This window comes from Aythya marila (genome assembly GCF_965140915.1).
Source record: "Aythya marila genome assembly, chromosome: 1".
Lineage (NCBI taxonomy): Eukaryota > Metazoa > Chordata > Aves > Anseriformes > Anatidae > Aythya > Aythya marila.
The window spans coordinates 88663397-88715166 of NC_139042.1; the positions used below are offsets into that span (position 1 = coordinate 88663397).

General features: G+C 43.5%; 1 protein-coding gene across 3 annotated transcripts; it reads right to left on the reverse strand.

Moving 5' to 3' along the window:
* Positions 1-562: 562 nt before the first annotated feature.
* On the reverse strand, positions 563-43520 carry SRPX (sushi repeat containing protein X-linked). 3 transcript variants are annotated; one of them, XM_082784657.1, is made up of 10 exons: positions 43426-43510; positions 20592-20651; positions 13908-14099; positions 13264-13440; positions 7640-7766; positions 6345-6466; positions 5524-5703; positions 4926-5059; positions 3513-3634; positions 563-1109 (listed from the first exon to the last, which is right to left on the reverse strand). In XM_082784657.1, exons 1-10 carry the CDS (start codon positions 43493-43495, stop codon positions 929-931), a joined length of 1365 nt encoding a protein of 454 aa, XP_082640783.1. In that variant the 5' UTR covers positions 43496-43510; the 3' UTR covers positions 563-928. The 3 variants fall into 3 exon arrangements, with proteins under 3 accessions (XP_082640783.1, XP_082640784.1, XP_082640785.1); XM_082784659.1 differs by lacking the exon at positions 563-1109 and adding an exon at positions 1347-1818; XM_082784658.1 differs by lacking the exon at positions 20592-20651 and having other exon boundaries at positions 43426-43520.
* Between the last annotated feature and the right edge of the window lie 8250 nt (positions 43521-51770).

Genomic DNA, 51770 nt, shown 5'->3' on the forward strand with positions numbered 1-51770 from the left:
GTTGTTGTTGTTAGATTGTAAATGATGCGTTGCAAAAAACTGTTTTCACAGATCTGGAAATGACAAATCCTTGATAAAGCTTCCCTGGAGGGGGTGTTCCCCTGCCATCAAATCAAGAGCCTGATCTGTCTCCAAGATGAGAAGGGAAATAAATCTATTACTCCAAGTCACTGGACACGTAACGCCAGAAGCAGACACACACCAGGTAGGAGCAGATCTTCTATCAAGTATTGCAGTACATAGCCTCTAGTAACTTACCACCCATTTTTTGTGTTGCTCACCCTTCTGTTACTGAATTCCTTCTGGAAATATTTCCATACTCCTGCCACCACCTATTTTCTTCGCCTCTGCTTAGAATAAGTACTCATGTTGCCTTTGGCTTATGCTTGGTGTCTGTGATTGACTGTATTATAGTGGGTCTGAAAGACACCTCTGGGTCACTGTACGCTACAGACAGAAACATTAGCCTCTGATTTAAATGGTTTACAGAGGGGTGGCAGCTTGATTCAGCTTTTGAGTAAATCAGTCAACTTTATCTCCGAGGGTTAGACAGCCATTTCTTTGCAAAACAATATTTTATTAATAAAAAGACTTATAAACAGTAAGAAAGAAACCCCAATTTTACACTGAATGAAAAATCCAAAATAAACTCCTAGAGACGTGCCTCGGGTCTTTGCTGTCTGTACAAGAAACTCCATTGGGTAGTAATCCTACGTACACGTTTCTCTACAGATGGCTGAAAGTACAAAAAAGCATCATGCATATGTCTATGCAGAGTAGCTACACAGCTGGACAGACCTAACAATACACACAAAAAATCTGTACATCAGTGATTACAAAAGCCATGCTTTGTGTAGCACCAAGGGGAGAATTACGTGGATAAAAAAAAAAAAAAATCACTGGCAAATACAAGCCCTGCAATTCTCAATTAGGGGCACGACTGGCCAATTTCTGCTTGCAGTTTCATCTCTTCTTTTCTCAAGGGAAAATTGTCAATAAGTGCAAAGAGCTCGGCTGGCGTTGCCGGGAAAGGATAGCGTTCCTTGTCCATGCCGTGCTTGTCCATCACCACGATGTTGAAATTATAATGGGGGATCCTCAGCAGCAGCCTGCAAAATAAGGAAGTCATTTTGTGAAAGCCCATCATGTGCCCAGGCACTTCAGACAGCAATAAATGGCAGAGCCAGGCTGCTGGCTCCAGGCAGAGGACTCTGGGGATGGTCAGAGGGGGCTACACGGGGTCTGCTTTGTCTCAGCTGTAAGAAGGGAGTCAGCAGTGAGCAGGTGTCTGCCCGTGCTGCAAGGCTGTACCTCTGCAGGAGGGAAGGGTCAGGGTAACTGCACTCAGCGCTGTTTTCTTCTCAGACGTCTGATTTGGCAGTATGGCACATGCCCTACCTATTGCTCTCATAACAGAAAAAAAAGACAAAGAAAGTACAGGACTATATGCACTGCCTAAAGAAAAAACGTTGTGATGGAGCTCAAGAGTTACAGGTAGGCTATTCTCTTTTTTTGCTGCCAGGCAGTATAAAACAAACAAAGAAAAAACAATGAGAAAGAGCAGAACAAAATTACTTGAGTCAGTTCTCCTTGCTTCCTAATAGTAACTACCTACCTGGTGGCAACTCCAATTTAGCAGAAAAAAAAAAAAGCCACCACTAATCAGGGCAGAGTCCTTCCTTTGGAGTGGTGAAATGGGTCATTCAAGCTCCTCTGGAGGTGCAACAGTAAGAAAAGTATGTCCTTGATGCTCATTTAACTCATCCTTGGAGGAGTTATAATTTATAAGATCCTCAGACATGCATGCAGTCAACATCACTGGTGTAGGGAAAATAAATTCAGGCATCTGTGATGGAATGGGGTCAGGACAGGAAAGCTGCTGTGAAGAGGAGAGTCTCTTGGGAGCTGAATTTCAGAAAGGTTTGAAGCATAAAAATTGACCTTCCTCTGCCTTCCATTGGGTTCGAGTTCTCTAGTTGTTGTTTTGTTACAGTGAGAGAGCTCAGCCATTGATTTCAAACTGAAACAATGTGGGAGCTAATTTATGGTGATAGGTGGTGAGATAAGGCAGAGGAGGAATGTGGTTTCTTAATGAAAATGTTTACCCTCTACAAATCCAAATACAAACCCTTTCGAGGTTGCTGAAGTTTTAACTAGGGTACCTGTGACTGGTTTAGTTTACAGAGTACTAATTCTGGGCAGCATCTCTATTCAAGATGTTTCAGGGAGGGAGTGTTTCATTTTGATTCAAGTGCCTTCCAGAAACAGAATACTACCTCACACCATGGTAGCAACAGAGTCTAGGTAAATAAAAAAAAAAAATCAAAAGGAAAGCTAACTTCCACTGAGTGCAGGGCAGGTTTTAGACCATCCTAATTTCTGAAATTGAAGGCTGGGGGTGGGGAGTGGGGTTGCAGGCAGCAGGAGGACTCAGGGAGCAGGGTTATTACCAGAGGTTATTTTCTACAAAGCCACAAGAAAACCACTTCAACTTTAAAAAAAAAAAAAAAAAAAAAAAAAGTACATTTACTAAAGTAAAAAGAAGCTCTTTGTGTTCCCTCTTTCATTTTATAGGGAACAAATGCTTTTATTTCTTTTTTCAATCCAAAAAACTCTCAGGCTTGTCAGCAGCCTGAGAGAAGAGCACATTTTTATTGTTCCAAATTAAAATTTACACCATTTTCTTAGGCATATCAAAGAAGATTCTGCCTAAAATGCTCCTGGACTTCTTTCCTAAGTAACAACTTCTTTCCCTGCCAAACAGGCCTTCATTTTGGCTCTGGTAGTCCTCCTAACCCTAGGCAGTGCTGGCACTTGAAGTCTCCCTTTCAAGTGAAAACCAACCCCCTGCTTGTCCAAAACTAAGTCAAAACAGTTTAGACTTCAGTAAAACTGTTGAATGTCAGTCAGGCTGGGGAGGCTGAGATAATCTGCCCTTTGAAATGCTGCCTGTATCATATCTACATGTGGGACTTCAAAGAGCAACCACTGCTTCTCCTCTGGCCCGGCCGTAGCCATGATGAGGCGGTGGGGCTGTGTGGGGCTGCGCTGGCAGCTGCTCCAAGGCTGCTCTTGCAAAGTGATTGCAGGCCAGCAGGATTGCAGCTGCCCAGCTCCAGCACAAATACAAACACGAGGTGTTTTCAGTGACTTAAACCCATAAAGATATAAGGGGACGCACAGAGAGCTCACCTAAATTCAGTGTCATTGGGTTTGAGCAAAGAAGGCACGGCGCTTGACAGAGTCAGCCCCTTTAAATACGAAACAGATTGAAGCCTATACTCTTAATTTCATAAATCCCAAATGCCTATGAATTTTCAGCAGCTATTGCACAGTTAATAGAGAGGAAACTAAAGCTGAACCTTACTCATGAACATCTACCTACCTTCCAGTGTTGAGCTAAGTACACTACAATATAATATCCCTATTTAGATAATAAGATGCAGGAAATCAAAAGCAATACATTACAGATGCTACAGTGCACACACAACAGTAGTCAAACCTTGCTTTACCTGAGTTGCAGTGCAAGTGATGGGGGCAGCAGCTTTACCCCTATTCTTCCTATCTGTGCGGGGAAGACACCAACCAATTCAACAACGGTAACATGCCGGAGGTCTAGACCACACTGTGCTGGCTGCAAGGGTTAAGAGAAGAGAGATGTTAGAGAGAACATTGGGTTGTTGCTCATAAATGGTTTAATCTCGTGTTAGTGAGATGGTTTAAATTTTAAGGAGTGTACTTTGAAGGGTCTCTCTCATTCTCTCTGCAAACAACTACAGCCTCACGGCTCCAGGAGCTGTTAAATGATGGATTCTTAGCTACCCTGAGAACACCCCCACGCAGGGACCACCTTGGAGAAATGCATACTTGTGTTGTAATGACATGAAGAGATGCCAGCGTATCAGTGCGTTGAGCTTTGTGCCAGTAATCTCCTTTGGTAATCAAAGCAAGTATGTGAAACAGAAGGCAACTGCAGAAAGTTGTTTTTTCATGCCAACTTGTTTGACCAAGCAGTGGGAAAAGTAATACAGCCATTAAAATAGTATTTTAAACTACCTCATTTCAATCAATATATTGAATTTTCTTGCCCAAGTAATCTACTGTGGGAAAAGAAAAGCTTTTCATTTTGTTTCTAACACACCTGTGACCGAAGCCAGCAGTTAAAAACATTATCACATTCATATCACAATGACTATTCTTTCTGGACGTTGTTCCACTTGTGGGAAAAGAAACAACGTGCAAGCACTTGCCACAGTGAAAGAATACAGGACTGGCTGCTTCCCCAGGACACAGATACATTTTTGAGGTACACCCCTTAGTCTAGCAAGAACCCAACACAAAAAAAAAATAATAACATAAGGACCATTGCCTGAAGGTTTTTTTTTAATTTTTTGGGAACAAAATACCACAGTAGTATCACCCAGTGTTTCACTCTGGGTGATTTCTATGCTGAGTCTGCTGGTACACAACTTATTTCTATTCTATTTCTATCTATTTCTTCACATTTTCATATTGTAGTTACAACGCCTGTAAGCCTGGTTTGCACTGAAGTGCTGAGTGGATTTTTTTTCCTAACTCCTGTAGGAACTGACTTAGGGAATGCTTATTAGAGCACAAGTTAATATTAAATTAATCTTAGGAGGGTGGAAGAGGGCCAGAACTGCCTGGGATTGAGTAACTGGTCAGTCAGAGGCAGTACAATCCAGACCAGAGCCGAATTAGAAACTGGGGAGATGTTTAAAATAAACCAAACATTAAAAGGATTAATCCAGAACCACCACCACTTCAGCTAGATCCTCTTCAGGCTGCAGTGCAGCATCTGAAGTTTACAGATTTATACCAGCAGTGGAGCTTGTTCTCCTGTGTCTTTAAAGAGAAAAATTGGTTGCTACAACCCACTGCAACCCCCCCGAACTGTGCTTTACCTGCAGCATCCCCAACTGCATCCTGTAGAAGAAGTTGGCTGCAGTAGGAGTTGAAATAATTAGCAGCCTCCGCTTCTCATAAAACTGATCCAGAAGTGCAGCTGCAGTCCTCACATTCACATTAATATTCATGGCTAGAATTAAATTTAAAACAAGAGTTATAGAGCAGAACTGAAAAGAGATCTAGTTTTAATAGGACAAACAACTGCTAGATACCAGAAGCACAGGAACAAGAGAATAATAAAGAGGGTACAGGTGAAAGACTGGCCTCATAGAAGCCAACAATTTTATCTTAAGCTGTACTCTGTCTTAGAAGATGGATCAACTCCAGTATGTAAAGTTTTGTACAAAGGTCTGGGCTGAAACACACCGCCAGTTTTAAGGCACCATCGTTATCTCCTAGGACAGAACAGCCAAAGGTAGCAGATGTTTCAGGTGTAAATGCGAACTGGCAGGAAGACAAAGATGCTGAGTTTCTTATCTCTAGGGCATTAGAGTTTGTAACTGTTCCTCCCCAGGCTCCCTTCCCAAATTCTCTCTTCCGTGAGAACCATTGCTCTGGTAGCCCTTCCAGTGAAGTGGCGAAATACTCACTTACGTGCACAGGTTGGCTCCACGCCCGACCAGCCCAGGTTGTACTGGCACACTCTAGCTGGGCTTCCTTGCAGCTCGTAGCCACCAATGCAGGAGAACTCGCACGTAGCCCCGTAGTTATTTCCATCACCCGAACACTTGATGTAGCCATTATCTGGGGCATTCAATTTCACACAGCGCCTGACTTTAGGCAAGAAAGAGGTGAAAAAAAATGAAAGACATGGCATGAATCACCTTGCTACCAGGGTAGCATGGCCAGTGGAACATCAGGATGGAAGATGTTTTTCTTTTGCTACCTCTATTGTTAAAGGATGTAAAAACTAAACAAAAAAACAAAAATAAACACAAACAAACAAAAAAAACTCATATGTAAATTAAAATGATGCAGATACATGTGTGTGTACATGTGATTGTGGTTTAGGGTGACAAAAGGTCATGGTGCAAAAAGAGATCTCTTCTCCATGGATTTGACTCCAGATTGCAACACCTTGTGAAAGAGCCACCCTTCTTGAGAGATGTGAGGCACAGCTGAAAGAACTCCTTCAGGTATTTGTTTCAGCAGCCCACAGGCTCCAAGTTATGCAGCAGGACTGATCAGCAGAGCCCTTCCCCAACTTGCAGAGTGTCTGGTGCCCACTGTGCTACAAGCCTGGGTCCCCAGGGTCCCAGCAGGAGCAGGATGGTGCACTCAGTTACAGAGTCAACATAAACTTTATATACACCTATTTATGCAGACAAATATAGAGCTGAGGATGTTTCTAAAACTGCCTCCTAAGCCAGATGCAAATCAGTGAGTGTAGGTAGAGTGTAAAACATCAATCTTACCTCTGACTTTAACGAGAAATTTGCAAGTGCCTTTGTTTTCAGCTCTGTCATATACGGTATATTGGATTTTGTGGTCGCCTTCTGGAAAATGTGACCCTGGGGGCAGGCCTTTCAAAATAACACTAAAACAGGAGATAAAATGGGACAAACACTCATAAATTCACCAGGATTGTCCTCCTGCCAAAGCTGTAAAAGCCTAAAAAGAGTGAAGTCTGGGGCATGCTGAGCTTGTCTGGTTGTGCTACATGACTGAAGACTGAGAGCAAGCACAGGAAGAAACTGCAAAGCAGAGACCAGGGCAGTCAAATATTCAGGTCCCGTTCTTAACAACAGGGACCTGTCCTGCTGACAAGAAGGGAGCAGAGCAGTCAAGGACTGCTTGTTTCCTAAGAGACAATTCATAGCATAGCTAACCATCATGTAATGCCCAAGAAATTTTGGTTAAGTCCACTAAGACACTTTTAAAAGATTTAACTTGCCTCCTGAAAGAAGCATATATATATATATATATATACACACACACATTGTACTGCTACCCTTACAATAAGCTAGCTAGATGGATAGATGGGTATAAATCCTGCATGATACAGGGCAAATCAGAACCATCGGTACCATTGCACATGCACCTTGCTCTTCTGGAAAGTATAACTGCGAAACCATAAAGATGAACAGGATTTTTAAAGAAAGTGTTAAGTTTAAATGAAATATTTATAGCTACCTAAGTTTTAAATGAGAAGCATTACTTTAAAGGTAACCGAAGAACTCTTTAACAGCAGTTAGAGACTTCTGACAGCCAGCACTGCTTCAGGAAGAAGCTAAAAAATGATCACAAATATTGTGACACTATTTTATTTTATAGGCAGTCAAAATTGTCTCTTTCTCTACCTCCAGTGCAGTATTCTCTTTCCATTGCTTTGTGTAACAGAACTTCTTGACTATGAGAAGAGACCCACGAAGAAGCTCTGGAAAATTTCACAGGTGCAATCAAAATGCTACCATTATCTGTTCCATCAGCTCTGCAATAACCACACCAACCTGCTACCGTTCTACATGCCAGGTCCTGGGGGATTCACCTCCCAGCTGTCAGATTTTTCTCTTTCAGTTAAACAAAGCAATTCTTTACATGTCATTGATACACGACCGCTATAAATAAGCGTCGTTAATGAGTGAAGAGGAAACAGTCCTGGCCACCCTCATGAGCTGAATTACTAACCAAGGATCCTAGGAATAAAAAAAAAAAAAAAAAAAAAAAAAAAAAGAGAGAGAAAACACAGGCATTACAGATTTCCACCTACTCTGTCAAAATCCCATCGGCAGTGTCCCTTCCCTCCGGGGTGTCCCAGAAGACTCTGGCCGTCAGCTTGTTGGGCTCTGCGGTTTTCTCCTTCACGCTCGGGCACTGGATTCTCGGCGGCTCTGTATCTGTAGAAATAAACCCCAGAGAAATGAGCACCCCGCGCATCTGTTCTGGCTACTTATGTTCTTCACAACTCCCTGCTGTTGGTGTAACCCGGGGCCACCTTCAGGTGGTCTCCTCAGCACCAGAGCTGATCCAACCAAGGCAGGCAGAGCCAAAGTACCTCTCATAACTTTTCTTATACAGTCACCATTTAAAATGTGGTGTCAAAAAATTACGTGCCTCTAGCTTTGAACTCTAAGGAAGGCTGCCTGAGATTGTACCCAAGGACGCCGGACCTTCTGTTCATCTGCTCTGCCTGTCGTTGTGCATCTCTGCAGGGGATGTCCGGGCTAACTGTGTCTGTAAAGCACTGCACATAAACCTGTCTCTGCATGTCAACCTTGCACGTTGCCATGAACTTGACGGTTGTTTTTTCCTGCAGCAATGGCAAAAGAGAAGCAGCAGAAGATGGATAAAATCATCATCTTGCTGAGAATTGCTGCTGCATTTGATTTTCTCAAGTAATTCTTGTAATAATGCCTTACGGGTAATGCAAAGCAAAATGTAGAGCTTGAGTGAAAGTTTGATTAAGTGCTACTAAAATGCTGTGACTGTCATTCAGCAGAAAGAGACCAGTGGTGATGATAAGAGAGGCTGATGTGCAGGATAAAGGTGATGCACAGCAACTGGTCTTTCCTTGTCAATACAGCTAGCAGAGGAGAAATTCACGGGCGAACCAAGCCCAAAAACCACCACAAGCATTAAAACATCTACTTTAAATAACTTAGTCTCAGTTTTTTGACCGTCTCTTGGGTTATACCCAAAATGAAGTCTAAATCCACGGAGTCACACACCAGGCTTTGCAAATCAGCAATGACATAGGATTGCTCTTCACCTACAAATAGAAGAAATCGGAGCTAGCAGTGGGTTCCCACTACACAAAGCACAGCAAGAATAAACAGCAGAGTCCTCTGAACAGCTTTTGAAGTTTCCTGTTCTTCACACTGACACCCTTTACTAAAGATACCTAACGCCCTTATTTTTTCCTCTATTGCTTCTTTTCTTCACCTTTTTAACTCGGTGAGGTCACAGATCTTGCTGTAGGATGAACCAGCAGGATTTCCAAGCTCTTGCTCCAGCTGCGGGGAGCCCTTTGTCTCCTTCCTTCGTGTTTTTCACTCCCTAATTTTCAGAATATGTTCCAGCTATGTCTGGAGACCTGCTCACACCGTAGCTGAGGGCTCTGCCCTGCTCTGCAAAACTGCACTGCTCCCAGTAACCCACAGCACAGCTGAATTTGGGTGAAAACCAGCCAGATCTCACCACATCTGCTTCCTGCCTGGCCTGCTTGCTGTGGCTACAGCTCAGCACCCCAGTACTGACAGGGTGAATTAAATAAATGTAAGGACGGAACAAAAGTCTGAGTGGTATTTAAGGACTCAGCGCTTTAAGCACTTAATTCACTAGAAAGCTCATTGCATTATTTAGCACAGAGGAGACCGGCTGGTACGACCCAGCCTGGACTTCCCCACCACCAAGACAAGAAATACAGCTCCTGTGGGAACCACATCACCGAGCAGCCAGGGCCCAGGCAGCCTTGTTAGCCAAATGTAAAAAATCCTGGAAAAGGTATTTTCTTTGGTCATTTCCGATGTCTCTTAGCATTCAACAGGCACTGAACTCTGGCATTGTTATGCCAAGCAGCTCCAGCTCTCAGGTCCTTTTTTGCATGCCCTCCTGCAGCGTGAGCACCTTGTCCACTGCTTGGCAGAGGGAAGACAAGGCAGAAAAAAATCATCATTTAATTGCAGAGGCAGTGACCACAGAACATGCAGGCAAACACACAGGTGACAAAACCGAAACACAACTCCCCAAATCTTCAATGCAAGTGTGTGACTTGAGCAAGGTGCCACCTGGAGGTTAGGATATTAAGCTGATTCCAAAACAAACCCCAGCGGAGGTGAGATTGCTGACTGCTGGGGAGGTTTTTAGAAGAGGGAAAAAAGATCCTGGGAGCTGTGGCTTGTCGCAGACTGTCACTTAGCACGTAATTCCTGGCCAGAGCTGGAGCCAGGACACTCTGCAAGGTGCTCCGGCTCCCTGCAGCTCTTCCAATGCTGTTACTGCAGCATCACTGCTGAAAGACCGATGACACATCAGATCCATTTGTTAAAGCTGTTTGGCAGAGCTGTGTATTCAATGGGTGAATCTTGCCTGCAAAGTTGACATCATAGGCAGGGAAAAGGAGTTTTCTTAAAAAAAATTCAAGGCTGTTCAGCCACTGCTCTTCCGTTCTTGTCAGATGTCACTTTTCTTGGCTCCTCAGCAGCAGCGACTGGTACCCTGTCCCATGCTGGGCAGCGGTGTTGCAGAAATGGCAGCATTAAAGCAGAGGAATATTCAATTTTGAAGCAGCCTTTTGAACTTTGAGGAGAAAAAATGCTAAGTTTTTAAATAGCTTTTGGATTGATTCATTTTTACATACTTCTGGGAGTCGCCCTTACTGCCTCGCTCACAGCTGCTTGTGAGCTTGGGGTGAGGAGAGAGAGGTCTTACCAGGAAAGAAGGAGAGGGGATGGTATTGAATGGCCAATGCTTGCTCAAGAGTTCGTGTGGGGTAGGTAAACAGCCTGCTGCTCCATAAAAACCCTGTCATTGCTGCTGGCTGATGATGTTAGCGATGGCTGGAAGTTAATTCAAAACATTATTCTGCGTCAAAAGCATAAGGAGATTAAGAGACTCGAAAGCATGAAAGGGTGAATGAAAAACGTTGTTCTGCTCTCCCCACCCCCTCCACAAGGCACTGCTCTGTATTTCAAAACATCCATTATCAGAGCCTGTATAATTAATGACTCAGAGTGCAGAGCGTGTTTCAGGCATCCGAGCTGGAAGCTGTTCGTTTACTACCTATCGATACGATCTTCCGAGGAGGTGACAAAAGGATGACTTAGCACGGTGAGAGACATTTACCACAACCTCTCTTCGACAATCTGCAGGAAAATGAAACCTTCGTGGAAGGAAAAAAGGTGACATTTTCCAATCTTCTGGAGGAAAATACCTGTTTCAATCCATGTTACAGTGCATTATGCATACAGTATTCAAGTGAGCATTGGCGTTTTTAGCTAACTGATATCCGAACTGGCTATACATTGAGCTTTTTTAGTCAAAGTTATTTCAGTGTCATGAAGGACATCCTTCTCCTTATAGGAGAGACAGGAGACAGGCTGCTTTTTTAGGACAGAATGCTGTAGGAATTCTATAAGGACTTCCATAATTGGCTGTTAAAACACACCTAATTTTCTTGGAAAAAATAATATTTCCCATTTTAATGAATACCTCTTTCAGCAATGATATTAGCCTGATCCCTTTCCTACATGGGTCTTCGATAATGCCCTGTGACCCCCAAGTACTTTTGTGCAAACATGCAAAGCAGCACAAGTAGAGTATGAAAGGGTAGAGGAGAGCCCCATGTTTTCAAGAGGATTATAAATTCAGGTCTGGAGAAATTATCCATACTTGATGTTAATGCCTGTGGTGTCCCCAGGTCTCTTCCCTACCCATTCCCAGTGACATGAACTTCACCAGCCTCTGTCTGTGATCACGTGAAACATCCCAACTGTGCACAATGCAACTAATTGCTGATATGTTAAAGTAACAAATAAATAAAGAATTAAAAACCCCCTTTGCCTTTGCATTTCATTGCTCCCTTCACCTTAATTTTAATCCTCAGTTGAAAACAAGGGAGAGCCTTTGCTCAGCCAGTTCTCTTCTGGTCCATGGGAAGCTTTGGCCCAATTCACTGACGGTGTATTTGTCCTACTGAATTACAGTGAGGGTGTGTGTTGAATCACAAACTGCATTATGCTGTTACGGTCATGTCTGGTGAGAAAAAAGTCCCCCTCCTACCTGTCAACAGGTCAAAAATAACCTTAAACAGTTTGCTAAGTGCTTAACTTGCTATGTGCACACAGGGTTTGAAGGGGTCCTCTCCATACTGTGTGGTATTGTCAGAGCTTAAATAATGGCCTTACTTTTACTGGGTTACTTGGAACTTGCAATCATATCCTGTATAACAACCAACCTGCATTTCTGGAACAAAAAAGAAGTGTAAGTGCTATCCCGAGCTTCTTTTTTTTGATCAAGCCGTATTTGCTTACCCCCTACTCTGCAAGACAGCACCCTCTGCAATAAGCACCCTGTTGCTGCAAACAGATGAGGTTCTGAAAGTGCCAGGAAATACAGAGAAACAGCATTTTATCATTCCCAAACCTAAAAGGGTTTGTTTTTCTTCCTCTGCAAACACCGCTGAGAAGGATGTGGCTCGTATTTGTAAATAAAAACAAGAGATAGCACAAACAGGTTGGACCTAAGCAGCAGGACCATTTACACATTTGTACAAGAGCAAGTAACAGGAAAACTGAATAAAATTCTGTGAATGGAAAGCCACAGTGGAGAGACTCCAAAGCTATCTACTAACCTAGTCTGAGCCACAGGCACTCTGAGGAAAACCAAATTATCATACACAAAAAAAAATAAGCATAAATATCCTGCCATCCACGAGCTTAGATTACTGGTAGCCAATTCAGATGGCCATAAAGTGCTTTCTTTTGCGGGTAGCTGCTGACCCTTTAATCAGAGACTTCCCAGAGAAAAGAACACCAGCTGGGACCTTGGTATCTGCTGAAATCTCATTAGTAAGAAGAAAAGTTGAATCTCAACATTTGTTTCTCTCCATTTCGATGTATGGATGTAAAAACAGTTATTCCAGCCAGGGTTCCAGGGAGACTGCTGACTACCTAATGCAGATTGCTGGCGTAACTCACATGAACTTGGCTGAAACTCAGCCTAGCTCACTGCAACCATGCTGGTGACTACAATCCACCCATATTCACCAGGTATGGCTGGAGACCTTGATAGCAAAACTCAAATGCAACAAGGGAGGTCAGAAAAAGGGTCTAGTTTCCAACTTGTTTTATCATTAAATTGCAGGCAGCGTGACGGACAGACAGCACGGCAGCACAGAGACCTTGCTAGCCAAGCAAAGTAACTACAACCTAGAAAAAGAGTTACCCATGAGATCAGGGAGGGTTGTTTTAAGTGTTGTAAAGCACAGACCACTGATAGCAGCCTCATCGCTGGGGATGTTTAAGGAAAGGCTGGACGTGGTGCTTAGGGACATGGTTTAGCGGGTGACATTGGTGGTAGGGGGATGGTTGGATCAGATGATCTCGGAGGGCTTTTCCAACCCTAATGATTCTTTGAGCTTTATTAAAGTGGTAATGCCTGGAGCTGACAGCACGTGCACTAGACAGGTAAGTGACTTTCAGCCACTTGTGACTGAGTACTGAGGGGCAGAGCGCATACTGTATCTCTTGGAAAACTGTTCCCTGTTTCCAAAAAGGACAGCTGCTTTTCTTCCCCCAGGAACCAGACAGAAGCACATTTTGGAATTCATTTGCAGGACCCAAGCAGCAGCAGGTCCAGGGAGCCCTCAAGATGCAGAGGGAGCATCCTACTCACCCACGCAGGAAGCTGGCCGGCCGCTCCACACCTTGTTGTCCATGCACGTCACTATGCGGTCGCCTTTCAGCTGGTATCCCGGCGAGCAGTAGTACTCACACCTCGAGCCGAAGTAGGCGCCATCCAGACACTTGAAGCCCCCGTTGGTTGGCATGGAGAGGGTGGGGCAGCGCTTCTCTGCAACGGGAAACACGGATTTAGGGAAATCCCACTTTTCAGAGTAATGTCAGTCAGCTACTGTCTTCTCAGAAAACGATTTACTGCAAGAGCCCACTCAGACACCCGATACAAATAGCATAAGCTTACAAAACCCGTGAGGGATGACATTTTAAAGAGGTTTTATGGCTCTTGTCATAAAACTCTCCCTACGAATCAACATCCCACACTCATAAAATGTTCATTATCTATGTCCTCTCATGATACTTATCATGCCACGTACCCCTGCAACATCCTCAGGTGACAAGCCAGTCTGCGTAGCCAAATTGTTGATGTCTATAACACAAATGACCACCAGGAGATGGCTGTTTCCTTTCAACACCTTAGCACTCGCAGGCTGCAGCTACACCGAGCCCAAAGACAAGCAGAGCCCAGTGGCTGCCCATCCTGAGGAGCAGCCCCCACGCACGGAGCTCGGCTCTACTTACGTTTGCACAGCACCTTCCCGGACCAGCGTTTGCTTGACTGACAAATGAGCTGCTGAGGGCCGTGCAGTTCGTAGCCTTTCTGACAACGAATGTCGCATCTCGTCCCCAGCACGTTCTTGTAATATTCCCCTTGAGGTGTCCTGCAGTTTGCATAACCATGTTTCACCTTAATGGGAGAGCACCATGGTGTTTCTAGCACAGAGAATTAAAAACAAAAAAAACAAAAAGAAAAAAAAAAAACAACACACACAGTACTTCACAAAATGTAAAAGGTCAGATACAAATATAAATCCATTTTCTTTATTCAAGGTCACAGAGAAGAAACAGAAAAAAAAAAAATCTTATTTAAAAAGCCCCCTATCCTCAATAGCGGAGAAGTAACAGTGCTCACACAGCAGAAGGTCAAGCTTTCAAAGCCTGGCAGCTCTTTTTTATTACAAACATTAAAGACCATAGCCAATATACTGCGGAGGTGAAAGGGGGAAATCTTGTGGTTTTTTTTGTCCATGGAATAAGTGTGCCACCGTGTGGACAGAGTGATGACAGCCAGAGCTTTTTTTTCCCCTCTGGTGTTTAAATGGATGCATCTAACTTTTCTTTGGTAACACAAGTTTGTATTAGTAACTTACTTGGTCTAGCTATAGGTGTGATCTTTACATTTAGCTCTCCTGCTGCCCATTAAATAAAATCCTGCATAATAATAATGTGAGTAGTACAGAACATCACCTTGGATGATCTCTGTCATTTCAAGCTCTCCCCCATTTAGAAAGGATGTCACCTGCACAAATCACATTGCTAGCGTGTCATGTCTGTAGGTAAACACACTCCACACATCAGAACAACCACACAGGGTTTGACTCCAGTTTTTCAAAATTAATTTGCAAGTTAGCACCCAGGCTTAAAGGAACCCAAGCTGCAAAAACCTAAATCGTGCTCTAAATCCAGTTCTCAGAAGTCCGGTCTTCACATGTTGTACTCCTCACCTCAAAGATGGGCAGAGGGCCACCTTCCCTAATAACATGGACCCATGGCTTGGAGTAGGAGAACCACTTTCTAGTTGCTCCTGGATGCAGGACAGTGACGTGGATCACAGAATCATAAAATGGTTTGGGTTGGAAGGGACCTTAGGGACCACCTGGTTCCATCCCCTGCCATGGGCAGGGACACCTCCCACCAGCCCAGGCTGCCCAAAGCCCCATCCAGCCTGGCCTTGAGCACCTCCAGGGATGGGGCACCCACAGCTTCTCTGGGCAGCCTGTGCCAGGGCCTCACCACCCTCCAAGTACAGAATTTCCTCCTCATATCTAGTCAAAACCTAACCTCTTTCAGTTTAAAGCCATTACCTCTTCTCCTATCGCTCCACTCCCTGACACAGAGTCCCTCCCTGGCTTTCCTGTGGGCCCCCTTTAGCTCCTGGAAGGACGCTGTAAGGTGTCCCCAGAGCCTCCTCTTCTCCAGGCTGAACAGCCCCAGCTCCTTCAGCCTGTGGATGCATCTGCCAAGTCAGAGGAAAGCTGGAATTTTGCTGGGACTTCCCAGATAATGCTTCTGCCAAATTTGTGGGAGTAAGGGAAACCTAAATGCCTATAAAACTAAATTTTTAATAATTAGTCATCCCTTTAAAGTAGTCATGATGTAGATACTGTCTTCTTGTGAGTACTTAACACCACACCAATGGGTGCAGTATCAGATAGATCTCTGCTTCACAGGAAAAGCTTCAAAATCTGTGTTGAGCTTTGACAACATTGTGCACTAAGAAAGCACTGCCTTTTTCTGCACTGGGCAGCTTTTCAGCTGGAGTTTCCTATACAAGCAGTGACTAAGCCTGCCCCTTCTCAGCTCCAAGACTGGAGAAGGACATGTCTACAGGGATGGAGGGACTGCAAGGCAAAAGGGAGAGACAACAGGGCCGAAGATCCTGCGTGACACTGTGTGACATGCGGGACATAGCTAACAAAACTTTCCAGGTCCTAGAGAAGTCTGCCAGAGAGATGGGAAAAGAGAAAAGAGAAAACAAACAAACAAACAAAGCCCTAGGCAAAGAGTTTTAGCTTTCATCCTTACTAAGTCACAGGAGACATTTAAAAATAACTTCTGGAAAAAAAGCAACGCTTTGGCAGATTTTTACTTCTAACTCTTAATTCTTGTAGTAGTTATGTACATTTTTCTACATGATTGGGATCAGTTTCGCATACAAAAGCAAAAATCAGCACAGGCTGCTACAGTTTACATTCAGTGTAGAATGTCTCCAGGCCATATTTACTCCTTCCTCACAGACACTGGATTTACAGCCCATGTTTTGCTGTGTTGGTCGCGAAGAAGCAGTAAGAGCACCTGGGGACTAAAATGAGAGACTCATTATCAGGGTTTTGACTAGTCCAAGAGCTCTAGGCTATTTGGTTTCTGAAGAAGTCTTAATGCACTGCGTGCTTACTTTTGAATTTCACCAATACATCTGAAAACTCTTGACAAAGACACATACGTGGCATTATTTGCATCGTCACCAAATGTGCCGTAACTGAGGCAGGGGGAAATCAGCAGAGGAGCCCAACAGCAGGTTGCAGCAGAGTGCAGCTCAGCTTTTTGGCCCAGCCACACAACCATCCCAACTCTTTTTTTCTTCCCCACCTATCCTGCTTCCTGAAAGTACTGAACGCCAAATACATACTATTTACCTCACAATATTGAAAAATTAGTTTGGTGGAGGGTGGGTTTGTTGGTTTGTTTTAGAACTAATCCCTGTTCTTCACCCTATTCTGTACTCTATAGCTACCAAAACAAATAAATAAATAACATAAAAATAAAAAATAAAATTTATCAACTGACTGAGGCCCTGGCACAGCCTGCCCAGAGAAGCTGTGGGTGCCCCATCCCCGGAGGTGTTCAAGGCCAGGCTGGATGGGGCCTTGGGCAACCTGGGCTGGTGGGAGGTGTCCCTGCCCATGGCAGGGGTTGGATCCAGGTGGTCCTTAAGATCCCTTCCAACCTAAGCCATTCTGTGACTCTGGCCACTCTCTGAAGGGCTGTATTGCCATGGCTGTCTCACAATGCTTGCTGTGAACCAAATGAAAACCGGGAGAGCCCACAGGGAGCACGAGCTAGCAGGAGTTAACAGTCAATCAGCTACTGCTGAAGTCGAGAGCGATGGCAGTGGGCACAGCCTCAAGCCTCAGCTCGGACCTGAGGGCAGGCCACGCGCATTGGATTCACAGTCAGCCTCTGCCTCCTCCATCTCCTGCAGAAACCTTCCTCCTCCTCCTGACCTAACAACACCCTTTGTATAATCACCCCTTCAGTGGGCTGACTAACCCTCCCCCCCAGATTTCAGTCCTTTCTGTCCCCCTTACTTTTCTCATGCCCCAAACATCAGTAAGAAGAAGGGCCTAAGCCTGAAGTCAGTAGGGGAATGCCACTGACTGAAGGGGCTCAACCAGGGGAATGCAGAGTGTGCCAGGCTGGGCTAGCTAGGCATTTTTTTGGCTAATCAGCTCTAATTATTTATGCCTAAAGTTTTCTGCGTACATAAACTGCAAACAAGCACGACCAATTTCCTTCATGAAGGGCGCTGTGCAATACGATCGGCAGGCCCGTCGGTAAGGCAAAGCAGCTGCTCCAGGTACTGCAAACATGCCAGAGCTTTTCTCAGAATTTTTGTGGCTTTCCAAACATGCTTGCCTTGAGTAAACAACTACACGTATCTTACAAAAATGGCTAACAGCTAACAAATGCACAAACTGAATGCTGAAGAAGAAAAAAAGAACAACTTGCTGCGGTGTCGTGGCAGCTATGGTGGTCTACGGAAAGAAAGAGGGCAAGGCTCCTAGGGAGGGGCAGAACTTCTTTTGCTGGCCCAAATGATACTGTTAGAAATAAAAAACAAAAACAGGCATGCTTTTGGATGCGGATAACTGTAAGAGCTTAGGAGGAACATCTGTTTGATCTAAATCATTATTATGCTTACTTTGAAACTGAAAGCGATTAGGAGAAAATGGGTGAGGCAGGGTTCATAACGGGGCAAGGATCTGGGTTTGGACCAACTGATATCACCGAATAAAAACCAGCTAACTTGAAAAGCTTTATGTGCCTGAAAGCACATCAAACAACACTACAAAGTTTCAGATCAAAGCCTGTTTATTTTTAAGTGAAGGAGCATACTGTTTTTCAAAGGTTAAGCAGCTACATGTAGTATTTCTGGAATATTAGGGCTGGATAAGGCCTGGAGAGGTCACACATCAATTCCCTGCCTCGAGACAAGATCAACCCTGTTCATGGAGGTTTTGGCAGTAAGAGAGGCTCCAAGTTTCCTAGACATTTCTTCTGGGGCTTCATGGGGTTCTGTTCAAGCAAATGAAATTTGAGTTTTTAGGTACAAGTCCTTTACAGTGTTTTTCTGTTTAATGGACAGTTCTCACCATTCCTTAGCGATCCAATAGGCTGCATTATCATTTAGTAGTAAAACACTTCAAAGACTCAGCTGTATCTGAAATCATTGGAAAACAGACAGCAAGCAGAAATGGCCGAAGCCACTATGTTGCCTCTACAGCTGGGCTACAGTTTGCTCATTACAGTATTTGAGAAAACATGTTAGGAGAACCAGCACCATCGGAGCGGCTGGCATTAGAGCAGTGATGAACACAGGAACTGCTGTGTTCAGGAAGCTTTTCCTTGTAAAACGCGATCCAAGACAGCCATGCCAAGTGGCAGGAAGGAAAGCATTTTTGAGAGCATCATTTTCCCCAGCCCCTCAGCCCTGTTTAAACACCAGTCGCAGTTTGCCTTCATAATCAGCATGCAAAATGACCTGTTGTACTGGCGGGCACACCAGCCAGCAGAGCAGCAGGTTCACCAGGGAGGGAGGGAAAAGCTCTGTAAAAATGCTGCAGATACAGAAAGTCTCAGCAATGTTTCTCTGGAAAGCTGAGCAAGCTGAAAAACATCCAGAGGGAGACAAAAGGGTTTGGTAGGAGGTCAGTACCCTCCCATAAACTGCCATTTTCTTTTTTGTTTGCATGTGTCTAGTATGGACAAATCCGTGTGCTTGCTTGTGCACTGTTTAGTGTGCAGGTGTGCAAAGAAAAAAGCACAGCACTGCTCACATATGTTAACACAAGTTAAGCAACCTCATTTAGTTACTTGCTACCGGTGAGTTTTGTTGACCAAAGAATAGACCATAACCAAAATGCTGGGCTGCACATTCAAGGAGCTGCTCTGAACACTGCTACTTAGGCCATTTTTCCTCGCTTTGTCCTTCTCTACTCCCCTTCCCCCCATTACCAACTTAAATAAATATGCTAATGAAGAGCGAGCCTTTTCTGCTCCATGCTTTATACTCTTAGATTCACATTGTCTGATCTTCAACATTTGGCAGTAGAGCTTCCAAGCTCGGGGTAGTTTTTAATACCTGTGTGAATGAGTCATTATGTTTCACTTACCCCAGTGACATTTTGGCTGACATTAATATAATCCATTTTGGATCACCGTACAAAAGGAATTTATACAGAATCCGCATTTTAACTACTTGCCTGCCCTGGCATGAATTGGCATTGATTTATCCTCGTGATCTCTGGGATTCTTTTTCTAAAGGTCCACAGAGGGTTACACGTTAAAAGGCAAAGAAAAATGAGTTTACACAAACAAAGCTTTAGAGAAATATGCATCTGTTTTAAAGCAAAATTTTACACTGAAGTATTTTACTGGGAGGAATGTAAGAACTTTATGAAAACAGCACTATAACCACAGTATGATTGTTGCTCATAAATGTCTGAATTACCTTATGACTTACCTCATCTTTAAGGCCCATTAATTCTCTGCGAAGTAGCACTAACATACAACACGACACCAACATCCAGTGTTCTCAAGTAATCAAAACAAGTACATCACAATTCTTGAATGTTCACAGATCGGTTTACTAAAAAGCAACAGCTGCCATTTAAAGTGACAAAACAAATACCAAGTTTCTTTATTGTTTGGGCTTCTGATGGATTTTGGCAGAGGAGACCCATATTGAGATTGACTTTTTAAAGAAAATTGACATAGCAAATAGAAGATTTACAACCAGTGGCATAAAGTTTCTCAAGCTTGCTGAATAGCAAAATCTTCCAGAGTATGAAATAAAACCTTAATTCGCTTTACAAACATGCAAGCCTATTCACTCATTCATCCAGCTACAGAATTTGTTTTACAACATACGTGTTCATTTGTTAAACACACTTCACTTAACATTTCAGGTAGCAAGTTTACCTGAAATGAAAACAATTCTATGGAAAAAAGTCATGAAAATCATCTTCTCTTGCATGTACTTTCCATACGTTACCATCAATAGGCCTGGGTTTTTAGTCAGCTTATCATTGATGGTTTTGTTACGATGCATGAAGAGAAAGAAGAGAAGCTCTTCACAGATTTTCATGATCTTGCAGCCTGAACTACTAAGAGCCATGGCAGTGCAGAAGTTACTTATTCTGCGCATGAGTAGTGATCAAGACTTGGTCCAATTTCCATTGTTAAAAAAAGGTAAAATGTAAATCTTGATATCAAACCCATGGGAAAACAAAAACAAAAAACAAAAAACAAACAAAAAAAAAAACCCATGGAGTTGGATCTGCAAGATTTCATAATCCATGAAAAGAAAAAGGAAGCCCCCAGCAACCAGCTGATACTCAATTAGCATGTAAGCGAAGCATTCACCTTTATATCTATTGCGTGCATACACATCTTCATCGTCTTCAAGGGGTGAATATCCCGATCCTACAACAGAAAAATAAAGAGAGAAAAACTACAGCAAGAAAGGAAATATAAATTAAGGCTAAAAGAAAGCTTTGCCAAAAGACATGCAAGATTAGGATGCAATAATCTATGCAATGCCATTAGCATGGGCTTCTCCGAAGCTCAGATTCACAGCAGACCCAATTTATAGTGAATTTGGAAAGGGCAAATTGATTTCATAATCAAGTAAAATAATTGATTTGATAACCAAGTAAAATGAAAATCTCTCACAGCTCCCAGAGCTATGTCGTGCAATGCTGTGCTGCACAATTCAAGTCAGAGCTCCTCTGCTTTGGAAAGCCCACCCATCAGGGAGGTGATCTCTTGAGCAGAGGTGGCACAAGCGAAGGGTTACGCCAAAAGATTTCACTATAAAGTGGTTCCATAGTGTAAGAGGTCATCAGGCCATTGTTAACAGCCATCAGGCCAAACAGCAGAAGTAAAATGTGTGCAACTCAAGAACAACCCTCGTGTACAACCTGTGTGATCTTCACACCAAAACCAGAACACTGAGTTACGTTACCTGCAAACACAAGTTACACTCACATCAAAACTGTTTGCAATCAAGCAATCTTCTGTGGTTGTTCAAAATAAATTGTACATTCCTGCACCTCTAAAGAGCTACACAACAGCTATAAGCTCGTAACAAAGGTAGAAACTGTCTTACAACAATCAGAAACCGTTCAGAGTGCAAACATTCAAGCATTTCATCAATAAAACAAGGTGGTCATCAACAGAGCCTTCAAAATATTAAGTGCCATTGGTTTAAAATCAGAAGCACACTGTCTAGTCTGAATCCTAGATAAGTCTAGATAACCAGTAACACCTTACTCACCACCCCACCAGCCTCTGGACAACTTAGCTTTGTTCCTTCAGGATTTTTTGTACAGCCAACGCTTCATTCCTGCATCACAGCTTTTTTGACCTTGCCTCCCTCCATACACATTTCCATTTATGCCACCGTCCCTAAATTTCCAGCCTAGGCCACCAGCTGGAAGGAAGCACACGTTCTCCTCTGCCCCACCAGCCAGGCAAAGGCAATCCCTCCCCTCCCTGTACAGCAGCACAAAGCAATTACCAGACTCAAAGCCATGGAGCTGAAAGCCATGGCAAACCTAGCTTCCTGACCTACTGCCCTACCATTTTATCCAAAACCCAGGAGAGAAACCCAGCCCATGTATCTGCAGCTGCTCCATGCAAGAAGCTACAGTGCATAGGGTCCTTCTGCAACGGGGCAGGTCCCTGCACACCACTGCTCACCAGGGCTCGGCCCACCTGAAGATGAGACTCTGCATCGCCTGTGACCCTTCCTGCTGCATTACTTGGATGTCAGGCACAAGTGCCCAGGAGTCATGACCTTGGGGTTCAGCAGCACCTCCTGGGAGCTGCAGGGAAGAGAGGGATGCATGCACCCCACTGCAGACCAAAACCTTGCACCAATACTGCAGCTGTGCAAAACATTTAGGTTCCTGCATAAGAAAACAAAAATCAAGAGCTGTGCCTACAATAAAAGCAGTAAAAAAAAAAAAATGCAATTCATCTGATTCAAAGCCTGACTCAAAGCTTACTGTAATCACTGAGGATCCCTCTGCCAGCTTTCAAAGGCTTTGAGTTCACTCCTTGTGGAGCTCACTTCCAGTTTCTCCTCTGAAACCTGGGGTTTTATGTGGCACAGACTTCCCATCACTTGGGAGCTCTTTCTCTGGATTTTTTATTTTTGTTGTCGCTGTCGAATTTTTGATGCCTAAACAGTGACATCTTAAAAACTTCTCCACATAAACTTTGCTGCATTTGAAGTCTGAGCGTGTAATATAAAAAAGCAAGCTGTGATCCCCGAGGGCTCCAGGAAGACCTTGATATGTAAACGAGCACCTCTCTCAGCATCTATTATTCTGCCAGAAATTGGGATCCTCTTGGCTAATTGCTCAGTTTGAGAGTTAAAAATGAAAACAGTGAGGTAACATTTCTATAATTGTCTGAATTTTCCTGTGCATATAAACATCCGTATAACTTAGGGCTATGTGAGCTCTTACATATTTATCTTTCCTTAGACAAGAAATAATTAAATGCTCTTACTTATAAGTCTTCTAATAAAAAATGGCCTTCAGAGGTGTCCCTAAAATCCCTTGCCCTAAAATGAGGCCCTGTTCTTCATGATTTGCTGCCATATGCTGTGGATGAAAACAAAATGAACATACCCAGAAAGCTATCATTTGACATCTTCCAATTCCAGCATATTTTATAGCTGGAAATGAGAAAGCAGTCAGGTTTCTCTTCTAACGAGCAACATTTCATTACTGTTAATAATCATAGCAGGACAGGGTTGGGGAACTGCTAAGGAGCTTTTCCTTGCCGTCCATTTGGAGACAAAGTACTCATCTGAGTTCAAAGTGCTGAAATTATCACTGTACAAACCCCAGGTGTTTCAAGGAAAGAGGATGAGCAACAAGCTACTTGATGGACATCTCACATCACAGGACGTGCAGCAAAACCCTACAAAAACTGGCTGCAGATTTTGTTCACGCAGACTACAGGCAAGACCCACAAAGTAACACTTCCATTTCATCATGAACCTCCCATGAGATTAACCCACGGAACTTGATCCTCTTTTTGTCAGGAAAAACAACTTTTCTTCGTCCACAAAATAACTGCTACGTTTTTATGACCAGAGGTTTTACAAGAAAGCTTTACCTTTTCTTACATTTTATCTTTACCTTTTCTTATATTTTATTAGGGCAAAGTGTTTTAATGAAACTTCAGGCAAGCTACTCGAAAGTATGCGGTACTGTCAGTCATCGACCACTCAGTAGTCTGTGCTGAATTAAGAAATCCACGGATAAAACTGTAAAACAGAGCAGGACAAGTGGTAGCAGTAAGCATTTAAGCCTGCTGATGGATGTAAAAATCCTTGTGTAACTAGAACTCGTGAAAAGAAATACGACCTTTCTCCAAGTATTTACATTCAGTGCTCAAACTGGCAACCCAATGAGACACTCAGACATACAGTAGTTACTCATTTGCACTGAACGTGAACCAGAACATTTCAAGAGCAACGTTGCCTTTTTTGTGCTTGCCAAATCTCCTCCAAGTGTGCTACAGATGTCAGCTGTCGAGGCTTCACCGCTTCTCCTCCAACAAAGCGTTTAAGTATCTCCTTAAGTGGGCTCACCAGCCCCAGGGAGGCCGCATGCTTGACCCTAAATCCACTCAAAATTGTTTGCAGACATTGACATTTGATGTCAGTCACCTGACGAAGTACTTTGTTGCTTTTGTACCGCAGTCTAGACCCTGTGAAGGCAGCTTTCTGACGATGGCTCTGATTTCCATGCTTACAGCCAGCCCAGCATTTGCTCTCCTGGCCTGGGCCTTTGGTCCTCTGAAAAAGAGATGGAGGGAGCAGAGCATACAGCTGCACCCGTGAATTCACACAGGTTCCAGTGTCAGCCCCACAACCAAAAACAATGCAACAAGTATGAATTAAATACAATCAGCCAAGCACGCATTGAGAAAAACCACTTGCTATATTTCTTGGACGTGACCACCTCAAAGTTCTCCAGAACTGTCAGAGTTATCATAAATTGCTCAGCTGTCTTGATCCTACAACTAACTTTGCACCTTCTCAAGGCTAACAAGGCCAAGTGCCGAGTCCTGCACTTGGGGCACAACGACCCCATACAGCACTACAGGCTGGGGGGAGAGTGGCTGGAAAGCTGCCTGGTGGAAAGGGCCCTGGGAGCATTGGTCAATAGCCACATAAACACGAGCCAGCAGTGTGCTCAGGTGGCCAAGAGGCCAACAGCATCCTGGCTTGTATCAGAAACAGCGTGGCCAGCAGGGCTAGGGGAGTGATTGTCCCCTTGTACTCGGCTCTGGTGAGCCTCACTAGAATTTATGCCTTGAATACCGTGTGCAGCTTTGGGCCCCTCACTACAAGGACAGAGGTGCTGGAGGGTGTCCTGAGAAGGGCTACAAAGCTGGTGAAGGGTCTGGAGAGCAAGTCTTACGGGGAGCAGCTGAGGTTGTTTAGGTTGGAGAAGAGAAGGCTGAGGGGAGACCTCACTGTACTTTACAATTACCTCGCAGCGAAGTGGAGATTGGGCTCTTCTCCAAAGCACCAAGTGACGAGAGGAGGGGAAATGGCCTCAAATTGCACCAGAGGAGGTTTAGGTTGGGTATTAGGAGACATTTCTTTTCTGAAAACGTTGTGCAGCATTGGAACAGGCTGCCCAGGGAAGTGGTTGAGCCACCATCCCTGGGGGTCTTCAAGAAACGTGTCGATGAAGAACTTGGTAGCATGGTTTAGTGGTGGACTTTTGTCCTAGGTTAAAGGTTGGGCTGGATGATATTAGAGGTCTTTTCTAAAACCTGAATAATCCTATGATTATCCAAGCCAAAGTCAGGCATTTTCTCACTGGATCATTTCATTCTGCCAAGCAGCAATCACAGAATCACAGAATGGCCTGGGTTAGAGGGGAGGGACCTTAAAGACCATCTACTTCCAACCCCCTCGCCATGGGCAGAGATGCCTTCTACTAGATCAGGTTGTCCAAAGCCTTGAAAACAAGGCAAAGTTTAAAATAATCACACTGCACAAAAAGAGAAAGCAGTATCATTTTGGTTTCTTAAAAACAACAACAACAAAACCAAAGAACCAGTAGTGATAACCAGAACACGAAAGCCTTCAGCTCCATACAAATGTTAGGAGAGTTATTCAGGAGAAGACCTTGACAAGGTCACCGGGATCACCTGCACAGGCAAAGGGAAGGAGGACTCGTGCTCCCACTGTTTGATGCCACTGACTCTGTAAGCGATGCCACGTGTACAAATTCGGGGACGTGCCCAGGAATGATCTCCCCATGGCGAACGTCCACCCAGGCGGGTCTGCTGGCAGAGGGAGGGCACCAGGAGCTAATCTCAGGGCAGACACTGCATATGCAGGTGCGTACATGAACAGCATTTAATGTGCTATTGTGTTGCAAATCCTCTATAATTGAGAAAAGGAAGGAATGTGGGCTGCGAGAGGCAGATTAGGCACGCAAAGTTGGTTTTCCCACGACTAACAAACTTCTTAACTCTTCTTGCCCTAGATCAGCTGCAAATAAGCTGCAGACCACGACAGCATCCCTCATGAAACCAGTGAGAAACCTTTTACAGTTTACTGCCCTGAGGCAGTACAAGGTCAGGCACTGAAGCAGAAGAGGCCACTGCACTTTGGCTGGAGGGACTTCAACCCAAACAGCTCTGTTCTCCCTTGCTTAGCACCAGGCAAACTGAAAAGCTTTGCATCTGCTGCACTTACGGTCCTGCAGATTAATAAGAGCTCTGATGTTTTCAGGCAACTCTATTTTGTCACTTTCCACCACAAAATTTCTAAAGCCTTTTTTTTTTTTTTTTTTTCTCTTCCCCCATCCCCGTTCTCCTGCTCTTTTGCTCAGGGTTTACAGGATTACCTAGGATTGTAACTTGTGCTGTAAAAATCAGCAGCTAAAGTCAACGTGCCAGTTGCAGCTTTGTGTTTCTATTGAAGCTTGAAGTCTTAAATATAGCACCAATTTACTTAAGTATGTATTTCAGAGAAGATAAGTACATTTCCAATTTTTGGAACATTGCTGGGAAATGTAAAAAAAAAAAAAAAAAAGAACACAGCCCTAAAAATACAGTGCTAAGGCCAATTCCAGTGTCAGCTGTATGGCAAATCTCAGGGAGAAAAAATAACAATAAAAAACAAAGAGTGGGGGGAAAAAATGAAAAAGGTCAGTTGTAATGTCATTGGGTGTTGCACACAGAAAAACAAAGCAAGTTAAATGAGCCTAGATAGCATCTTGTCTGGCCTACAGACACCAGCTATTCCTGGTACTGAGAGGAAAGGAAAGGCTGATTCCCATATGCTCTCTGTCCTTCGAAACAGAGCACAGTAGTTGGGAATTCCTTCCACATTCAAGCAATTGATGAGTTTAAACATGTAAAAAGCAGATAATGAGTTTCCACCAGTAAGTTCATGCCATCTGCGTTTAGCTCCTCTAACATGTTGCCTCAGAGTTTTAAAGCCACATCAAATACATGAATGAAAGAAGAAAACCTTAGCTTTACGTGCAGCAGACCGCAGAGCTTGCTGCAGCGAGGCAGGGCTGGGGCACGGTAGGACCTCTGAAGTCTGGAAGACGTCCATCAGGAGCCAGAAAGGGCTCTGAAAATGGTCACAACCTTCACATTAGAGGGCTTTACTTTGGGTGTAAAAATACCTGCACTCCTTTTATGACAGCAGTAAAGCTAGAAAGCCAGGTTTTTGATCTCATCCTTTGCTGGTTGAATGTTACACCTCACTTTTGCAAGACTCATGCTTCAATGTCGTTGGCTTCAGTGGGATTTCGGTACTGGTTTAAAAGCTGGCTGCACGCTCAATTGTTTGGTTGCATCCAGTCCGTAAGGCATAAAAAAACACAACAAACGTAAAATTTGTTTTGTTACAGAAATCAAAGGGAAAAAAAGAGCAGCACAGGAGTCAGCCACGTGCAACTTGTATCAATGAACACGTTCAAACAGCGAGAATTTAATGGTGACTGGTTGCATTAAGCAGCCTCCAGGATGGACAGTAACTCCAAAGACAACACTTGCCTCTTCTTTCCTCCAAGGATGTTCCTGCTTGGCCATGCCACCTTTCAGCCTCCTGCTTACCTCAATCAACAGTCCCAAGGGCCTGTGCAATGCAGGGGGAAGCAAGTTAAAATAGAAACCTGACAATCTTGCATTCAGCAAGAGCTGTGCTGACCTGAGAACCACGGTGCATTCCTGCAAGCAAATCCAGCTGACTTAACCAGCCCAAGTTACCAGGTTTTTCAGAAAACCTCTACACAGTTTTGTAAGCCCAGGCGATTAACTTCCAGTGACATCTAGAAGCTTCCCTGCCTGTATGCATGGAAATACACACGTGGGTAGCTCAGATTTGAGCTTCCGTGCACACCCATAAGCCACACGCTGCTGTTTTGCTTCTATTTCTTGCAGGTGTAAGCTCTTTCGGGCTCAGAAAGTAATCCTATACCAGGAAGACCCCCTCAGGGCTGTACGTGCATTAATTCACTACATCTCAGCATTGATTAAGATGCAAATGGCTTGCTTTAAAGCACAGGTTTTAACTTGCTTCTAGAGAGACGCCTCCTATGCGATCCCATCAAAGTACAGCTCTTTCAAAGTTGTCGTAATTAAAGCACGATCCACACGTGGAACAGAAAGCTTCAAAATTAGCAAGTTCAAAAGAGGTCAGAGAGGCCCGAAGTTTGCGTGCCAGCAGCAGCTTCTGCTTTGTGGAATAAAACCACCCAATTACTCAGAAACCATGAATCCCATTAGGAAAACGCAGGCGCAGGTTCTTGTCCCCGAAGACGGTCTCTTCCCTCTCTCCTTGCCTTCTGTGACCTACCAGGACTATGAGGAAACTGCAGCTGCCACCAAGCAATGTAGGTGTTGCAGAGGAGATTAATTACACATGTTGAGAAAACCATCACTGTGCTCCATTCAGCTTACAAAACAGACTCTTTTCATGTGCTGCCAACTACTGAGTGAGAAGGAAAACAATTAACACTGGCATACGGTCTCGTTTATTTCAAGGAAATCACATACCCAGAACCAGGCAAGCACTGCCCGTGCTCTTTGCTCTCCCAAAAGTCAGCAGTGGGATGGAAATGGCAAGGACTCAGAAGTTAGTGCTGCTCAAGGAATAACAATTTCGCTTTGCTCCCTTTTGTGCACACACGGAGACATCTTAGATACAGTAAATCCAAAGCAGAGCGCTTTCTGCCACTGGCTTGTGTTATTTTTCTCTTCCCCTCCAGACTGGCAATAGGAGTGGAAGTTGTGCAGGTGGCTCCACGCCAACCCTGGCAGAAGTCCCTTTAACAACGCGGCGGTCGAGGGAAAGGCTGGCAGACTTCACCAGAGGCTACAAACACCCTTGCCAACACATTCATGCCGTGCAGGGACGTTAGTACTCCCTGATAATGTATCTGCTTTTACTATAATAATGCATTTAGTGCCAGGACGAGGAGTGCACACTGCTTATAGCATACATACAAAGTGACCGAAGGCCTTGGGGGACTGTTTAAATACTATATGGTTGAAGCAGAAAATATAAAACCAAAAAACCCCACGAATATCCTTCACTACAATTGTGTCCTTACATTCACCAAGAACAAACGAGGGATTTCCAGCATCCTGACGTACACTTTGCACTGGATGCTCCCGTGAGATTTCAAATGATTCAATGGGAAGAAAGGAATTTATCACATCTTGCTTAAAATACAATCGCAGAGTCGCAAAATGTATGTTCATACATACAGCTGTTTTTCAACAGAAAATTCATTTAAGGAAAATCTATATGAAGAGGGGAAACACGGATGAAAGGCCTTTGTTATGGAAAACAAATGTTCATTTCTCTTTAATAAAGAAAAAAGCTAAACAGGCTAATAAAGATATACTTGGGAGCTGACATTGGTATATCTTCAAGAGAAATACCACCCGTCTCCTGTGTTGCTCTTCCTTTCCCACACGGTCCACGCTCCCTTGAGCGCCGAGCAGCACATCCCACAGGGTACCACAGGGATTCATCAAGCAGACGGGCAATGGGGGTCAGGCTGGCAGCCTGGCTCATGGAGAAAAATCAGAACATGACGCACACGAACAGCACCCTCACGAAATGCTGATTTCCAGATCGGCCAGTTAGGTTTTTTCATTGACTCATTGCCAAATGAAACATGTAAATAACTAGGTGCAGAGAAAGAGGAAGAAGTTGGTTTCCATGATTTTTCTTCAGCTGTCAAGAGGAGGCCCAAGAGCGCATGCCCTTCCCTTTTAAAAGGCTGCATCTGATGATGAGCTGGCTAAAAACCCGAAATCCAGCAAAAACAAAATAAAAAACCCAAAAGGACAGAGGGGAACAAAAGACATCCTTGAATATTTAGAATGGCAGCATACTATGCCAGCAGGAAGCCAACAGAGAGAGGTTGGAGAAAAATATTCCCTTTGTGCAGGCTGCGAGGCCTACAAGCAGACTACAATGACCTCCTCTAAGCACAAAGTTCCCAGCAAGTGAGGAAATTCTGGCTGTTTTATAACCCTGCAGCATGTCTCCACCTGCCCTCTCTTTTCCACACTAGCTTCTCCCAGCGCCTCTACCCCTTACATACCTGCGGCCCTGTGCTCCGCAGAGGTTTTGTAGCCTGACCGGAGAACTTCCCATCTGCATCCTGCTAGCCACTGCTCCTCTTCTGCTAGAACTCTTAGGCCAGGTAACTGCCTACTGACATGCATGGCTCGTGCTTGGAGGCTTTCAAAGGCCTTCCGCTGACAGATCTCCTTTACACATCCTAAAAATCACGGGGATCTACGTTTGGGATCTGTTTGCCTCCAGGCTGCTTGAAAGGGATGAAAACCTGCTGAGAGGAACATGATGTGTTACAACAGGGGTCTCCATCGCCGATGGCAAAGCACCTCTCCAGCAGGACAGCAGGTCCTGAGGACCTCCACGGCACGAACAGCTCACAGGCCATGCCACCTTTCACACTGAGCAGAGAGAATTGGGGGTTTGGGGCTTTGTTGTTTGTTTGTTTTTTGGCTTTTCTCCTATAATATGAATTTACAACAAATCGTAAATAAATAAATAAAAAGCGTAACTGCAATGGACTTTCGGATAACTTTCCAAAGGAAGAGATTGAAAACTGACCCTGATCTATTCTGAATTGGTGAAAGATGGAAGAAAATAGTTTTTCTTTTTTCTTCCTTAAGTACAGGCAGTGGAAACTGGCACATCTCAATATCTAACTTTTAATAGCATAGCACCAGGTATACTACTTTCCTGCCTTCTCTCTATCCCCAATTCACGTGTTATTTCTGAAGCTCTGCCATTTTACAAACGTTTTTCAGATTTTATAAGGAGCCTAAAGGAAAGGCTCCCTAGGGAAAAAAAAAATCCCAGTTTTAGGTATCAAACATTACTTCAGTATTTGAAAGCCAGCATCAGGAGCTATCTGTACTACACAGGAAGCCCTCTATCAAGATCCTAGAAAACAGGAGGAGGGGAGGGGGAAAAACATAAATTTAGTGACTGAAGTTACTGACTGTGATCTCACCTTACTCCTTAATAAGCAGAGTCACAGTGTCTGAAGCAACACAGAGCTACTGTATACTCCATGCTGGCAGTGAGCTCCCTTGAGGATTTCTTCCCTACACTACTTTTCCTTACCTCCTCTGCTTATGTCACTGCTTGCAAAAAGTAACATATGTGTACGCTATATATATATATATTTTGTAATATATACTTAACGATGCAAAGATCCAATGTATAACTGGCTCAAGCAGGACATCTTCCCAAGTTAGCTTGCTTTTTCTCCCATCTTATGCATAAATACAATGGCAGTCCAGAAGTTTGTCACAGAGCCCCAATTCTATGTGAGCAACTTCTTTTTCTGAGAAACAGGAAGCATACACATTGTTTTACAAAGCCCATGCTCTAGAAGATTTGCTATTTAATCCATGGCACCTGCAAAAACCCCGTGAACAGATGAAAGCATAAAGATCTGTTGGTATTATTAGTGGAGGACCCCTTGAAAACGAAAGAGACTTCTAAGGACTCCATGACTGCTCACTTTGTCACCCGTTTGCAAGGGCAGCATGAAAGGAAAGAAAAAAATAAAACTCAGAGCCATGTATGGCAGTCAGCAGGTCAAAAACTCAGGAAACAAGATGGAAAAGCAGGTGGAACTTTAAAAGGAAGAAAAAAATTAGGTAGCAAGGAACTTAAATAGCAAACTAATCAGTTGAAGAGAAAAGGAAACAACTGCTGTCAAGATTCAGGAGGCAGGAATTTAATTCATCTCTGAAGACCTGCATTAAAAACAGCCTCAAAACAAACAATATTTAACATGGAGTTCACAGCCAAAAGCACAGAAGGTGTATAAAGCAACCGATGAGAACTGGCTTGCTCATTTTGTTCAAATGAATGAATGCTAGTTATATCCTCAGGGAGACTCAAAGGAGTTTGCTACAGCCAGCATAAAATAATGCAGATTTTAAAGGAACATTTGGGATGCTCTCTCCAAACCATCACTCCTTTTTCATTAATACTCCTTCCAGTGAGAAGTCCCAACTGAAAAAACATTCTCCAAGTTCTCACATTGAGAACAAGAGAATAAACAAGTTTCCTTCTGAAAGCGGTCACTAAGGTCATTTGTGAAGATATTGACTCTGAAATCTCAGCTTCACTTATGACCCCTGCATATCACAGAAGTGACAGGAGTATTAAATAAAACAAACAAACAAAACCAAAACAAGCAAACAAAAAAACTGTATTGTATTGTATATCAAACTGGCTTTTGATACAACAGACTTTGATCATTTGGTGATTCTTCTAAACTACACATGAAATTACATGAGAAACATTAGCTTTATATTTAAAACAAACAAGCAAAAAAAAAAAACAGCTTTACTTCCAAAGACAATGCTTAGAATACCTGCATCTTCAAATGCCCCAAACTAGAAGATAAATACAAAATCAACACAAATGTCCTCAATCTTCGGAACCCTAGTTACTGGTTTAAGGCAAAGAGAAACCTGGCAATACCAATATAACCACTTAAATCAATCACCTCAATGCACCAAAGCCAGTTTTCCAGAATTTACACCCGAATTCTTGAGGACACAGAAAAGGGCACTGAAAATTCACTGTGACTACCAGAAACAGCAGAGGTGGCCAGAGCAGCTACAGATGGACTTGAAAGAAAATGGTCTATAGAGAAGAGAAAGATGTGTAAAGCCAATCCATGTTTTTTTTTCCAAAAGGTATGAGCTTGAAGACAGAAGGGAAATATATTTTTTCCCAGTCCTTGCAGTAGATGCTGTGGATTTCCCATCCTCTCTTGGTAACCATGTCCCACCTTCAGCAGAACCACTCAGCACAGCTCAGCCAGCAACTGGGGGGAGACACCAGAAGGGGCAGTCCTGCTCGCTTCCTCCTCAGACGCAGCTAGGACTACCAGGTCTTCTGTGAAGGACATCTGGAAACACCACCACATCACTGACAGTAGGAAGCCCAGCTCAGCCTCCTGACATCAGGGCAGCATTGCTGGGAAGCAGTGGGGTTAATCAGAAAAATATGAACCCACAGGGCAGCAACCTTTTGTTGAGGGAAGGCTGACATCTCCTGCTGATGAACGAAGGAGTGATGAACGCAGGAATGACCAACTTGAAATTACCAAGGTCAGGGTTCACTTTACTTCATTGGGATATAGTCCTTCAGATCCTTCATCAGGATATAGCCCCTAACAGTCCTTTTTATAGTCCTGGAGCTTTGAGCAACCTGGTTTAGTGGGAGGTGTCTCTGCCCATGGCAGGGGGTTGGAATTAGATGATCTTTAAGATCCCTTCCAACCCAAACCATTCTGGGATTTAACAGCTAGTGCTACCAATTTTAGCTGCCAGCAGAGGCAGTTTAGTACAGAAAAACTGCTCAAGTTTTATAAACACCCTGAAGACAGAAACTAGAGGCTCTTAACAAGCCAAACTCATAGCAAGTGAGACATTTTTATATAACAGATTTATGTGTTTGTTTGCATTCTAGTCACACCAGACACATTTCTTCTCTGAGCATCAAAATATTTTGTTACCTAATAAAATGGGCATACAGCAAAGATCAGTCATTTTGCCTTTTAAAGACAGCGTAGGGGCCCCAATCGCACTTCTCACTAGGTTTCCTCCTCACCCAAGTGTCAAAGCCTGAAAGACTTGGTCGTGAGATTTCAGGGCTTGCTTTTAAATAAGGTGCTTATTTAGGTATTTAGGTTCACCCTAAATAAGGTGAAACTTAACCCAAAATTCAGCCCCAGGGTCCCAGCAGGGCCTGGTCACCACCCCGGCCTGGCTCTGCTGACGGCCTGGCCATGGCGGGACAGGGCCGCTCGGCGACGCCTCAGCCCCGCTGCTGGCCCTCGCCGTGCCAGGATGGCCCTGACCCTACACTGCTACACAGAAATGAGAAATCCAAAATACCTTTTTTATTTATATATGTCCACACACACTCTACAGTCTCCTATGCAGCTCAACCAACCATGAAATTTCACAGAATGAAGTCCTGTACTGGCGTTTTTACACACATAAAATGGGATGTGGCACTGGGCACATAGTCCCGGCAGAAGGCCAGGGGTCACACAAGCCATGTCCTGCTGGTTTTTCCCCCCCTTTGCCCCTCACCACGCTGCCCCTCAGCAGCAAGGGGCTCCTTGGCATCCTTTCCTTGCAGGGAAGCCAGCTCAATAGCAGCCTAGGACACGCCAACATCTGCCAACGTGAAACCAGACAAATGGGCAGCCTCAAACGAGGTCTGACAGTAAAACACCCCAGTGCACCAAATCCCTAACCCAGCCAGCATTGTGGGAAGAAAACATATTCTGGGAAAAAGCAGTAACATTGGGGTTTGGTTTCAACCACCCTTGGACAACCCGCTGCCCCAGCAAGAAGCATGAGTAGCAGCAATCCAGCAGCCAGCCCGATATAAAACACACTCCATCTTCAGTGGTTTTCAGGAGCCTGTTATGGGGCTGAAGTATGCCGACGGCAGAGAGCCGAGAACTACAGGCCTGGAAGAGATGCAATCCTGTATGAACTTGCAAACTGCTGTATGGCGGAGCCTGCCAAGCCTTCCTCCTCCCCTGCTCACTCACACACTGTGACGGCAGCAACTCCTCGCAGCTCCTTCCACAGAGGAAACTAAAAGTGACTAAAAAGACTTAAATAGAGTGGTTTTAAAAGAACTGTTCAAGCAAATATAACCCAAAACATAACTTGCTGCGTCAGCTCTCACAAAAGCTTGGGGTGGGTGTGATAAGGAGAAGAGCCTGCAGTTTGCTGACAGTGCTGGTGCGCTGGGCTTTTTGGTCGAAGTTTATTTAAATTGTGCAAGAGCTAATTTATGCAGCCACAAGATCTTATTTATGCCTTCCCTTCCTGCATTTCTGCTGTTCGTCAGTCCCTCTTACCTTCACCTAAATCATACTCCAAACATTTTGGAGAAGACCGCTCTGTGTGAACTGGAGCCCTGAGAAGCATCAGCCTTTACACCACCAAAATCATTAGCAATAAATTAATGTATTTTGTGCCACATACTGCCATATGGAATCTTTCTGTTCCCTGTCCCCCTCCTTTTCATTGCCTCAGTTCTATAAAGAATAAACTTTGTTACAGCCAAAAGAGTAGAGAAAGACCAGAACTGTATTTCAGAAACAACGTTCATCAGCTGCAAATAAATCAAAAGCTGCTTTCACTGTGAGGGGCTTACAGATATGAAAATATTTCATACATGAAATGGAAGACTTATTTTCAATTCCTCTGTACTGATTCATTTTGACAAACTGGCTTACGTTTCCAACAGGGGAAACAGGCAGCCATAAATCAATCACGTTATCTTTCTGATGAGCTACAAGTTGTCTTTTACTGCACACAAGCAATGGATGTGGTTTTAATGTATTTTACAGCTAAAGACATCTGAGGCATTTTAAAAATACGCCACACATTTAAGGTTTTCCTAAACAAACCTGCAGCCAGAAATATTACAAGAAGGTGATTTTGAGTAATAGTAAAACCAAAGAACTTGCAGGGCAGCAACGTGCAGCCTGTGCTGGTATCTAAGGGGTGTGAAATGCCTTGAGGTCATCTACAGATGCTGTTTAATATTCTTGGTTTCAACACTCAGTCCTAGACGCAGAATCATCAACCAGAAGAAACAAAAATAAAAGAATTCAGGCATTCAAAATTGCAGAAAAGACCACGGGACACATTGCTGACAAGTTCTCAGGCAGTTAACTGCTGCAAACTCTCAGTGTGCTGGTAGAAAGGATAAAAACTTATTGGTGATAACACAAAGAGCACTGCTAGCTGCTCAGAATTTGGTGCATGTGATCATACAACCTCTTAAACAAGAAGCCAAAGCATGGTGACAGTCAGGGTTATCTCCTGGTTCTCCCAGACATGGATTTCCTGTCTACTTACAGTGTGTCCAGCAGCAGTGAGATACTCAGAACGTGGTTCCTGATACCTATGAAAAAAGGAAACTCATCCAGATGTTGTGGTGGATGGAGAGACTACTCAGGCGAGTGTATGGATATGCCCCAAACAGCAGTCATGCACAGCTCATACTTTTCCAGTTTTGAAGAGCTGCAGGAGCTTCCTTTAGCAGTCCCATAACTAAACACAGCCACATGTTTTCACTTAATATGATGCATGGCACATGTAATAGTGCTTGCTCCTTATATGAAGGTTTTCAGCCAAAGCCTTCCGAGTGTGCTCTCTGGTCAGATAAACCATTTACAAAAGGGATCCAGCAGACACAGGCTAACCAGCTCCCTTAATGTCTTGAAAAGAAATCAGTGGTACAAAGTAGAAGCAAATTACCAGCCAGATGCCTTCACAGAAAAGACACCTTCAACAAGCCGTGTCCTTTCTTCCTTGTTACATTAATAAGGAACATAGCTCCTTTCAGCAAGTAATAGCTTTCCGGAGCACTCACATCCACTCCTTTCCCAGAAAAATACAGTATGGGAAAGACCTTTTTATTATTTGTTTTATTATTGTTATTTTTATTTAAATGTTCCCTGCCACCATAACTCGGTGTCTGGTGCATTGTCTCTGGTATCTGTCTCTGGGCAGCTGAGAGCAGTGAATGGCTGGGAGCCAACCTGATTTTAATCTTCAAGAATAGCTGGGTAGAGGCACACAAATTTTGGCCTGTTTTACTTACAAGCGACGCATTATAAATAGAGAGCCACAGCGGACAGACTCAAGACAGGGAGATTCAAATTAAGCCATTATTTTAAGTGCATTGTCCGAAAAGTCTGAAGAAAAGTGTAACTGGCAGAGGCTTTTAGCTTGGTGTGGGAGTCGGAAGCAGCATCTCACCCCATCCGGCAAGGCAGTGTCAGGAAGTCTGGCAGAAGACCTCTGAGGGACACCAGCAAGGACCACAGACCCTGCTAGGTTAAAACTCATGGGACAGCCACGAAGGAAAGACTTTGCAAAGTGACTCACTTGGCCAGCCCACGCTGGTTAAGTGCAGGCTTCGGGTAAACCATGCAGCACGACAAGGCACTGCTGGAGAAGCCTGAATACACGACTGCTTCCAAACCGTGCTGCTGCTATTCTTAGTGTGCAGATTTAGGCATGCCTAAATCCAGTACCCTGAAAAGCAATGGCATTTCCTGAAAAGAAGAAGAGGGCAAGAAGTAGGGAAGACTAAAATCAGTCGTCTTTAATCACATCTCCAGTTGTTAGCAAACCTGTCTGTACAGAGCCGGGTGAAATTTAAGATTTGTCACGACTGAAAAAAGGGATTCTTTCTGTAACGGCAACATAGTAATTTCAGTCTTCAAAACAAACTTTCATTATAACACAAGCTTCTAAATCATCCAAATTACATACATGAAGTATTCTCACATATGCATATTTTTATCTTCCGCAAGATCTGAAGCAAATGATAGCATAAAATTTACTGCTATGTTTTCTTGCAGAGCTGCGGAAGTTTCTTCTGTGCCTCCCTGAAGCTGCACATCACAATTCAAGCACTGTACAGCTCAAAGATCTACACACACATGTATAGGTGTTCACTCACCAGTTTCAAATAAATACAGACACAATCAAAAATCTTTGATATGCATCTTGAATGTTTTAGTCGTGGCTTTTTGCCCCTTAAAGATAGCTCCTGACCTGCAGACATCTCACAAAAGCAACCCAGAGCACCTTCTCACTGACTAAAGCGAAATGCACGAAGCTATACAAGTGGTTATCTGCTCAAACGTCAAAATCCTTTGCCAGAAGTGCCCAACTTTCCCCCACTGGAGTTGTGCACTTTGGCAGGGGCTGGGTGATCTGATACCATGGGGGTGCTTCCATCTCCCAGGCTTTGGTTTGCCCTGTGCAGTGCAGGGGGGCAGCTGCTGAGTGGACACAGTGAAAAGTAGCCCAGGGGAGAGCTGCAGGAGAGCTGAAAGGAACAGCACCACTGAGAGAATAAAGCACATCTCACCCTCACTGCTTATTTTGTGCCAAATTGCAGGGGAGGGTGAAGGAGAACATGTTGCAGTTTGGCACCCCTGGTGTAGGACGCACCAGAGGGCCCTGCTGAGAATTTGGGAAACCTCTCCTGTACTGCAGAGGCCCCTGGGAGCCTCCAAACCCTACCTTGTAGCATCTGAACCAACAGGGGCCAAAGTGAGGGATCCTGCCAAAGATCCCACACGCCAGCAGTCGGGTACAAGGAAGCCCAGGCAGCAGGGGAGAGGAGCCCACGCTGATCAGTAGAAACAGTCGTACAGTGGTTCCTGGGGGGAAGGCAAAACTCCAAAAGTGCCCTGTAAAGCAATGCTTTTGAGAAGGCTGTGAAGGAATACAAAGCAGCTGCTTTTGCAAAGTTGCATTTCCTAAGCACTAGAGAAGAAAGTACACAAAATATATATATATATATATGTATAGCTGGTGATAAAGGCTAGCCATCCGAGCCTGGAAACAGCAGCCCAGCCAGTCTAGAGACTTCTGTACATGACGCACATAGAGAACCCAGAACAAACAAGAAACCAGTAAGCAACACTTCCTCCTCAAGTAAGCCTTTTCGCAGAGAAGTTTAACTCCAGTCCAGCCCCAGGATATTTTGACAGATTCACTTCAGCATGCTGGTAGCAGGCTATTGAAGTGCTCCCATGCTAAACGTATTCTTCTTTCATCTTCACAGAACTTGAGGGGAAGACGTAATTTTAGACTTTTCTCTCAGGAAAAAACCTGCAGCTGCCAAGAAACACTAGTTAAAGATAATGGGAGGTGGGGGAAGGATTTCTAATCATCCTCAGGTTGCACTTGCTAGAACTGTACTCTGCACATACCTGCTGCTTTCACATTTCTTAGTGTTAAGTACACAGCAAAGACACCATTTACCTCCCCAAGCACAACAAAGTTTTGCCAAGATTGTTCAGGAAAACTAACAGAAGACATTGGTAAAGCTAAGATTGCCATATTTACCAACTTGGGTAGATTAAATTTATTTCCATTGTCATCTCTGAAGGAATATAAAACCCCCTTCTCTCTTCACATAGGGATATGCAAAAGGTCAAGTTAAAGTTGTGTCAAAATCTGGCAGACCTCTCAAGTGGCTCTTTCAAGTTACAGGGAAGAGAATCAAAGTTGAAACCTCTAATTTGGAGACACTTTCAAGGTATCACAGCATAAATTTTCAGTCTGCACAGCTTTAACAGTGTTCCTTTAAATATAATTAATAGTTAGAAGCAGTGGCAGAGAACTGATGGACGGTCAGCAACACTCTGCCTGCTGAGCTTTCAACTTACCCCGCTAAAAAAAATTTAAGTGAAGGTCTTGTGAAACGAACTATCCCCAGCACATCGCAAGTACTTCAAATATGACATAACTTGAAGCAGCAAATTAAAGAAAAAACAAACACAGAGACATTTCAGAAGCAGAAAAATTAGCCAAGTATTTCAAAGAACATCTACTTTGTTACCCTAGTTGGCAAAAAAAAAAACATTTTGACCTCTCCCAATGAAGGTGCTCCTGGGACCCTTGCACTGCCCTCACCTCATGTATGGCAGCACAGTACAAAGCTCAAGAGTCAGGACTGCCTAAGTAGAATATTTTTATACACCTGATAAGCTATGAAACAATCAATTTAGTGCCTCCCACCCGGGTTACTTCAGTGACCAAAAAACCAACCAAACAACAACAAAAATAAAACACCAAACAGGAAGACTGTATTCATTCACTGTTTGTGCCATCAATGCAAATGGTGCTCTTCACACACTCTCTGGCCTTCAGTCAGTGTCGCAAAGTTTGGAGGCACTGCATCAATGCGCCTGAAAGCACGGGATGGAGACGGTGCCTGCCTCCAGCTCCTCTCTTACTGTACGTCAGTACACAGCAGTATCTGCACTGTGGACTTTTTACACAGACATCTCCGATTACTCCACAGTGGTCCACATTTCCGCTTTTTTAATTTACAGATGTGGAAAGCGAGGAAGAGCAAGCAAGCCTGAGCAACCCGCACAGGGTTGTATGTCAAAGAGTTTGAATTTTCAACCCAGTGGCCATTCAAAGAATGCAAAGTATTTTTTAACTTGCACCTTCAACAGCCACAAATTTGACTCAGTTGTTACCAATTCCATTCATATTTGTATAGTGGGGGAAAAATAAGCATATTTCAGTAATGCTACTGTTTATTGACCTCTCTTGGTTTCAGCTGTCACAGAAGCGAGGAGACTACAGTGAAACGCATCTCAACATCACCAAATTGTTTAAGAGCTGGGGTATTAGACATTTCACATTACATGCTCATTTATACTTTTTCGCAGACAAGAATCTCACCTGCACTGATAGCAACCTCAACTGCTAGTTTTTATAAACCTGTGTTCATACGCTCTAGTCTCTCAGGAAGCCTGTCACGTCTGTTAGCATTGACTACTGCAGAGGACCAGCAGCAAGAGGCACCCAGCAGCTGGCAGGGGTGAAAAGTAACTGCTACTGAGCTCCACTCCATCTCCTTGACATCCATGCTTGATGGATATAAACAGGACGTTTGTTGCATTTGAGGTCACTTTAACGTGTCATTTCTGCTAGGCCTCTCTGCGGCTGGGAGCCTTGCTCATTTCTTCACATACAGCCATCCAGCTATCTGGAACTTATTTAGGAGGAGACAACTGGTCCAAAGGACAACTCTTGGGATAAAGCTGTGCCTTAGGACATACTTATCTGCTTGTATTCACGTGATGTTTTTTGTCTTTTTCTTGGCCTGCGAGCTATTTGAGGGCAGACTGTGCCTTTCTGCTCTGTGTTTAGGTTCAGACAGCCTGAAGGGCACCCAGGTCTTCATCGTCCACGAGCTCAGCATCGGTGTGCTTGGCTTCAGGGGACCAGCACACACAGAACCAGGAACAGGAGTGCGTCCTGTACGTACTTCTACGAAAGTTGTCACCTAGGATTAACGGGCAGAGAGCAAACTGCATTAAAAAAGCAACAAGAAAAAAACCTCAGCTGACACAACGGGCCCCACCCTTGGCAGTGCAGAACACCAGCTGCTTAGGGGCTTGGAGACAGTTTCTTGACTGCTGCAGCCCAGCCTGATGGATAGGAGCTATAATTGGGAATCAAGACACTAATTGCAACGCCAGATTTTTTTTTTAAAGCCTGCCATACGACTCTAAGCCATCTTAAATATTTACTTCTTTCAGTTTTCTCCTCCAATCCCTTGTCTATTTGCAGTATAAGCTCAGTTGGGCAAGGAGTGCCGTGCTCTCAAAGGCTGCAGCACAGATGCAGCCCTTCCTCTACAGCTTTCAGAAGAGTTGCCCTTCCCGCAACCAGACAGACATCCATCTGCTTGTATTTAACATATATCCAAATATAGACGTGTTTACAAACATACTACGCTTATATATTGTTTTTCAATTATTTAAATATCATAAAGGTTTTGAAAACAGTTCTCTAGTATTACATGTTCTTTAGGTGATCTTAATGGCATCTCTTGAGGTTTGTAATCCCTTCACACCAATATTATCCTCTAAAACACAGCTTCTTTTTTAACGTAATACAACCACTTTCCATTATTCTTGTCAGAGGTTTGCTTTTCCTTACAAAAGTCTACTAAAAGTGTAAAGACTCAAGTACGACAGTCCTCAACCATGCAGCATCACTAGATTCCAGTTCCACATACCTGTAGCACTGAACAAGTGATTTCCTATGCACTTATATTTAGCTGTACTCTCGTCCAGCCCTACCAGAAGGTCATCATTGCTCTGCCTGAGCCCAACAGAAAAAGAATTTACCTTGGTTTTCCACAGCTCTGAAGACTAGGACAAAAAAAAAAAAAAAAGAGGTGGGAAGAACTCTGGGGAGGGCAAGAAGAACCTGATGAGGAAAGAGTCACTTGAGTTCAAAGGTCTTTAGTTTTCTCTTTACTCCCTAGGGAAAGCCAAACAAACAAAACTCCTTGTTTTAACTTCTAAAAGGTACATCTCTAAAACCTTCCTAAAGAGCAAATGGACTTTCCTCTTAGTAGTGCCATGAAAGAAGTTCCAACAGTGCATCACAGGTTTTGAACCGAACAATGTAAAAGGACCAAGTGAAATCTTTCACGATATGAAACTACAGTAACAGGTAATATAATACAGCAGCTGCTTCAAATGTTTTTCAGTATTTGAAGAATTCAGGTATTTTTCAGTCACCTTCCTAAACCCAAGGAGAGAGTTAACTCATCACTCGATGATTTTCACTGCCTAACATCAAATATGGATCACAGAACGCTGTTTATAGCATCTAAATTACTTTTATTTAGTATATCGTTCACCATAGCCTTTGGGTTATGAAGCACAAACGCTCTACAATAAAAACTCCAGTTTTATCAAGTTATGAATTCAAGAGCTGATTAGATTACTCCTGCTGTTTAAATGACAATCTGCTACCAAAAATAAGCATGTTGCGTGGCTCTGAAATAGGCTCTTTGGCTTTGTCAATTAAAAAAAGCATTAAATTCCAAGTAACAGGTCATTACAGTACATGCATGTATAGTCTGTGTTCAAGTGGGCCACATACACATACCTCCTACTGAAATTATTTGGAGAAGCTATTTCAGCGTACCTAAATGCACTCCGTCACCTGATGGGCACAGTTAGAGACCAATACAGTGTGATGAAAGAAAATACTTGGTCGGGTTCACATTGAGAATAAAGGTTTGAAAGAATATCACATTTTCTCTTAACAAAATAAGCAAACAAAAGAAACGGGATGTGAAACCTTAGCTCGAAATTAGGGTTTACAAATACAGCTGCTGATGATTTAAACAGTTTGGAGACTTTATCACTAAGCTTAATAGGAAAAGTGGACTTTCAAATGAGTGAAAGGTGAAACAAGCTGGCTATTGTGTGGTCAGCTTGAAGATTGCACACAAAAAGTGTGTTTTTGGGATGGGAGAAGTTACATTTGGCCTTCTAAGAAGAAAGAAGAGAGCAGGATATTAGCATCCTCTGCAAACTAATTGAAGGCTAACATGCACACGAACCGCAAAATAAGGCATTCAGTCATCTTCCTAAGAAAATAACGAGTTTGGCAGCACAACAGTCCTCAGAGAAACGCCAGGACAGAAACTTCTGTTGTCTTTGTTGATTCAGCAGCCGATGCATCCAATGCCTTCGTGCTTTGTAAGGAACGAAGACAAACGCGCCTTCCAGCATCTTTAACACGCTGGAAAGGAGTCCTGCTGCTGCATGCCAAGAAACCCAAGAAAAGCTAACTTCGGCTCGCAAATACCACCGCTGGGATATTTTATGGCCCTAGGCAGACAGGGCTATCGCTTAGGCAGGGCTGGCTGCAGGGTGCAGAGGGCAGGAGCCGGCAGCAAGCAGCGGCTGCCCCCACACACAGCTGGCAGCCACCCCAGGAGCCTTCCTCACCTGTTCACCACCTCTCTGCCGTGTAACACACCTGAATTTGAACCAAGACCTCTGCCCCCGGCTTTTCACCGCCTACACCTGCTAAAGCCATGCCTAGCCCCCCAGCCACCCCCGGCTGTCCCCGCACAGTGTGTCCCCACCAGACGAGGCGCGGCCAGCGCGGCGGGCTCCCTTTCTCTCCCCGCCTACACCCGGGCCTCAATCCCCTTCCAAACTCCCTTTTCCACACTCCGCCAGCCCCCGTGCAAACACCCGGGGGCTGCCGCCCCCTTCCCTACCCTGGTAGGCGCGGCCGGGGCAGGCGGTGAGGGCGAGCAGGGCGGCCAGGCGCAGGCAGCGGCTCGCCATGCTGCGCGGCGGCGGCGGCGGCGGCCCTTCCCGGCTGAGGGCTGCGCGGCAAAGGGGCAGGAGGAGGAGGAGTGGGACGGAGACATCCTCGGAGCGGGCTCCCCGGCTCGGCCCGAGGCTCCTCCTCCTCCTCCTCCTGTGAGGGAGCTCGGCACGGCCCCGCCTCGCCTCCCCTGGCCCGCCGGCATCGACCCCAACGTGGCGCCGCAGCCCCGTGCCCCCACAGCCCGGGGTCCCGGCTCCCCCGACCCGCAGCCCGTCAGGGAGCCTTGTCCCTCTCGTCCCTCTCTCCCCTCTCTCCCCCAGCAGCCTCCGCCGGCGGGGAGGGGAGTTTGAGGATGAGGATGAGGAAGGGCAGCCCCCAAAGCACGAGGCGTGCCCCTGAGCCGCGGGGTTATGAGGGAGAAGTGCGGGGTCTTTGCGTTTGCCCCTAAGGTTTTGGGGTGCTCGGTTTTGGGGTGCTTGGGGTCACGGCTGTGGGCTTCCTGGCAGGAGCACAAAGACTGGAGGCCTTCCTCGCATCCCCTGCCAGATGAAAGCGGTTCCCCAAATCCTAGCCTGCAGACGAGAGGGCTCCAGGCGGAGCATGGGGTGTTCCAGCGCTTGATTAAAGTTGGAGATCTGTCAGCCCCGAAGCTCCGCTGCAGCGAGGCTTAGTTATCCTTTTATTTTTTCCATGTTAGAGAGGTAGCATCTATGTGTTCAAAAGCTGCTGGCGGCGTGGTGAAGCTGCTGTGCTGCTGAGGAAGGAAGAGTTTGTGTGCTAGGACAGGAGGGGACATCCCAAGGTGGCTCCTCACATCCCGCCCGTGGGCTGCCCTATTCCCAGCAAAGCACAGACAGATGGGGGAGTCCTACCCAGTGAGTTGGGGAATATCCCTCTAGAAACACGAGGCACCAGTTTTCAGAGGAAGGATGGCATCTCAAGGGGAAATGGAAGTCAAGATCGAGAGCAAAGCAGCCCTCGCCACCTGAATCCACCCAGCCTGGTGTCAGAGGGTGCACCCTGCCCTCAGCACCAGCTCTTCTCCCATGGGATTGTGCTCTGCCTGCTGCAGAAGCAGCTGGACTAGGTCAAACTTCAATATTCAGTTTTTATCATTTTGCTTTTTTAAAGAAAGTGACAGCAGTATCATCTGAGCCATTACAGTTTACCAGCCTAAGGAAAGAACAGATTTCCACGTGAGGAGAGATTAAGAAGACCAACATTACTCTGAAAGTGGAAGATTAAGGAAAATAGGCTTGCCTTAGGCTGTTACTATTGGCACAGATATTGTAGAAAATATTAAAGTAAAAGGTTAGAAGTCTGCAATAAATAATGATTATCTGTGAAGTTTATCTGTGCTGCAAGGCTTTGGTAACAGTTCAGCATGAAAAAGTGCAGGAATGGCTGGGATACCTGAAGCAGGCCGCAATGGAGCAGTCATTTCTCACTTTCTCTTTCTGGGAGCCCTTCCAGCCACCCATTTCCAAAGCAGTGGCTTTCATTTAGGATATTCTTCTTAAGAGCGTCAGGTCTATACAGGACTGGTAGCATTGTACAAGGAGCCACTGCCACTCTGAATGCAGCTGCTGCTTCTCCATCAGCTGTCCTGACAAAATCCAAACCCCTGAGGCCACAGCCACTCTTGGGTCACCTTTGTGATTTTTATTTTTTTTTTGGCTGCTTTTTACTATCCCTGGGTTGTCAACTGCAGGGGTTTCTGCAGAGCTTAGTGCATGAGCTTGTCTGGGATGCTCTTCTTCCACTACTGTCGAGCTCTTGGGTTGCTTTAGGTGCCCTGGGAAAGGCAAAAGGATTTAATGGCTTACACAGCTCAACTTTAGATGCAAGTGTGAGCATAACTAACAGTGTGAGTGTATCCTTGACAGACTGGTTGAAATCAGCCCTGTAGACGTGGCGATACTGAGATGTGCATTCGTTCAGATGGGATTTGGCTCCAGAGCTCACCTGTGCAATGCAACCCGTATTCTGTGCCTTTGTTAGGATGGCTGTTAGGCAAAATCACCCAGAAGACTGAGGCTTGAAAGACAACTTCAAGACATCTTTAAAAAACTTCTCCGAACTTGTAACACAAGTTAGATTTTTGTGAAGTCGTTTTCTTGCTTTTAATAGGAGAATGGATTTGGTACTAGGAATGTATTGAACAAGTATCACATTTCTTGAATTTGAAAGTATAGTCTTGGTCAATTTTTCTTCTCAGCTCAGCTTTCACACAGTCATAGAAAAAAATTCCAAATATTTAAGTTTGTGGTTATTTGCAGTTCCAGGCACTACTGGCACTGCACAAGAAATAACCACCATGATTTTCACTGAAGATTCACAGTTTCTGACTGTTTAGAGGAAATGAAATGCAGTCCTCAAATAAATAAAGCTCTTTAAAAATAAAATTAGCCGTGAGTATGGGATGGAAGCGTGTGGGAATGTCTTAGTTAATGCACAATATGACCCAAAGCAAAGTTAAGTGCTGTTGGAGACTTACAGGTATATTCGTAATATGCCTGTGACTTAATTTAAGCACATAATTTCTCTTTCATGCGTTTTTAAATAGAGGTACAGAAGTATAATTTTCTTAGTCTGTACCACAAATGCTGTCACTTAGCTACAGTTACAAAGATAATACAAAAACAGCTATTGATGGGGGGGAGAAATTCAGTAAAGTACTATTTTTTATAAAGTTTAACAATCCGATTTAAGTTTTTCACTGATTAGTAAAGAATGGTAAGAAAAGAAAAAAATAAGAAAACAATGAAACAAGCCTAAAACAACAACCCAGCTGCATATAATTAAGCTTTGGAAGCCCCAGCTAAGACTTTATTCGTCATGATAAGAAGATGACAAACGGGGGGCCCAATCCAGGAAACTATTACACTCGTGTTTTTACCGCGGTGAATTGTCCTGGTGAACGAGAATGCTCCAATACTTAGAGTTACTCCTGCTAATTTCTGCAGAAAGCTCTAAAATATCAATAATTTAGCACTGTGCAGTTCTTACAGTTCTTGAAAGTTTATGAATGACTCTTTTGTCATGCAGCAACAGTCTGAAATGCTTGGTTGTTGCTCTGTGTTTACTGTTACCAGACCTTCTTCTCAGCATCTTCTGCCTACCAGCTCGTGGGGCTCAAGTTTTCACTCTGGATGTCAGCCTGTTGCACGTGAACTTGGTCTCTGGTCCCGCTTTGGGGGCAGTCTGGGTGTTTGCAGGCCGGTTGGTTGCACTCCAGCGTTGGGATGTTTCTGTGACTCTGACGATGACAGGATGGAAAAGGAAGAACAGACTGGGACTGACCTGCAGAGATGATGGGAAGGAAGAGAAGTTCTGGGGTGGGCGCTGCTGTGGTGAGGCATGGGAAGCACCGGGAGGGAAAAAAGGCAAAAAAGCATCTGGGGAAGACAATGCCAGAAAGAGGCAGATGTGTCACACACAGATCAATCCTGGGAATGAAATACAAAATTTCTCAATCTTACCGTAATGCTGCTCTCAACAAATCCCACCGTCAGCGCCTGTGCTTCAGTTCACACAGAGTAGGTGCTTCATTCGGTGCTGCTTGCAAAAGGCTTCTCCACTGCTGACAGTGTGCCTGTCGAAGAGACCTTGCTCATTTTGCATTTTTAAGTGACATATTCATCTTTTCAAATAGAAAGATTTTGTTTGTTTTCTACAGACAGAAAAGAGAACACTAGAGAATAGCCTTGAAGACTTTTAGCTTCATCACTGATAAAAATATCAGAAGGATGTAGACCAATGGAAATTCTAAAAGCTTCCATAATGGAGCTAATTATCAAACAGTTTCTTGCATGCAACACCATTCTTTATTTAATGGCTTACGCCTTGACAAAAATATTGAAGTATATACTGCTCTGGCTATATACTTCAGGGGAAAGAAATGTTTTTCAGGATGGCGTGTTCCTTCCCCAAGCACATCCCTCAACAGTGCACCCCGTGCCAGTGATCTGACCCAAGTCTCTTTGCATCTTCACAGATATTGGTGGCCTCATGCTCTCCTGTCCTGCAATGGCATAAAGACTTTTCCTCATTTTCTCCACTAAGTTTTTTTTTTTTTTTTTTTTCTGCATAAAATTTCAACTCAGAGGTCCGGGTCAGTCGCATACATCGCATACACGTAGTATGCATACGTAGCAAGTCTCCAAGAACACCGGTTGCATTTTCCTCCTTCCATCTGGATGACTCACAGTTTTTTCAGCAGTGACAAAACAGAAGGGAGGGGGAGGGAGGAAGAGAATATTGGATTCTTAGTTAGATACTGTAGAATATTTTCAAGAATAGTATGAGCTGTATCAGCAGATATATATATTAATGTTTGATAGATGTAATGAAGAACAAAAGCTCTGTATTTTTCTATTTTTTAAAGCTGTTAACATCTCTTAAAATTGTAACTGGTAAGATCTCTTCAGTTTTTGATGAGTTTGATTGGAAACAGCTGTGTCCAAACTGTTTCAACATAAAATGAGAATGGGCTTGAAAATGAAAGATTTCTTTGTGTATAAATAAAAGAACAGCAATTTAGCCAGATTTAGATTTTGCAATGTTTTTGTTGAGCCATTACTATCTGAAAAAGAGACTGGTAATTATATTCTGTGATTGAAATGCAATTCCAGCACTGTCTTAGAAGCAAATAGGTTGACGTTTGAGTGACACCTGATCAGTAATAAGGGATTGAGCAAAGCAGATCCACTATCAAAGCATTAATTTTCCCAATTCTCACCACTAGTAGCGATCTCATCACACTTAACTAGGACACTATTTGTGTTCTTAAAGGAATTCAGATATCACGCAGTATGAAAATATCCTAATCCTTCCTTGCAAGTAGTATGAACTACATAGCTCTTAAAAACACTCTTAGGACATTTCCAGATTGTTTATATTTTGAAGAGAGAAAATTCTCCAGGGATGCTGTGAATGGTTATCATTTTCATATCCAACATCTGGGTATCTTTAAATTTGCTCAGAATTGGATTTTAATAGCCAATTCAAATATATATCTACTGCTAATTCACATACTTAAGATTTTTTGAAACTTTTTTTTTTTTTTCTGTTGTTTAGCATCCATGCTGCAAGGATGATGTCGTAAATCTGAGTGAAGCATTATTACTTCATCTGGAGGTAGACGTCCAGCATCCTGACAGTAGTATCAGGTGTGGTCGTGTAACCACTATGTTGCTTTACGAAAGACCCTTTTCTCAATCAGCAGGGAGTCTGGCCAGCACTTTCAATGGAAATTGAGTACAGAATGAGAATGGGTTTTGGGTGCAAGAAAGCATTCCTGATACACTTGACTAAATGAAAAAAATGCTAGATGTCAAAAGGCACCTGTAAAAGCTGGCACTTAACGTCTTATTCATGAGTTCATTTCAAGTGAACCCCTCCTAAGTTAATCAATAATCACGTAAGATTAGGTTGTGCATACATGATTATCGGGACTTACATTAGTTTACCATTATGATATTAATTCATTTCAACTACTCTAATGACAATAACATGACTTAAAACCTTCCTTAGGGACAAAAGTTGGACACAGCTTGCCTATTATATAACTATTTCCTGGAAGAAAAAGGAAAACGTTATATGAAGTTCATTCGGTATTTTAGTATAACCTTTGGGTATAGAAAGTACTGCCTGAACAGCATGTTCTCTCCTTTTCTATTTCAGTCATCACAAACGTCCATAGGAATGATAGATGCAGGAATGAATCCTGTGCTTCTGGAAATCAGCAAACAAACATATATAAACATACGTATGAAATGGTAATTTCTGGTCATATATATAAATTATTGATCATTTACAAACATATACTCACACATACATATGTATATATATATGTATCTTAGTATATATACACATACTTTTATGTGTCAGCATATATATTCATGTATACATAGGCAAGATATATGAAGGTTTTTTTTCAGACCAAACATTTACCTGAACTTCTGTGTTAGAGTTTTCCCACTGAACATCTACGTATACATTCAGAAATACAAGTGATTTGTTTTTTCTGCCCTTAAATGTTTATGAATGTATTTCGCTCTTACACTTTACAAAAAAAAAAAAGCAAAACAATAGCACTATATAAAAATGTTAAGGTACTAGAGGACCTTAAAGCAAAAAGCGATAATCCAGACAAGATAAAGCTTTCAGATAATTCTGAATCAGAAGAATTGATAGAGCGAGTATCTTTAACTGCTTTTTGGGGGCCCGGGGAAGGAAAACTGCTGGCTGCAGAGCCTGGGACGATAGAGTTACACCTCCGAAGAACACAACCTCCACCTAGTGGTAGCTCCGATGATGAAATTTTAGAAAACCAGAAATCCTGAAGCACGACCTCAGTTGTAAAAAGGCTGTGAAATCTAGGAATAAAGATATAGATTATCTTTGGGAAAGTAACAAACGATACAAAAATATACCGCAAATGTTTCTACATCTTTTTGTTATTGTTTAGTTGATGAAAGCCTTTTCATAATAAAAGTACCTTACATTTTTATCATAAGGGTTGTGAACTTGTTAAAGAAGTTTTCAATTAATACACAGATACATATAGCTTGTTTTACTTGTTTATTCTTTTTTATTTCTGAGGAAGACATGTAAAAAAGACATCTGAATGGATTAATTTGCTGCTGCTTTTTCCTAAGCAAACTGGACCATCTGGTATGGACCAGATAAATATACAAGTTCCTGAAACCAGCTTTGGTGAACATCAGCTTAGACTCCATTGCGTAAACTTTGGTAGCATTAAGTTCAAGGATAATTACCACTCCAACGTACTGTTTTCCTCTTAAATAGTTCACATTTAAGAGAAGTATTTGTCCTTATGGTAATAATTTCTGTGACTGAATTTCTCCCCTTAAAAATAACTAAAGCTCATTTAAGTTACTGAGGGCACTATTGGTCTATCCCTCCTTTCCCACTTCACTGTTCCCAATACTATCCAAGCAGAGCAGAAATGACATGTACATTTTGGAAAACAAGAAAATGTGTAAATATAATGCACACTGGGAAAAAAATAAAAATCTCATGTACATTTCATTGCAGAACTCAAGTATAGCCCAAAGGAAAGTAACAGTTCAAAACAAAAAGATCTTGCGTAACTCTGGCAACGCATGACCCAAACATCCAGTATTCCTAGGTTTTCTAAAGAGATCACCTGTCCCTTGCAAAGTATTATGACAAGTACTCAGTTTAGCATTAATTCTTTATTTTATAATTTATCCTATGGCTTGTGTATATTCATAAAAACTATGCATATCTGAGTAAGGGACAAGCAGATTCATCAGAGTAAGGGTTATACTTCCTATTTATCTAGATTAAATGTTCAGAAATCAGATTTCATTTAGAGGGAATGCTGGTAATTAGAATAGTGGGTTTGTCACTTTTGCTTCTTGGACTAATTAAAACAACAAAGATTCTGCTCATCCATGCCAGTAACGGGATTCATTACTCATTCTTTCTAATCACCATCTGAAGAAAAGCCAGGTTGCCTGCAAAAAGTGTGAATATATAGCCCACAGCAATCTGCTTGTAATATCGAGGTATTCCATAATAACTACTATTGCATTCTTCTGTAAGAAAAGCTTCGCTGGAGACTGACTAAAGTATGGATGTTCAAAGACTATAGCATTAGGATCCAACTGAAACTACAGTAAGGATGTCCACCTTTTATTCTGTGAGGAGAGAGTCCCGTCACCTTACGTTTTTTTCAGCAGGAGTGAAGGCATTCAGCATCTCTCAGAGATGAGAAGTTTGTGCAACTCCCAGTTTGGCAGGATTCTGACTTACATATTTATGTCATTGTTAGAGGTACCGTTTTCAATGGAACTGCTGCCATTTATGAAATGAGGCACACAGTTAAGTAATTTCCTCAACGAGGGCCTACATATTATATACACAGGGTGTTTATTGCTATTTTTCTAAGTCAAAACAGAAAGAGGCACATGTAAGTGTGTACTGTCTTTTGTACCAAGTGAGTACATCTTTAAAATGTGAACTTCAATATTCTCACCCAGTTTGTTAAGTCAAATAATATCTTAACATCAAATATTTATAGTTTTGCAGGAGCATCAAACTGAAAGTGGTGATCTGTAGACTGAAACAGAATAAAGTTATTTAGCAAAAACCATGAAATGCCTGTATTCAACTTTTCACGTAAAAAAATATATTTTGTTTTACAACACTAACAGTTAAGGCCACAGAACTCCAGCAAGATTCTGATAGACATATCAACTGCAACTATTAAAATTACCAATAAATACCAAGAAAATG

Coding starts and splice junctions, on each gene's coding strand:
- SRPX (XM_082784657.1), bottom strand. CDS start 43,495: ATGGCGAGCCGCTGCCTGCGCCTGGCCGCCCTGCTCGCCCTCACCGCC. Junction 20,652..43,425: donor CCCCGGCCGCGCCTACCAGG/GTAGGGAAGGGG, acceptor TTTCTGTTGTAG/GATCGGGATATTCACCCCTT. Junction 14,100..20,591: donor TGCACGCAATAGATATAAAG/GTGAATGCTTCG, acceptor TCTCTGTGCTAG/AAACACCATGGTGCTCTCCC.